The following is a 72089-nucleotide window of genomic DNA, read 5'->3' as shown; positions in this document are numbered from 1 at the left end:
TTACTCCTCGGTCGAGCTCGGCCGACGAGTTGGCACGCCCCGCATTCCCCGAATGACGTAGTTAGCTTATAGATTACTCGGCCTGCGCGTCACGTATGCTTTGTAGTTTCTAGGGTCAACAATACCTCAAGATAAAATCATATTATTATTAATCTATTGTAAGATTTAGTCCACCCTTCTCTTTTTTTATATTGTTAGTTGAAAAAAAAAATTACAACAATTTTACGGCCCTCCGTGATCGAGATATTTTTTTTGTTGGGCCGACTTATTTGATCATCGGCTTGTGGGTTGTTCCTAAACGGACCGATCGGATCTAACTTAATTTGTGCGGGTGGTGCAGATTGGTCCTACGGCAACTACTATGGCGGATTGGGACCCTACAAAGGCCGAAAAAAAGTGCTTGTGAAGGTTCTTTGGAGATTCATTTTTATGTTTATCAAGTGTTTAATGAAATGTCTTATGGGAATATCAACATTATTTTTGCAAAATATGTTGACAATACTCAGAGCCGGCTTTTAGCAGGTGTGACAGGTTCCATTGCACAAGGCCCCAAAATTTTTTGGGGCCCCTAAAATTATTTTGTATTGAATATAATAATATATAAAATAATATTATATGAAATAAAATACTAATCACATAAATATATATATATATATATATATATATATATATATATATCTAATGGGCCCAAAAGTCACCTAAAATCTGTGCGGAATTATATAAAATTATAATTAACAAAGTTATGTTGACAAAACTAATCAATTTAAAGGAAAGAACCCCACCGAGGCAAACAATTCATGTCGGAGACTCAGAGTCCATTTTTTTTCTCTCACGAGTCACACCAAAGTCTCATCGTTGCTTCCCACTTTTCTTCCTTCACACCATAATCCTAGACGCCGTCGCTAGTGTCCCACTCTACTTCCCTTCTCTCTTCGTCCCATTGTAGTTGCCTTTACATTTAATAATATTTAGAAACAGATGATTAATGAGTTTTAAAGTTTATTTCGATATTACTTTTTAGCATCAATACATTGTTCAATTTTTTTAAGATGTCTTATAAGAAGGGTCCCTTTATGAATTTCACACAGAACTCCTGAAATCTCAAAGACGATCCTGACAATACTCAGTGATTGCCTTGGCATTAACAATATGAATGCATATGATGATACGCCCACCAAATGCACAGGATCACTTAAAAGAAATTCTGCTACGCGCACAGTTTCTGTCTAAATAAAACTTGATATTTTACATTGGGATTTCCCAAAATTAAAATCTTAGATCCACCATACTACAACTGCAATGGTTGACTTTGTAAGTCTATCCTAATAAGAGTTTGTAGTTGGAAGTCTGTTTTGTATTGACGGTGTCGGGTATTTCGAATTTCAAGTTAACAAATTTATGGGCTTCCATGATTGGGCCGGCTCATTTAATCATCGGATTGTGGGTCGTCACCGGTCGGATGCCTTAATTTGTGCATGTGGTGCAGATTGGGTCCGATGGCGACCGCCATGGTTGGATCCACATAGAAACCCGGATGGTCCTGAGACTTTCAAAGGCCGGGAAAACGTTTGTGAAGGTTTTTCGAGAATCTTTTGAATGTCTGATAGAATGATACGAATATTTTGTGTTCATTAAGTGTTTGATGAAATGCCATTTAGAAATATATCAATGCATTTTAATTGTAGGATGTGTCGACAACACTTGACATAGGGTCTCGACCATAGATTGGCATTTGTCAATATGAACACTTGTAATAATAGGCCTACCCAATGCTCAAGAAATTTTCTAACTGAATATATTTTTTCACAATATGTCCGTCTACCTTTCCAAAACAAAAAAAAAAAAACAAACTTGCGTCTAAATAAAATTTGATGTCTTACATTGGAACTCAAGATTAGAATTCTAGATCCGCCATATTGCAACTGCAATGGCTGACTTTGTAGTCTATCCTAATAAGACCGGTTATGTATTGATTGTGGCTTAATTGAGATTCTCTACAACTACCAGTCTTCTTTTCTAACATCCGAACGCCAAAAGGCCACATGGAAAGTTGGAAACTTTTCTTCAAGAGTCCAGCAACTTGGTGTTAGTTTGTTTCGAACCACATAATCTCAAAGAGCTTTTAAAATGTGTAACATACAATATGACAAATTATAAGCAGAGTATATTACTCTTAAATTAAGCCACAACACCATTATATACATTTTGTTCAATTCCTTTAATATGACAGATTTTTCCTAGCTTGAATTTGTGGCTAATGTTATTTAAACATACTAGAAGTATAGTATTTAGGAAAATAATGATAAGGTTAAGTACGTTCTATACAAGTTTGAAGTGATTTTCAAAATGTGTCACGAGGTTTTAATTTTCTCACATTGCATTATGACGTTTTGAAATCCTATACAAGCCATAAACGTGCTGGAGAGCGACTCTTTACAAGCCATAAACGTGCTCAAAAACCACCGATCGACTCATTTACGTGTTGCTTTGGCTTTCCTTTCTATTGAGTACTTAAATGTTCCTAGAGTTTGTGATGAGATTGCTCATATACTAGCAAAGTTAGCCCTTTCAATTGGCAAAGAAACAGAGGAAACACCTGGTTTTATATAGGACCTCCTCATTCAAGAGTTGGTGTCAATTTCAAGAAATCCTATCATTTTATGTCTTTAGTCATCTTGATTGTACAATCTTTCATTAAATTGAAGACGTAATAAACACGAGACTACTATATAAGTTGTACTGGAAGCTATACTCACATCACATGGACCAAAATTAGTTATCATAAAGCTTTGACATCTCCTCAATCAATTTTTCGTATTCCAAACGGTATAATTGTGCTTCTATACAGCCTGAAAATGAGCCTTACATCTGCTACACAACATAACTTACAATTAAATAGATGAAATGAATAAATGCATTAGAACATCAACAAGATTATCATGAGGAATGAAGCCAAAAAATGAAAAAAATGCCTTATCTTTGAGGGGAAAAAAATGAAATAAAAAAAGAAGAAAAGCAAAAGACTACGCAAACTCAGTCATAGCTTAATCCTTACTCGACTTGGCCCGATCGAATGATAAGGGGCAGCACACTGCACACCCAACTGCAAAATATCAATGCCTCCATCCAACTACCAGTCAGATCCAGACATTTAACACTTTGCTCCTTCCTTTTGTAATCCATCATTTATTTGCTCTCTCTCTCTCTCTCTCTCCCCAATCTCCACTCTCCACCTTCTTCTTTTAATTTCCAGAAACATCGTCTCCAGAACCCTCCTTTTTTGCATCAAAATCTTCAAAACTCAATTGGGTTTCAATCAAAATCCAATCTTTGAGATCATATTTTTGTGGGTTTTGGTTTGAATTGATAGATAGAGGATGGTGTTGCAGTTGCTGTTAACAGTTGCCTTCTCTGCAGTGCCTCTGACTCTGTACGTTCCTCCAGTCAGAAGCCTAAACCCCTTCGTGGAGACCATGGAGGAACTCCTCTCCGAATCAAGAACTCACACCAATAGGGTATACCCACGTGTCCGAGATCTTTGGTTGAGGATCTTGGATTGCTTTCTTTGCAGCAGAACCACAAGGTAGATACATATACATATATATGTCTGTATATATTTATATTTACAGATTTTGATTTCAGTTGGTACCATGTAGTCAGCTACTATCACAAACCAATATCTGAAACATGTTTCAGATTTTGTGTTTTTGTTTTTCCTTTTTGTGGTAAATAAGGTCTGAGTGATGGTGGTGGCGTTGTTGGTGTTTGTCCGACCGGATTATTTGTTTGTGTTGTAAAAATTCAGTCTTGTAATTTCATCATTTCATAAGAATCTTTTCCATGGCAATTGCAGAGGTGATCTGTTTATTGATTTCTTTTTTTTTTCTTTTTTTTTCCTCTCTGTCGTAATTTTAGAGCAACTTACATGATACTGGTACACCGTCATTTTAGCAGCATATTGTCTACAAACACATGTGAACAAAAACAACATATGTTATTTTACCATTGGACAGTGACGGTGCCCCTGTGTCATGTAAGTCCTTAAGTTGTTAGGTATACATGACATAATCTGGATTTTAGAATCTGTGTTGTCATGGGCAGCTGGGCTCATAGCTAGTTAATAGTCATGATTTGAGTATTAAAACTATGGTTATGGACTTCATAGCTTCTTAAGTTATTAAGAGTTGGATGGTCTTTGTTTGTTGTTATACAACGGATATTGAGGGGAGTCAAACACAGAACTTTTCAGGCTCAAAGTGCGGGATCAATGCTCTTTGCCGCTCGAGCTATAAGCCGCTTGCTTCTAGAGTTGGATGGTCAAGAATTGCGTATGTGATTGTTCTTAGATTTTTTTGAGGATTAGTCTTCATTGTTTAGCCCTATGTGTACGGAAATTATAGGACGATAATATAAGAAGAAACAAAGGAACAAAGTGTGAACTTAAGTGGCATTAACTATGCTAAATTGATAGTGAGAGAGTTGTCTAAGTTACGAACTGAAGCAGTCCTTTTCTAAGATTCAATTTCGGAAGACCGGAAGAGGTCTTAAGCTTGAATCTTTTTCAGATTCGTCTTACTTTTTCGAGTTGAGTCTCTGAAGATCAAAAGATGTCTCAAGTTCGAATATCTTTCTTATTGATTAAAAAACGGCGGATAAGTACAAAATTAATGTTTTCTTGGTACCTCAATCATAGATTTTGTAGCCAAGGACAAAAAGAAGACGGAACAAAAAAAAAAAAAAAAAGGGAGGATGTGAGGGGGCCAGGTGGGTTATGATCTCTATCTGGATTAGGTTGAGAAGGTTTAGCGGTTTGTCATTGTTGGTTTATGGTTGCCATCTATATTAACTTTGGTTGCTAAAAATCTTAACTTTTGTTGCTAAAAAAATAATAGAAACTTATATATGTGTATATATTATGTTTACAGATTTTGATTTCAGTTGGTACCATTTAGTCACAAACCAATTTCTGAAACATGTTTTCAGATTTTATGTTTTTGTTTTTCCTTTTTGTGGTAAATAAGGTATGAGTGATGGTGGTGGCGTTGTTGGTGTTTGTCCGACCGGATTATTTGTTTGTGATGTAAAAATTCAGTCTTGTAATTTCATCATTTCATAAGATCTTTTCCATGGCAATTGCAGAGGTGATCTGTTTATTGATTTCTTTGTCTTTTCATTTTTTCCTCTTTCTTGTATTTTTAGAGCAAGAGGTCGCACTTGGTGTGATGGTAAGTGCCTTTGCCCATGAGCGGTAGGTCTCGGGTTCGAGACTTGGGAGCAGCCTCTCCATAAAATGGGGGTAAGGCTAGCCGACATTCACCTCTCCCAGACCCTGCGTAAAGCGGGAGCCTTGTGCATTAGGTACGACCTTGTATTTTTAGAGCAACTTACGTGATACTGGTATACCATCATTTTAGCAGCATATTGTCTACAAACACATGAGAACAAAAACAACATATGTTCCTTTACCATTGAACAGTGGCGGTGCCCCTCTGTCATGCAAGTCCTTAAGTTGCGGTTCCCCCGTGTCATGTAAGTCCTTAAGTTGTTAGGTATACATGGTATAATCTGGATTTTAGAATCTGGGTTGTCATGTGCAGCTGGGCTCATAGCTAGTTAATAGTCATGATTTGCGTATTAAAACTATAGTTATGGACTTCATAGCTTCTTAAGTTATTAAGAGTTGGATGGTCTTTGTTTGTTGTTATACAATGGATATTGAGGGGAGTCAAATGATGCGTAAAATAAGTTGACACACAAATTAAACCCTCTTTTTGACAATTGTAGTATAGATGTAAGTAGGGTATCGTTCTAGGCCGGGGATTAGGAGGGATTGCTAATCTATTCTAAATTAATTTAAAAATATTAAATAAGACTCAAGGACACAAAATTAGGCTAAAAACTCTAATAACTCGAAACACACTTAAAATGACTCAAAACAATGAAAACAATTAAATTAAACACTAGGAACTGAAATGGACGGAAATTAAATTAAAAGACTAACAATAAAGAAAACTAACTAAATAATATAATTTAATAATGGATGGGTGTTTGGTTTTGATAAAAAGTAAATTAAATTTAATTAAATTACAGAATTGATAAAAACATAAAATTAAGGTAAAATGATAAATGACAGACTAGCTAGAGGGTTCTTCTCCACACATGACACATATGCAACCTAAATTGATTTTCAGTTGTTCTTTCAATAAATTGTGAATCTCAATACTCCAGATTAACCGTGAACAGCACTTTTTTAATCTTCAAGTTTTCCTTAAGTTATTGAATTGGACGGAAAAACGCATACAACAATTCAAAACATTCTTCAAAAGTCCCCTACGTGAAAAGCACAATAGAGATACAATCAAAGATCATTAAACTTTGTGAAAACTATAAGCATTGACGAGGCATTCGTAACTATGAAAAGCATGATACTCTTGCCAAGAATTTACTTAACGTGATTGTGACTAGCAACCTTTACTACTTGTGAAAATAAGTTCATAACGATTAGGTGAAATTCACTTATATTCTAGCATCAAATTCATGCATGTAAATTAAGCGTGCACTCTCAACCAACATATACAAATCAGTTTTTATACGAACGGATAAGTAAATTGAAATCACAACTTATGAAATCACAACCGAAGGTAATCAATTCATATTACAAATATATTCATGGCTTTGAATTAACCTCTAGCCAAAATAAATTTAATTACACATTATTAAAACAAAAATAAAATAGAAGTTTGAAAAGATTTAACCGAGAGAAATGGAGTGAAGCCTCTAATTTTCTTCTCACTGTGCCCGTCAGTCTCCCTTCTCCCCGTGTCTATCTCCTCTCCTGCCTCTGCGAGCTGACCTCCTGACCTCTCTCCCTCTCCACGTCTGCGAGCTTCACGCTTCCCTTCTCTCCGTAGCTTCACGCTGCCCAAAGGGCAACCCTCTGCCTTCCACCAATTCCCCCCCAGACCGCCCTTCTGCACCTGTCTCACTCCCTCTTTTATTCTATTTCTTTCTTTTTTTTATTCCTCCTTACTTTCTGTAACTGTCTCGCTGTCTCTCCTACAGATGCCAGAGCATCATCATCCTCACGCACGTTTTCTCCAGCTATCCTCACAGCTGCCAAAGGCAGCCCACTCCTCATTATTTTATTCTTTTACTCTCTCTTTCACCTGCTTTCATTACCCGTGCTGACCAATCCTCTCTACAGCTCCTTTTCTAACATGCCTTGGATTCTCCTTGTTCCGTAGCTGTCCCTTTATTTCTGCTTAATCCCACGTTTTCCACCTTGGATCCTTCTTTCCTTTAGCTTTCTTTATATTTTTTTTTTATTTCTTTTCTTCTCAGCTGCCAAAGGGCAGCCTCCCCTCATGCGCCAGCCTCTCTCTACTTTACTCCCCTATTCTTCTCCTACAAACACAATAAATCAAAAGTATCATAAATACTTAAAGCTTCCTATTAAATTAGACAAGAAAAGAAATATAAAAGGATAAAATATATAGTTTAAATATTGGTTTATCAATTAGCGTCACAATGGGTTAGCAATATTGTAATTTAAATTGCTCTTGACGAATTTATTACATAAAATTTCACTTGTTCTATTTTTATTTTCTTTGCATAACAAATCCTATAAACACAAAAATAACGTAAATAACTCAAAAATATAAGGAACTAACTAAGAAAAGACGAGTGAATTCGAAGTAAAAATATATATAAATATCATCCGATCAAATACCCCCATACTTAACTTTTGCTAGTCCTCGAGCAAAACAAAGAAAACAAGAACAAGAAGTAACAAGAAAAACATTAGCTTCCCCCTATTTGACCCTCATATTATTTCTTCAAGAAAACAAATCATCAAGAACCATAGCTAGCATCAAGGAACTAATTCAAGTTCATCTTCCTTATTCAAATATTAGCAGTAATCTTTGAATCATCCTTGAAGTGTAGTGTGTGAGATAGCCATGCTAATGCAATTTCAAGTTTTTATTTTTAAAATCATCATATGCAAACTAGCGACCTTCTCACTGAATATTCACTCAATTACACATGTGTTTAGTTTTAATGTGTTTCGCTCAAAGAATCAAATGTGAAAGTTCTACCATAAGCTTGCATAAAGATCACTTCTCCACAGTCATAATTGCAAAACTTAAATCAAGAGGACTTTTATTGGATGTAATGAGATTTAGGGAGAGGGTTATTGAAATGAAAGATTAGGTAAACACAAGTTCCAAGCTATATTGCAAGCAATTCTTTTGTTTAGATTTATAAGAACTCAATCTTTACAGCGATTCTTCTAACACCTCCAACCACACCCTTAACTGAAACTTGAAAAACTTTTTATTTTCTTTGTATACAATCTTTCTTTTTTTTTTCTTTTTTTTCTTCTCTTTTCTCTCTTTTTTATTTTCTTTGTATAAAATCTTTTTTTTTTTTTTTTTTTTTTTTTTTTTGAAATACAAACATGAAATACCCCCACACTTATTCTTTTGCCAAACACCTTCACAGTACTTAACAAACGTTTCTCATAAGACAATCTCGCATTGCTCGCTTGGAAAAGGGTAAGGAAAAATGTTTCAGGTATAAGGGTAGACATATCTGGTGATAAGAAACAAAAGGTTCAACAAATACGGCTCAAATTGGCAATCTAATGATATCATTTTTCTTTGGGAAACATGGTTATTTGGGCCATGGTGGTAAACCTAATGCCTCCATCATTTCCAAGTTCATGCAATCAATGACAAACATTTCGAAAGATCGTTACGCAAGTTCTAGAGATGTATCTCACATAAGTTCATCACACATGAAAGAATAGGAGTGTATGAAAAATGCACACACTTTCAATAGGCTCAAAAACTCACATAGGAATTATATATGGTCACTAAATTCACATATGAAGCTTTAATTCATACTTTAGTTTCACATCAACAAGGCTATGTGCATTTGGTTTTTCAAAGATGGTCAAACATGTACAAAACTAACAAGAGAATTAGGAATTTCACAAAACACATGTTAACTAAGTTCTTGATGATCATGGTTCAAATTTGATCCAATTATATCATTGGGTCGGGAAACTAACAAAAATCTAATTCAAAACAATAAGGGAAACAAGACAATATTTTTTTGGATTTTTAAATTTTCCGATTTTTTTTTTTTTTTTTTTTTTTAAGAAAACAAAAACTAACAACACAGAAACAAATGAAATTCTAGAGATTTCTACCCCCACACTTAAACTGGACATTGTCCCCAATGTCAGAAAACACTATAATGCAAATAAAAATAAAATAAATAAATAATAAGAAACAAAATAAAACAATTGGACTGAAAACTTCCCTAATTTGCAGTAAAATCAAGCGATGACCCCCAAGCTAAAATTCTGCAATCAACTTCAAGGGTGGAAATAACCAAAAGTTCCTGCAAAGAAAAGAAATAATTCAGTTAAGTACGCAAGAAAATTAATTAAAAAAAATTGCAAACGAAAAATTGAAAATTACGATAAAAGATAATGAATAAAACTAATAAGTAATCATTGGTCGTGCTTGTTGACTTTCCACAGCTTTCCTCTTGAACAGGGTGACACTTAGCTTTTTATTTGCAAGTGATGATTTTATGCTATTGTACGGCGAGGCTTTGCTCTTTGGGAATGTTGCAGTTCCTTATTTGTTCTCCAAGCAGATGTGGCAGCTTCTCTAGTTCTTCATCTCAGACTCCTTCTGCTGGGATGATTGTGCAAGCTGCATTCTTCTCTGCTTGTTTCCTCTGCATGGCGGGCAGGCACGAGGGAGAGGTGTTGGTCTGTTTCTTTCTTCAATCTTTCCAAGTGCCCACCTCTTGCTCTCTTTCTCCTTGTCCTTAGTTGAGGATGAATCAGCACGTTGTCTCCACATGCTTCGAGGTATCATCTTCACTTCCCTTATAAGTGAGAAACAAAGCGAAAGCACAAGATGATGAGTACTCGAGAGCAGGTGCTGGCTGGAGAAAGGACAGGGAGAAAGCATGATATGAGATACTCTTGCTTTCAACCTTCATGATATGAAATACTTTTGCTTTGAATGGGTTGTTCGCAGGAGTATCCCAAGGAATGAGGAACACAGAGTAACTTAGGAGGATTCTTTGGGAATGCATTTTCGGAGATGAAGAAGTGTTGAGAGGGTGTGCTGAGAGAGTGTGCTTTTGTTGTGGAAGGCGAAGGTAGAAACTTATAGGACTTGTCTTCACAACCGGAACTGTTCTCTCACTCATTGTCGGTAGCCGGTGGATGGATGAATAGTACAAATTACGCGCTTTCTGAAAAAGCTGCCCGTAATTTCCGCAAAGCTACCGGTTGCATGTGACGAGTGACGACACGTCTGGACAAAGTGATCTTTCGAAATCCGGGATTCGGCTCGTGGTTTCTGAGCAAGCCCAGCCTTTAAGAAATGAAACGCCTCTTTTGAGAAAAGAATCCGGCTTTTGAGAAAGGAGCGTCCTCTTTTCAGAAAAGAATCCGGCTTTTGAGAAATGAGCCCCGACTCTTCGATTTGCGAGAGGACGCTTCATCGATTTCTGAGGAGCGCCTCTTTGATTTCTTCTTTTTATAGAGGCGTTAATTTTGTTCCACAACACACTTGAGCTCCCTCTTGTAAACACTCCCTTCTTGCACTTGTTTAATCTTGATCATTCCGACTCTCTTCTTTCTTCACCACCTCTGAAAAATGTCTGGCCCTTCCGATCGTCGTTTTGACTTGAACATTGGTGAAGAGGCAGCTCCGCCTTCACCAGACAATATATGGCGCCCATCCTTCATATCCCCTACCGGTCCTCTTACCGTGGGGGATTCGGTGATGAAAAATGACATGACTGCTGCGGTGGTGGCCCGGAACCTTGTCACCCCCAGAGATAACAGACTGCTCGCTAGGCGGTCTGATGAATTGGCGGTTAAGGAGTCTCTGGCTCTTAGCGTGCAGTGTGCGGGTTCTGTATCCAACATGGCCCAACGCCTATTTGCTCGAACCCGTCATGTTGAATCGTTGGTGGCTGAAATACAGAGTCTCAAAGAGGAGATTAAAGGACTCAAGCATGAAAATAAACAATTGCACAAGCTTGCACACAATTATGCCACCAGCATGAAGAGAAAGATTGACCAGATGCAGGACACCGATGGTCAAATTTTACTTGATCATCGGAGGTTTGTGGGTTTGTTCCAACCGCATCTGCCTTCGTCTTCTGGAGCGGCACCGCGTAGTGAAGCTCCAACTGATCAACCTCTGCCGCCTCCTCCTTCTGTGGCCCCGCCGACTGCTGAAGCCCCGCCTACTACTGAAGCACCACCCGACCAATGAATACTATTAGTTTACATTATTGTAAAATATTTGTACTTTTTTTTTATGTATTTTTTTTTTTTTTTAATTTTTAATTTTTTTTTTTTTTTATGTATTTTTTTTTTTTTTTGCATTAATTTTAAATTTTATCTTTTTTTTTTTTTTTTTTTTTTTTTTTTTTTTTTTAATGTGTAAATTAATGTAAAGAGACTTTGGTTAACCTTCCCCCACACTTAAACTAAATAACACAAACTCACAGAAATCAACCAATTAACACAACTAACTAAACAAAACAAAATGAAAGCAGTAAAGATAAGGGTGGAAGAATGCAAAGCTGATTGGGTTAGTGATTCCAAAGTCTCCCTTCGTTGAATGCTTGGGTTGCCTCCCAAGAAGCGCTTGATTTAACGTCTTTAGCCGGACGCATCTTTCCTTTAAATTTCCCTCGGCTCCATTTGAACCTAAAATCAAAGAAAGAAAAATAAATCAAAAATCAAAAATAAAATACACAAACACCAATATAAACATAAACAAAAACAAAAATAAAAGGATTAGCAAAGTTGCTAATCCCCGGCAACGGCGCCAAAATTTGATGCGTAAAATAAGTTGACACACAAATTAAACCCTCTTTTTGACAATTGTAGTATAGATGTAAGTAGGGTATCGTTCTAGGCCGGGGATTAGGAGGGATTGCTAATCTATTCTAAATTAATTTAAAAATATTAAATAAGACTCAAGGACACAAAATTAGGCTAAAAACTCTGATAACTCGAAACACACTTAAAATGACTCAAAACAATGAAAACAATTAAATTAAACACTAGGAACTGAAATGGACGGAAATTAAATTAAAAGACTAACAATAAAGAAAACTAACTAAATAATATAATTTAATAATGGATGGGTGTTTGGTTTTGATAAAAAGTAAATTAAATTTAATTAAATTACAGAATTGATAAAAACATAAAATTAAGGTAAAATGATAAATGACAGACTAGCTAGAGGGTTCTTCTCCACACATGACACATATGCAACCTAAATTGATTTTCAGTTGTTCTTTCAATAAATTGTGAATCTCAATACTCCAGATTAACCGTGAACAGCACTTTTTTAATCTTCAAGTTTTCCTTAAGTTATTGAATTGGACGGAAAAACGCATACAACAATTCAAAACATTCTTCAAAAGTCCCCTACGTGAAAAGCACAATAGAGATACAATCAAAGATCATTAAACTTTGTGAAAACTATAAGCATTGACGAGGCATTCGTAACTATGAAAAGCATGATACTCTTGCCAAGAATTTACTTAACGTGATTGTGACTAGCAACCTTTACTACTTGTGAAAATAAGTTCATAACGATTAGGTGAAATTCACTTATATTCTAGCATCAAATTCATGCATGTAAATTAAGCGTGCACTCTCAACCAACATATACAAATCAGTTTTTATACGAACGGATAAGTAAATTGAAATCACAACTTATGAAATCACAACCGAAGGTAATCAATTCATATTACAAATATATTCATGGCTTTGAATTAACCTCTAGCCAAAATAAATTTAATTACACATTATTAAAACAAAAATAAAATAGAAGTTTGAAAAGATTTAACCGAGAGAAATGGAGTGAAGCCTCTAATTTTCTTCTCACTGTGCCCGTCAGTCTCCCTTCTCCCCGTGTCTATCTCCTCTCCTGCCTCTGCGAGCTGACCTCCTGACCTCTCTCCCTCTCCACGTCTGCGAGCTTCACGCTTCCCTTCTCTCCGTAGCTTCACGCTGCCCAAAGGGCAACCCTCTGCCTTCCACCAATTCCCCCCCAGACCGCCCTTCTGCACCTGTCTCACTCCCTCTTTTATTCTATTTCTTTCTTTTTTTTATTCCTCCTTACTTTCTGTAACTGTCTCGCTGTCTCTCCTACAGATGCCAGAGCATCATCATCCTCACGCACGTTTTCTCCAGCTATCCTCACAGCTGCCAAAGGCAGCCCACTCCTCATTATTTTATTCTTTTACTCTCTCTTTCACCTGCTTTCATTACCCGTGCTGACCAATCCTCTCTACAGCTCCTTTTCTAACATGCCTTGGATTCTCCTTGTTCCGTAGCTGTCCCTTTATTTCTGCTTAATCCCACGTTTTCCACCTTGGATCCTTCTTTCCTTTAGCTTTCTTTATATTTTTTTTTTTATTTCTTTTCTTCTCAGCTGCCAAAGGGCAGCCTCCCCTCATGCGCCAGCCTCTCTCTACTTTACTCCCCTATTCTTCTCCTACAAACACAATAAATCAAAAGTATCATAAATACTTAAAGCTTCCTATTAAATTAGACAAGAAAAGAAATATAAAAGGATAAAATATATAGTTTAAATATTGGTTTATCAATTAGCGTCACAATGGGTTAGCAATATTGTAATTTAAATTGCTCTTGACGAATTTATTACATAAAATTTCACTTGTTCTATTTTTATTTTCTTTGCATAACAAATCCTATAAACACAAAAATAACGTAAATAACTCAAAAATATAAGGAACTAACTAAGAAAAGACGAGTGAATTCGAAGTAAAAATATATATAAATATCATCCGATCATCAAACACAGAACTTTTCAGGCTCAAAGTGCGGGATCAATGCTCTTTGCCGCTCGAGCTATAAGCCGATTGCTTCTAGAGTCCGATTGTCAAGAATTGCATATGTGATTGTTCATATATTTTTTTTTGAGAATTACTCTTCAAAGTTTAGCCCTAAATGTACCGAAATTATGGGACGATAATATAAGAAGAAGCAAAGGAATAAAGAGTGAACTTAAGTGGCATTAACTATGATAAATTGATGGTTAGAGAGTTGTCCAAGTTACGAACTGAAGCAGTCCATTTCTAAGATTCAAGTTCAGAAGATCTGAAGAGGTCTCAAGCTTGAATCTTTTTTATGAATTACAATGATCTGTCGTAATGTGACAGATTCACCTGTCATTTTTATGGATTACAATGGTAATCACTGTTAAGTTTTATTTGGCATACGCTTAAATAGATTCTAAATATTCAATGTGACGGATTCACTTGTAATTCTTATGGATTACACTGTTAAGTCTTATTTGACATACGCTAAATAGATTCTAAATATAAAGAAAAAGTCAAATTTGTGGCTTGGAACTTTTTGATTGGAATCAAACAATTTGCTATAACTAACATCACAAACAATCCAATTAACCACAAGTCTTAACTCAAGTGACATGCGATAAGTGGAGCAAGGTGTCATGATCTGAAACTATTCGCGAGTCTTAATTCAAATGACATGCGATAATGATCTCAAAGCTTAAACCATTTGTTTTTCAGCACATAAATTTATGTAACTCGCTAGATTAATAACGTACTAGCGCGTGCAGAAGATATTTTTTGAATCACGGTGTGCTAAGCTCGATTTACACGTTTTAAATGTATTTGTATGCGTAAATTGACAAAAGGAAAATCAAATATTTGAAGTAAATGAATAATATTAGATCATGCTAGAAGAAATTCCTCATAAACCAATTAAAGCGACTGAATTCACATAATAAAATCGATCTTTATAAAATTTACATTAAGAATAGGGAAAATAATATTTAATACACAATTGATTGAATCACATTATTGCTAGCCCATCCCCTCACCCTTAGGGTAGATAATATCGTTTGTTAAAAATAAAAAAAAACAATCATTTGACAACTAATTTAATCACATTATTATCCACGTGCGAAAGATCTTTTTTATAACCAGCATTACACACCTCTTAAGATGTTTTGAACGTGTTTAAAAATAAAGAAAATAATATTTAATAAACAACTGATTAAATCACATTATTGTTATTCCATTGTGAGGCGAAGCCCACCCCCACCCCTTTTAGTGTAGATAATATCGTTTGTTAAAAAAAAATCATTTGACAACTAATTTAATCATATTATTATTCGTGTGCAAAAAACTTTTTTATATAACCAGCATTACACGCATCTTAAGATATTTTGAACTTGTTTAAAATAGAGAAAATAATATTTAATAAACAACTGATTGAATCACATTATTGCTAACCCATTATGAGGCTAAACCCACCCCCTCCCTTAGTGTAGATAATATCGTTTATTACAAAAAAAAACACAATCAATTGACAACTAATTTAATCACATTATTATCTGCGTGCGAATGACCTTTTTTTATAACCGACATTACACGTCTCTTAAGATGTTTTGAACATGTAAAAAAAAACAATCATTTTACAACTAATTTAATCACATTATTATCCGCATGCGAATGACCTTTTTTATAACCGGCATTACACGTCTCTTAAGACTTTTTGAACGTGTTTAAAAATAGAGAAATTGTCACGCCCCGACCCGTGAATAAAGACTATTCACGAGCTAAGGTGTGAGCCATATCTTAGTTATAGAAATAAATTCTACAACCAAGATATGGTGGAAAATAAAATAAAATTATAATGATTACACATACATTAGATAACAAAATCTTACATAAAATTTATCAAATACGCAGCGGAATAGCTATAGTGCACAAATTAATTCACAACAAAAAGTACCAACAAAATAATAATTAAATTGTAACAGTTGTCATGCCCCGATCCCGACATACGTCCAGGATCGACACGTGATGTCACCAAGTATCTGTATATCTAACATGCCCCGCCTCCAAAATATGTACCAAGCACGCTCAAGCCTCAAATTGAGTAGTGATTTTTCGTATACTTTAGGGCTGCATCTAACCTCTTTGTTAGACTGCCTACGTACCCTCAATAGGGATCAAGCCATTCGTAGTTCACCATTTCACTATACTCGAACATTTTTCACATAAATAGCTATGTCTCAACAATATATCACAATGCATACCATGCAATATGTTCAAGAACCAATGACGAAGCACAATATTCTTCTCAAGCCACATTGATCAACTAGAATAATCATAATAATAACATCAATATCCAAGTCATTCCACAATCCTGTCAATTAATCAATTCATGAATAAAAAATGCATGATCTTAGCATTTATTTACGTTAATCAATCAATGCGATAACTTATCATTTCATGAATTTAACTAAGGAACTCTATATAATTCCCTACTTGGATTATGAGTAATTAACATGGTAATTCTAATTTATATTCACAAGGTCTATTAGGGGTAATTTCCATCCACTCGAATCTAGGGTTCTAGACTAACCTTATGGATATGAGCAAGAGCAAAGATTCCGGACCACTCAACGGAATCCAACAATCTCGGGTTCTGGACCACTCAACGGAACTAAAATACCAAGCTACTTCTCGTAATCCACCCAGACTTGTCTTATGTACAATCATGCCTACATCAAGGAAATGACACACTAGGCAAATCAGACACTCGGATAAGCTGTGAAGCTCGAGTGAGTGACAATAATACAAGTATGTAATATTCAATAAAAACAGACCATCGATCACAATCTATAAACATTAAGTATAGGATCATGCTTTATGAAATCAGAATCAAGCCGTTGAAAACTTCGAAGGAGTCTGTAACACCCCGGCCCCGAATAATTTATTTGGGATAATAATTTTGATGATAGGCCCACTTTAAACTCTTGATAATTTTCTATTCAAAGGTTAAGGTTCTTTGCTTTTAATTCCTTAATTCCACAAAATGGTCTAAACCATAATTCTCTCACCAAACATACCATTATTCAATTATCTTACCAATTTATTTCTAATTTATTCTCTTAGATCAAGACTCCAACTAAATATTAATTCTCGATTACTTAATTTCACTTATTTTATGGCTTCATCTAATGTCTCGTTAGACTGCCTACATACCCTAAACAGGGATCAAACCATTCGTAGTTCACATTTCCAAAATTCAAACCAAAACCGAATATATTCATTTAAATCCAACATATACCACAATCGTATTAATATTCAACCCACAATAGTTAGATCTCAAATGCATAATTAGAATAACGAAATTCGCATAAAAAGACAATGTCGGCTCCCTGGTCATGCGTTGCCGCACCCGTCGCTGTAGGTGGCGGTCGGCTGCCCCGACTCGCCGGAAAAATTCAACTATTTCAAAAAAAATCTCAAAAATTACAGAAATGAAGGTCTCAAAGAGTAGAGCAAACTTTATATCTGCGGCCAAGTCCAATTTGGACCAAATCCGCCGGAACCTTATACAGGTATGGCCTCGAATCGTCACCTCCGGTGCTTCGCCGCCCCTATAGTTGTTTGGGCTTTGTTCTTAGCCTCAAGGGAAGTCTAATGGTGGTGAAATTGGAGGTAGTTAACTTTGGATTTGATAATCTCGAACACACACCCGCCGCACCCCCACCGTGCGGATTCTCCCACTTTCAAGTCCTAATCCTTTGATTTTTTGGGTATAATAGGAAGAAGGAAGGCCATTGAGGGTTTTCCAAGTGTTATTTTCGTGTAATTCGCCGGAAAATGGGCTAAAACCGGTCGAAAATGGCAAGCAAAACCGTCCGGGTCGGGTTGCTACTCACGGGTCAGGGATCCCTCGCACCCCACTTCTCTCCTGTCACCTCCTTTCTTTTCTCTCCCATTGGCCACACTCCCTTTCTCTCCTTCTTCCTTTTCCTCCTTTTTATTCTCTTCTTTCAATCTCAGTCGTCCATCATTTATTTTACATTCATCACAGCCACACACGCTGCACAACATATTGCTCCAGATTTCCGGAGTCTTCTAAATGAATTTAAAATTACCAAAATATCCCTGACTTTAAACATTAATAACTTCTTCGTTATAATTCCGTTTCACAAACGGTTTGCGCCTATGCATTCGTGAGATTGAGCTTTATTCAAAAATATAAATTGTGACCTCGAAAGGTCTACGGATTTTAAATAATTACTTTCCAAACTTTAAACTTCGTAAGCAGTTTAATTTAAATCTAACTCGAATAACTTAATATAAATTCTCATAAACTAAGATAAAATCTCAATCATGAAAATACTTAAATTTTAATAATTTCCGAAAACCAAAACTAAAAAGTTCTCAATTAATTTCTCCATAACCATAAATCGATTCATTTATGCTTTTCTCCACATTTCATAATTATGAATATATAATTCATATATTTAAATTTTCAGGATATTACATTCATCCCCCGTTAAAATAAATCTCATCCCCGAGATTTCAATCATCAAGTTACTAGCAAGAACTAGCACTATTTCCACCATCTCTACTATGGCGAATAAGATTATAACATATGTTCATGATTTTATTCAAATCAGAAAAAAATCAATGAAGAATTTATCGTGATCGCACCCATTTGCTCAGTTTTCCAACTACCTTATTTGATAAGTAAAAATACCATAACTTCTAGCCACATACCTTGACAGAATAAATATCGTAAATTCTAGCTGTAATTCGTCAGTGGCTAAGTAAATATCACAATATCAAGCCAAACCACTAAAATTGACAAATCAGTTAGCAAAATTTCAACCAAAATCATTGGAATTCCAACCATCATGACTCGCTACCATATTAAAATAAAGATCCAAAATTTTCATTACCATGAAATGAAACTAAGGCTTGAAATTAACATGCATCAACCAACCAAAACACGGGTTGGACTTCAGTATATGTTCTGTTGATGCATAAAATCTGGTGGAACTTGGACCAATATAAATCCGACCGTGAATCACACAAACGCACAAGAACACAAAGATGTATCGTGGTTCACCCCAATGTTTGGGCTATATGTCCTCACTGATGTTGATTCCATTTCACTATATGAATGTATGGATTACAATAGATCGGCAATAGAGCTCTATGTGGATGCAGCCTTTGCCATTTTGCTCTCTGTTTGGCTGAAAGGGTATTGCCCTCTATTGTTGTGAGGAGAATTGTATGAGAGTGATGTTGTGTCTCTGGATGTAAGACTCCCTGAATGAGGGTGAGTGAGAGTTCATTTTATAGAATAAGGGTTATTTCCCCTCTTACATGGGTTATGGGCTCAGTAATGAGGCCCAAGGACGAGGCCCAATATATGGTACCAACACACCATAAAAAAAGGGCCTGTGAATGTGAAATTGGGTGAAAAAGGCATGTGAATGTGAAATTGGGCGATAAAGGCCCGTGGATGTGGAATTGGGCAAAAAAGGCCCGTGGATATGAGAAATGAATGGGCACAAACACCCAGTGTTCTGGAAAAAAAGCTCTTTGTGTGGGCTGTGAGAATGAAAGAAAAAAGAAAGAAAAAGAACGTGTGATGTGTATTGGCCAAGTATAGTACAATCTTTTCCAGCCTACTAGTCACTGATGAAGATAAAAGAAAATGGTGGTGAAATTAGTGGTTTGACAATGATAAGTATAGCTAGAAATTTTAAAAATATTATGGCCATGATAATTTGGTTGGAAACTTTAATTTTTATGGAAGATATGGTGATTTTTCGAATGGGAAGGAAATTATAAACTGTGGTTATGGTTGATCATTATATTTGGAATGGTGAAAAGATTATGAAATTTTCTCCATTTATTTAGGGTGGACATGAATAAAATTATGAAATGATATTTTAGTTCGTTTAATATAAACGAATTTCTAGTTGTGTGAGATGAGAAATTTTTATGATTGATGAAAAATTGATGGGGAAAATTTTTAATTACAAATTTGATTATTTTGGTTGCCTTGGTCTTGAGTTGGCATTGTTGGATTCGATATTACGAACAAAAACTAATGACGAGCATATATTCTTGTAACTATGTGATTATTTAAAGTTTAATTTCGTTGACCGTTAAAGTTGTGATATATATATATATATATATATTTCGCTCCCTTGGATGATGGAATGTGAGTAGTGCTCTGGAAGTGCGAGTCACTAATTTATTAAATTTGTGGCTACATTTGAGGTAAGTTAAAAGTGAAGCAATCGAAAGGAAGATTTAAAAGGTTTTAATTTTATTGTGGGCAATTTAGTTAATTGCGAAAAATGAAGGGAACCATAAAATGAAAATTTATATTGGTGGTGTTGCGAATTTTGTCACATCCTAGCTCGGGCCCCCACCACATCCCGGGCTCGACTCCAGTGTAGCACGATATTGTCCCTTTGGGCCCCGACCATGCCCTCGCGGTTTTGTTTCTGGGAACTCACATGAGAACTTCCTAGTGGGTCACCCATCCTGGGATTGCTCTCGAGCGAACTCGCTTAACTTCAGAGTTCCGACGAAACCCGAAGCTAGTGAGCTCCCAAAAGGCCTCGTGCTAGGAAGATATGAGAATATACATATATGGCTTACATGATCCACTCCCCTGGGCGATGTGGGATGTTACAAGCCACCCCCCCTTAGGGGCCCGACGTCCTCGTCGACACACTTCCGGCCAGGGATTGGCTCTGATACCAAATTGTCACATCCTGGCCCGGGCCCCCGCAACATCCCAGGCTCGACTCTACCGTAGCACGATATTGTCCGTTTTGGGCCCCAACCACGCCCTCACGGTTTTGTTTCTAGGAACTCACACGAGAACTTCCCAGTGGGTCACCCATCCTGGGATTGCTCTCGAGCGAACTCGCTTAACTTTAGAGTTCCAACGGAACCCGAAGCCAGTGAGCTCCCAAAAGGCCTCGTGCTAGGAAAAGATGGGAATATACATATAAGGCTTACATGATCCATTCCCCTGGGCGATGTAGGATGTTACAAATTTAGTTTTAATTTTCTTTCCATTAACTAGTGAGTGTGATTGGAAATTTTCCATGAATTTGGTTGAAAATTTTTATGTTCATTTTGCCAATCATAAAGTTTTGGCTGGAAATTTATAATATTTATGTTGCCAATGAGTATGGTTAGAATTTTTATATTTATTCTACCAATAAATGTGTCTGGGAATAGGAGAATGTGAGTGATAATCACAATTATAATTCGTTGATCTGCTTATTTTTGGAACTTGAAAGTGTGGAATGAAATTTCGAGTTCGTTAATATTAACGTTTTCTCGGTTGGGTTTTACGTTTGGGGAAGAGAAAGTTATAAATTCAAATTTGATTTGTTGGTTTGCCATTAACGAATTATGGCCGAAATTTCTGATATTTTGTTAGTCATGATAGTCATGGTTTGAAATTTGGCATTTGATTTTGTCAATGTGACAGAAAATAATTGGACCACTATTAGTTTAAAACGATTCATTGGTGCTTCATTCTCTGCGCAATTTGTTGCCTCATAACATGCCAAAGTGCGTTATGTGAGGCCATGACCAATTTTGGATGTAGGGAATCCCACCAGCCTTATGTTTTTTTACTTCTTCTTAGTATCTTATTGACATGGAAGATATTTACTCATAACAAGAAAACAGTCCCAACAAGATTACTTGCTCAAAAATCGAAGAGGCACCGCTCTTCGAATCTCGAGAGCCAAACTCCCACCAGGATTGCTTTCTCAAAAATCGAAGAGGCACCGCTATCCGAATCTTGAAAGCCAGACTCACAACAGGATTGCTTTCTCAAAAATCAAAGAGGCACAGCTCTCCGAATCTCGAAAGCCAGACTCCCAACAAGATTGCTTTCTCAAAAATCGAAGAGGCACTGCTCTTCGAATCTCGAAAGCTAAACTCCCAACATGATTGCTTTCTTAAAAATTAAAAAGGTACCGTTCTCCGAATCTCGAGAGCCAGATCCCCGACATGATTGCTTGTTCGAAAACCGAAGAGGCACCGCTCTCCGAACTTCCAGAGCCAGATTTCCTTGGATAAAGCTTATCTGCAATCTTCACATGCAACATCAGCTTTCCAGATACCACAGACCACTTTTTCAAAGTGCTCTGACAAAGTTAAAACACGTGAATCTTGCAGCTCCCACTACATTGCTATGACCGAGAAGGGTAAAGGAACAACGTTACTACTTGCTGTTGGGACAATTCCTATATATGTCGACCTTCATCCTCCATAGCCAGGCAGATCTGCAAATAAAAAAAATGCTCAACTTTTCTTCACATCCGAGAGGGCACTCTCAGCAGAGTCCCTCGAAATACTCAGCTTCTTTTCCCCACAATAATACCTCTGCAAACAAGCCACATCAGAGCAAGAGTATCTCATATCATCAGGGTTAAAAGCAAGAGTATCCATATCATGCTTTTTCCTTGTCTTTTCCTTTGCCCTTGCTCTTACCTGCAGGATAAGGAGAAAGAACGCAATCAGTCAGAACCTGAAATCAAACTTTCGATCTGGAACTGATTGCCCGGAATCTTTGCATGGTTGCTTGCCTAACATTGCTCTCGAGTACTCATCCTCAACTGTTGTCAAGGTCGTGAATTCTTTCGGCAAATACCTTAGAACAATTGATACAATATTGGCTCTTTACACTAAAGCTGCCAAGCATGGATGAGTCATTGAGAATTTATGCTCTGAAGGACCATTCAAATGCAAAGGTTGCGCACCACTTCTGCGATGCAAAAGATTGAAGCAGAAGGTTCAACGATGAGCTGGAACAGATCACTAAAGCATGACGCCCTCCCTGCAGAGCCGCATAATCCAAACAAATGAGTCTAAGTCAAATTCAAGATCGACATCGTTGCCCTATCCGAATAGCTCAAAAAGCTTCAACAACCTTTCGCTGATGCCGTCGCCAAAGAGCAAAGCCTCGCCATGCCACATCCACTACTTTGTCAACATTAAAAGTATCCCATATCATTAGGGTCGAACGTACTCTAGATTTGATGGACTTGTTTTGACCCTTAAATTCTTGAGTCGGCCTTATACTCTGAAGGAAACCAGAAAACCCTACAACCTAATTTAAGAATAAGTCTGTGGAAAATTACTTCTTCAAAAGCAAAAGTATCTCATATCATCTCTTCTCCTTTTTCTTCTCTTTATCCTTCTTGTTGCCTACAAGATAGGGAGAATGAAAACAATCAGCCAGAACTCGAAATCAAACTTCTGATCTGGGACTGATTGTTTGGAACTCAGATTGTTTACCTTGTCTGTCACCTCTTTCTGCAAATCTCCTAGCTCGGCGACTTGGGGGACTCCTACTACATGGTTTGTATCACGCTTGACCAAGCCTGAAACTACAAGTAAGCTTCAAGTGAAATTGATACATTACCTTGTGCATCTCCACCGGTTAAAGATACCACCCTTGGTTGGAAGAAAAGTACTTCCAGAGAAGATGCCACATCTACCTATGAGACAGAAAAGGCAAGTGAAAACGATACCACACTTCGGTACTTAGAAGTTTCGTGATTACTCAACGGCTTAGATCTTGCAAGTCCCCAACCGAGGAGCTTCCCTCACTCGAGAACTTACGGGAGCATTGTCTGTACCATACTTGACCAATCCTGAAACTACCGAGCACCGGTCAACGTTATACCGTCAAGGACCCAGAAGAGTTTCCCTCCAATAAGGAGGCCAATCACAGCACGACACGTGGCGACATAAGAAGCCAATCATAGCGCGATACGTGTCAACATCAGAAGCCAATCACAACACAACACGTGTCAATATCAGAACAAAGCTAGAAAATCTCTTTTATAAAAGGAGATCATTCTCCCACAATATTTCCTAATGTCATTTGTACTAAATCATTCACTAGTACTCACAAAATGAGAGCATAAACCTATGTACTTGTGTAAACCCTTCACAATTAATGGGAACTCCTCTACTCCGTGGACATAGCCAATCTGGGTAAACCATGTACATCTTGTGTTTGCTTTCCTGTCTTTATCCATTTACATACTTATCAACACTAGTGACCGGAGCAATCTACCGAATGTCACAAACTTAACACTTTCTGTTGTACCAAAATCCTCACTGATTTTGTGCATCAACAAAACTAATTTCAAACAATCAAACCACTTCATATGGATATCAATTATGAATTCAGGGCATCTAATTGGACTTAGAAAGACATCGTTGACCCACTGGCCACACACCGCTGCGGGTGGCGGTCGGCTGCCTCGGCCGGAAAATTCAACTATTTCCAAAAATTACCAAATTTTACAGGAAAATAGATCACAGTGAGTGGAGCAACTTTCATACCTGTGACCAAGTCCAATTTGGCCGGAAAACACCTCAAATCGCCCACGAACTGCCAGAATCCTAGAATTGGGTGTTCTTGATTCGATGCCAAAACAAACTCCGATGCCCCCAACCAATGCATGGGCTTTTTTCCTGAGCTTGAGGGAAGTCTTTTGGTGGTGGTGGTGGTCCACGGTAATCATTGTCGGATTCAATGGAAAAATGAGAAGACCGCTGGAAAATCGTGGACTTTGTGGCTTCGGTTTGTAAAATTGGGTTAGAAATTGAAAAATATAATACCACAAAGATGTTGGGTTCGCCAAGAGCTTTCCATAGACACCAAAATCACCTCAATCGGACGTCAGACGGAAGAGATACAACCGGGTCAGGTTTGAAATCGGGTCAATGTTGCTTGGGTGTTTCCTCCCCTCTTTCCTTTCCTTCCTTCTTCCCCTTCTGATTGGTTCCCTTAACTCACAAATATATGATAGGCCTATTTCCCACAAGATGGGAGTTTAAAATAAATTTAAAATCTATAGTTTAGTAACACAACTTCAAATGTCTGTATCTATACCATTAGAATCCGAACTCGCAAACGGCTTTCGCCTTTGCAATCGTAGTTTCAAGATCTATTCAAATATGTTACTTGTTGTGACCTCGAAAGGTCAACAAATTTTAGATAATTACTTTCCAAACTTCAAACTTCGTAACTAATTTAATTAAAATCTAAATCCAAATAAATTAATATAATTTCTCAAAAAATAATATAAAATATGAATAATACAAATACATAGATTATAATAGTGAAATCCAAGAACGAGATTTCACAACAATTCTTTAAATTATTAAAATGTATTGAATATCCAGCGGAAATAAAATATTAGTATACAAAATTAATTCATAGCAAAAGTACCAACTAAAATAATAATTAAAATGAGTAGCTCTTGCAAATACATAAAATGTATGCAATGAGATGCATGAATGCGCTCATTCCCTTCTAATCCCGTCAACACATACCTAAGGCATCCAAGCCTGCTCGTCCCATACCATGCTTATACCACTTGGCTCCGAGTACGTCAGAATATGAGTTAACTCCCGTTCATCCCTTAGCACAATTTTTGTAATTAAACTCTCAGTTTCCACTTTATTAAATAGGCACTTCCCCCAACGCCCAAATGTATATTCAAGCCCTGCACCCTACGCCTGAAATATACAAGATTTTGTTATTTTTATAATTGTGACATCCCACATCACCCAGGGGGGTGGATCCTATAAGCCTTATATGTATATTCTGATCTCTACCTAGCACGAGGCCTTTTGGGAGCTCACTGGCTTTGGGTTCCATCAGAACTTCGAAGTTAAGTAAGTTCGCGCGAGAGCAATCCCAGGATGGGTGACCCACTGGGAAGTTCTCGTGTGAGTTCCTAGAAACAAAACCATGAGGGCGTGGTCGAGGCCCAAAGCGGACAATATCGTGTTACGGCGGAGTCGAGCCTGTGATGTGGTGGGAGCCTAGGCCGGGATGTGGCAATTTGGTATCAGAGCCAATCCCTGGCTAGATGTGTGTCAACGAGGACGTCGAGCCCCTAAGGGGGATGGATTGTGACGTCCCACATCACTCAGGGGAGTGGATCCTATAAGCCTTATATGTATATTCCCATCTCTACCTAGCACGAGGCCTTTTGGGAGCTCACTGGCTTCGGGTTCCATCGGAACTTCGAAGTTAAGCGAGTTTGCGCAAGAGCAATCCCAAGATGGGTGACCTAATGGGAAGTTCTCATGTGAGTTCCTAGAAACAAAACCGTGAGGACATGGTCGGGGCCCAAAGAGAACAATATCGTGCTACGGCGGAATCAAGCCCGAGATGTGGTGGGGGCCCGGACCAGGATGTGACAATAATCAACCAATTGTATACTCAAGCCCTGCACCATACGCCTGACATATACAAGGTTCATTATTATTCAAGGCAAACTTCAGCCCTTGAATATCCTCACACCTCAAACACTTTACAAACTCAACACAACTTTTTTTCTTGCTTTGCAATGCATATGTATATGTCATGTTCACATAGATGTCAATTCTCACACTTTATCTTACAAGCCTACAAGCTTCAACATAAATCAAATTGATTAGTAACAAGAATAATATAATCATAATATTAATAACAAAGTAATAATTTATAATCCATCATATATAATGTTGCTCACTCCATATATGTTTTTCCAACGTCTCGTCCATCTTGGTCGGGCAACCTGTTTTTATTAGAAAAGAATAGACATCCATGTTAGAGAAAATAATTTTTAGAGTGAAATATATGTCTCAAAGGCCACAAGGCATGGAATCATGTTTCTAGCTTTTCCCTTTCCAAACATCATCTTTTATTTTTATTTTACCCCACCACTTCTTCTTCTTCTACTTTATAATATAGCTGAAACTATCAGCTATTCGAACTGGGATATAAATCAGCACATAGATTATATTATCATGGTTTTTGGATATGTTATAGAGGAGTTTATAAGGAACAACTTTTGTTAAGGAAGTGTTTCGACTGGAGCTACGAAAAATGGGGTTTTAGTGCTCATAACATGGCCGTCCAGTTTCCTGCGGGATTAGAGACTGAGTTGGTATTTTAAACATATTGGAAGATTGCACCGTTGGAATTTCCTAAAATTTTGATATATCATGGTAGAGAGACAGACAAACAAGTCTCTTGAAGAAAGTAGTATGGTATAATCTATGGATGATGGTGTTTTGGTCTGTTAAATAGGCTGAACGAATTTCTAGTTTTTGAATATCTTTCTTTTGATAGATGGAGTTTGGTGGAGATTTGTTGGGTAAGGTTTCATGTATTTCTCTGGGATTTGTCTCTCACTTTTTGTACATCATCCTCAAGGAAAATAAATGGAGATTTTGATGATGTGGTTGAAGTGCTTCCCATGGTAATGATCTCAAAATGTAAAAGCATGAACAACACAAGATTTAAGTGGTTCGCCAATTCGACTACATCCACTGAGGTTTGCTTTTATTGTATTTCACTATTTATATGAGGGACTTTACAAATACAATGAAGGATGGCTTAAAGCCTTAACAATATGTAAAAGAAAGGTAATTGGGTAATATGAAAGGGAGGATGGCTTTTTATTGGAGTTGTACTTTTTCTTCCTTTTCTTCTTCTTCTTCTTCTTCTTCATCTCTCTTCTCTTCCTTCTTCCTCTATGTCCTTCCATTGTTTCTTTTCTCATTCCTTTATGTAGATTGCATGACATCTTCTTCTCCAAAGAATCTCCACATGTGTGCCAATGGAAAGAAAGCAAGTGTTGTGCTAATCATTACCATGAAATGTGTTCCAATCACAAGACAACAAATGTTGTCCCAATCCTTAGCAATGAAATGTGGTCCAATAGAAAAAACAAGTGTGAAGCTAATTATGAATTAATGAATAATATGCAAGATGTTCCTTGCACCCAAAGGCCACGTCCAAACAATTTGGGGGAATGAATCCTCACCAATTATCAACCATGATATGTGGTCCAATAGCAAAACAACAAATGTGAAGCTAATCAATATCATGCAAGGTGAACAAACACTCAAAAGCCACGTCCAAAGTCTAAGGGATATGCATCCCACCCGTTCTTACCTCATTGGAAAATTTGGAATGATAGATTTAAAGCATTGAAGAGAGAATATAGACAATTAATTGAAATTCTCCTTGGCTAGTGAGTAAGCACTCTAAAACAACAACACATTGCCACATGCATGCCAATACATACACATACCTAGTCTATGGCTCTATATAGACTCACACCTCTCCAATGTTTAGGGGTGGGTAATCTCTCTACATTAACTCAACTTGCCCACTCACTCCTACTTGGTAAAAATATCAAACCAAACTCAACACCTAGCCACACATATAAGCCAAAGGCTTCCCACCTCCACACCCTAATTATTAGCTTCTATTAATTACCAACTTCCACCTTAACCTATCTAGAGTGGTGACTAACCCCTTCTCTTTATTCTCTAATAGTTGGCAAAACTCTACTTAGCCTTTGTGAGAAAAGTAAAGCCAAACTCATCATAATCCCCTTCTCCAACTCAAACTAAAAATATCTCTAATTACATATGAACATGAAATACTACTAGCTAGTTTTTGAAATAATTTGTAGCAAAAAGGATTTTACATTGAGACTATTTTACATATCGAAAGTAGGTTTTTGCATAAAAAAAATCTAATAAAATCCTTACGTAAAAATAAATACCCAACATACACCCATATATATATATATATATATATAACCTTTTTTTTAAATACGGGGTATTACAGAAATTGAATCACATTATTGCTAGCCTATTGTGATCAAGGAACAAAATGCCGATAATATCGGCGATATTTCGTCGATATTATCGGTTTTTCACGGTACCGATATTTTAATAGGTATCCAACGTGATGTGAGAATTACTTGACACACAAATTAAACCCTCTTTTTGACAATTGTAGTATAGATGTAAGTAGGGTATCGTTCTAGGCCGGGGATTAGGAGGGATTGCTAATCTATTCTAAATTAATTTAAAAATATTAAACAAGACTCAAGGACACAAAACTAGGCTAAAAACTCTAATAACTCGAAACACACTTAGAATGGCTCAAAATAATGAAAACAATCAAATTAGACACTATGAACTGAAATGGACGGAAATTGAATTAAAAGACTAACAATAATGAAAACTCACTAAATAATATAATTTAATAATGGATGGGTGTTTGGTTTTGACGAGAAGTAAATTAAACTTAAATAAATTACAGAATTGACAAAAACATGAAATTAAGGTGAAAGGATAGGTGATGGACTAGCTAGAGGGTTCTTCTCCACACATGACACATATGCAACCTAAATTGATTTTCAGTTGTTCTTTCAATAAATTGTGAATCTCAACGCCCCAAATTAACCGTGAATTGCACTAATTAACCCTCAGTTTTTCCACAAGTTATTGGGTTGGATGATTGCATACGACAACCCAAAACATTCCCTACAAGTTCCCCACATGAATTGCATAATAGAGATACAAGCAAGAATCATTAAGTTCTATGAAAAACATAAACATTGACGAGGCACTCGTTACTATGATTTGCATGAAACTTATGCCAAGAATTTACTTAACGTGATTGTGACTAGCAACCTTTACTACTTGTGAATATAAGTTCATAACGATTAGGTGAAATTCACTTATATTCTAGCATCAAATTCATGCATGTAAATTAAGTATGCATCCTTAATCGACATACAAAAATAAGTTATCAATCAAGCAGTTAAGCAAATTAAATCACAACTGAAGGTAATCAATTCATATTACAAATATATTCATGGCTTTGAATTAACCTCTAGCCAAAATAAATTTAATTACACATTATTAAAACAAAAATAAAATAGAAATTTGGAAAGATTAAACCGAAAGAGGATGATCTGCTGCGTTCGTGCCCTCCTTATTCTTGCTGTCCCGTACTGACTCTGACCTCCTTCTTTCCCGCAGCTCCTCGCAAGTCTTCACTCTATCCATCCTCCCCATTCTCATGCTGCCAAATGGCAGCTTTCCTCTTGCTGACCTCTCTCGCCTGCCTTCCCTTCTTGCGTACTGACCTCTCGCCTATGCTGCCTTTTTTCCTGTGCACTCACGCTGCCAAGGGCAGCTGTCTGTCCTCCCTCAGCTCTCCTGCGCTCTTCTGTCCGTGTGGCTGTCTGTGTGGACTCCCTCGGTTTCTCTCTCCACGCAGCTCAGCTGCTTCTGTTCCTGTCCTTCTCACGCTGCCCAAAGGCAGCCTTCTCCTTTCACTCACGCTGCCAAGGGCAGCTCTCTCCCGCGCCCCCTGTCTCTGTTCTTCCCCGAGGCCTCTTATTCCCCCTCATTTTCCCTATTTTATTCTTCTTTTATTTCTGACCTACTCCCCACTACCGTCCCATTTGCTTTTCTTATTTCTTATTCCTCCAGTCTGCCAGTGCCTCTGACCTCTTTCCGCACTGCCTCAGTGCTCCACTATTTTATTTTCTTTTTTCTGCTGTACATTCCGTTTCTGCCATGAGAGAATCAGCAACGTCTTTTTCAGTCCATGTACTCTTGTCTTGTGATTTTATAATCTTTGAATTCGGGGACCTATCGAAATGGAAATGATGAGGTTATCAACAATGTCCATGCGCTCAGAAACAATGCGCAGGCGTGCATCAGGAGATAATGATGCGGCTGATGAATAACGCTCTGGCTTTCTCGATTCCACCTTGCCATTTGTATTTGTTGCTCTCTTCTTTTACAAAACATGAATCATGATGATGTTTCAAACATCATCATGATTTATCATTATTATTATTTATTTATTTTTTTTTTAATTTTATTTAAAAGCTGATCTACACAGACAGTTTTGACGAATTTATTACATAAAATTTCACTTGTTCTATTTTTATTTTCTTTGCATAACAAATCCTATAAACACAAAAATATGTAAATAGCTCAAAAATATAAGGAACCAACTAAGAAAAGACGAGTGAATTCGAAGTAAAAATACATATAAATATGATCCGATCACAACGTCAAAATATCGCGATATTATCGATATTATCGATAATATCGCGATATTTCCGAAACTATCGCGATATTTTGGAACTGTGCTACTTGGAAAAGAACGCCGGAGCTTCTACAGCTTCGACCGATTACAAACGCAAACCTTAGACTCCGATCTAATTACCAACGTGAAGAGGAAAGAGAGAGGAGTAAGTTTATACCCTTGGTTCGCCGTGAAATGGCCGAAGGTGTTCGGAAAGCTCCTCAACAGTCACGGGTTCGCCGGAGTTGGGTGAGCTTTCCCCCGACCTGATCTCGTTCCATAACACACACCCAAGCTTACCCAACCGGAGAAAATGAAGAAAACTCGCCGGAGGTTTCTGGGTTTCGTTGATCTTGCAGAGACAAGAGGAAGAGAGAGAAATACGAGGTTTTGATGGTGATACCGTCTACAGAACGATGGTGTGGGTGCCGTGTACTAGGGTAATCACAGGAGAAAGAGTGAGAGTGATGAGAGGGTTTCGAGAGAGAAGAGAGTGTGCAGAGAAGGAAAGAAAGAGAAGAAGAAAGAAAGGGGGTCTCGGGTAGGATCTGGTTGATCTCGGTGACGATGGTGACGAAGCCGGAGGAGGAAGAGGAGGAGGGGAGGCGGCGGAGGGAGAAGGAGTAGTAGGAAACGAATAGGGTTTTGCAGGGGCGGAGATTGCGAAGAGGGAGAGGAGGGCGATGAGGAGGAGGAGGGATCGTTGACTCGTTCTCTCTGTCTTCTCTTCTTTCTCGTTTCAATTGGCAATTTAGGGATTTAAGCAAGTTTCAGGCCCCCAAATCATCTACTTATATTGCCCTAAAAAACTTCAAGTAATTACAACATCGTATTAGAATTGTAATTGATCCTTGTTAGATTTGGTTTAGAAATTCTATGTAATTTAGTGATTGTTTCATATTAGGTTTAGATTTGAATTTTTTACTCCATTCAGATTTTAAAGGATTATAATAGATTTAAAAATTTATGAATTTTGATGAAGTTTAATAATTTTTAAAACTTTTATGTAAAATTTTAAGTGAATTCCCTCAAATTTTCAGGGAGCGATTTGAGAATGTTTAAAATATTATGTGAAATATTTCTAATTTTTTCGAGTTTCCCAACTTTTTAAAAATCTCTTCGAATCAATTTCTAAATGAATACATTTGGAATGTATGAATTTCTTAAAAATCATGATCGAATACCCCTTAAACTTTAAAGAATCACTTAAAATCCTGATTAAATGCCCTTAGATTTTTAACGAGAATTAAAATGTTTATAAGCCCCAATTGGATGTACCGCTTAATTTAACTAATTGACACAACACAACAAAACCAGTTAAGATTGCAAATTAACACAAAAGACGACTTGATGCGAGGTCATATCTAAAAAACTTGCTGCAATAAGCCCCAATTGGTGTATTTAAACTTCTTTCATTAATTACTACATATTTTCTACACTCACAATGTTTGTCAGCTCGCTATATAATCAACTTGATAATGTTAAATCCATCATGCAATGCATTTCCTTCCAATTTTTTGTGATAAACTAATAGATAATTGACTAAATAAACATCCTGCAAAGTTTCAATAAAAATTTCCAAGTTTTTTTTACAATTTTCGTGGTTTCCATGTAATTTTTATCGATATCGATATTATCCCGATATTTCCATCGATATTTCCGTGTTTTCGGACTACCGATATTTCCGATATTACTGATATTTAATACCTTGATTGTTAAAAAAAAAAACACACACACACACAATTAATTATTAAAAAAAATACTATTAAAATGACGAAAATGCCTCTGCCTTATTTGATGCATTATTTTGAGATGCTTTTGAAGTTTTTTGTTTTGGGAGCATTTTTGTCCAATTCTTTTTGTTGAAGCTTGGTGACATCAAAACACTATTCACATTTTCTTCTCTCTTTATATATAACAAGTAGAATGCGTTTCCATCTTCGCAATGGTGCAACTGACGTACGTTCATGGTGTCTTCCTTGTTCAACCATCACTGTAACTAATATACATTCATGCGTGTCCAGTTTACCACTCCCAAAACCTCATCAACAATGACACAAGATTTGAAAGGGTTTTGACGTAATTAAAAGAAGTATTTTATAAAAATTGACATTTTTGAATTTATATGCTAAATTCAAAGAAGTATTCATGAACCTAACATTAATAATGAAACTGACATTAATAATGACCCGCTTGAATTTGAATGGGTATTTGGCATTAATATTCAAAGAAGTACTTTCATGAACGTAACATTAATAATGAAACTGACATTAATAATGACCCACTTGAATTTGAATGGGTGGTTATCCATGAATTTGAATGGGTATTTGGCATTAATATTTCATGTCAAAACAAGTTTCATTAAAGCAATTGGGTCTATTCAAGTGGAGTTTTGACTATATTTGAGATTTTTATAAAAATTGACATTTTTTAATTTATATATTAAATTTTGGCTATATACGATAAATTCTCGTTCTGTTCTCAAGAATGAAACTTCAAAGAAGTATCCATGAGCCTAACATTATTGAATTTTCAACCAAAGACTTTAAATATCATGATTTCAAGTCAACACTAAGATTATATATGAATTTTCAATAGCATACATACATTATTTATATATATATATATGTATATATATACACATATATAAACACACACACACAGACACACTCACACACACAGACACACATATAGTTAAGCTGTATAATCTTGTAATTAATTTGCAACTCACTGAGAAACAATGGCTAGAACATACGTTGGTCTAGGTGGTGGCCATGCAGGCGAAGTAGCTATCATGATGCCAGATCACAACTCGGGCGGGCTACTTTTGCTCTGCATGATTCTCATGTCCCTCTCACTTATATCAATGGTCATATTTGCTTGTGGTGATAGCTCAGGAAAACCTAGACCTAGAGGCGGCGGTTATACAGGTGGAGCTGGCGGTTGTGGAGGTGGAGGCGGAGGCGGCGGTTGTGGAGGTGGAGGCGGAGGTGGAAGCTGTTAAAAAAGATTATATATGAATTTTCAATAGCATACATACATTATTTATATATATATATATATGTATATATATGCACATATATAAACACACACACACAGACACACTCACACACACAGACACACATATAGTTAAGCTGTATAATCTTGTAATTAATTTGCAACTCACTGAGAAACAATGGCTAGAACATACGTTGGTCTAGGTGGTGGCCATGCAGGCGAAGTAGCTATCATGATGCCAGATCACAACTCGGGCGGGCTACTTTTTCTCTGCATGATTCTCATGTCCCTCTCACTTATATCAATGGTCATATTTGCTTGTGGTGATAGCTCAGGAAGTCCTAGACCTGGAGGCGGCGGTTATACAGGTGGAGGAGGCGGCGGTTATGGAGGTGGAGGCGGAGGCGGCGGTTGTGGAGGTGGAGGCGGAGACGGCGGTTGTTGAGGTGGAGGTGGAGGCTGTTAAAAAAGAGAGAAGGCATGTCAAATTTATGTTTTCAGAAAAATGAAACAGTAAGAATTTAAGCAAAATATATCGTTCTTATAGTTGTTATGTTCTTGTTGATTTGTAGGTTGGTTGTGTTATATTATAGAATTTGATATACATATGTATCTCTGATGGTCAAATTATGTGTATTTTTAATCAATAAGATGCTTTATTCAAGAATTTAAATACGAAATCATACAAATAGCAGTTTGAAACAAAGGTAAATCAGGATTAAATACCAAAATGGGGATAAGATTTTAAGGAAAAAATATCAGCTTTAACAAAAAAGTATCAAGCCCAATTCATTTTGTTTGGACTAGCCTTCATGCACGCGCGTGAGCGCATGCAAAAGACATTTTTGAATCACGGCGTGCTAAGCGCGACTTACACGTTTTAAATGTATTTGTATGCGTAAATTGACAAAAGGGAAGTAAAATATTTGAAGTAAATGAATAATCTTAGATCATGCTACAAGGAAACCCTCATAAACCAATTAAAACAGCTGAATTCACATAATAAAATTGGTCTTTATAGAATTTACATCAAGAATAGAGAAAATAATATTTAATAAACAATTGATTGAATCACATTATTGCTAGTCCATTATGAGGCTAAGCACACCCCCTCCCCCTTAGTATAGATAATATCGTTTGTTAAAATAAAATAAAAAATCATTTGACAACTAATTTAATCACATTATTATCCGCGTGCGAAAAACCTTTTTTATAATCAGCATTTAATAAACAACTGATTGAATCACATTATTGCTAGCACATTGTGAGGCTAAGCCCACCCCCTCCACCTTAGTGTAGATAATATCGTTTGTTTAAAAAAAATATCATTTGACAACTAATTTAATCACATTATTATCCGCGTGCGAAAGACCTTTTTTATAACCGGCATTACACGCCTCTTAAGATGTTTTGAATGTGTTTTAAAATAGAGAAAAAAATATTTAATAAGTAACTGATTGAATCACATTATTGCTAGCTTATTGTAAGGCTAAGCCCACCCCCTCCCCCTTAGTGTAGATAATATCGTTTGTTAAAAAAAACATTTGACAACTAATTTAATCACATTATTATTCATGTGCGAAGGATTTTTTTTATAACCGGCATTACATGCCTTTTAAGATGTTTTGAACGTGTTTAAAATAGACAAAATAATATTTAATAAACAACTGATTGAATCACATTATTGCTAGCCCATTGTGAGGCTAAGCCCACCCCCTCCCCCTTAGTGTAGATAATATTATTTGTTAAAAAAAATCATTTGACAACTAATTTAATCACATTATTATTTGTGTGCGAAAGATTTTTTCTATAACCGGCATTACACGCCTTTTAAGATATTTTGAACGTGTTTAAAATAGAGAAAATAATATTTAATAAACAATTGATTGAATCACATTATTACTAGCCCATTGTGAGGCTAAGCACACCCCCTTAGTGTAGATAATATCGTTTGTTAAAAAAAATAATCATTTGACAACTAATTTAATTACATTATTATCTGCGTGCGAATGACATTTTTTATAATCGGCATTACATGCCTCTTAAGATGTTTTGAACGTGTAAAAAAAATAATCATTTGACTACTAATTTAATCACATTATTATCCACGTGAAAATGACATTTTTTTATAACCGGCATTACACGCCTCTTAAGACTTTTTTAACGTATTTAAAAATAGAGAAATTGAATCATATTATTGCTAGCCTATTGTGAGGTACTAATTATTAAAAAAAAACACAAAAAAAAAAAAAACAAACACACACACACAAAAATTAATTATTAAAAAAATACTATTAAAATGATGAAAATGCCCCTACCTTATTTGATGCATTATTTTGGGGTGCCTTTGATGTTTTTTGTTTTGGGGGCATTTTTATCCAATTATTTTTGTTGAAGCTTGGCGACACCAAAACACTATTCACCTTTTCTTCTCTCTTTATATATAACTAGCCTTCATGCACGCGCTCACGTGCGTGTAGAAGGCATTTGTTGAATTACAGCGTGCTACGCATGACTTGCACCTTTAAATGTATTTATATGCGTAAATTAACAAAAGGAAAGTCAAATATTTGAAGTAAATGAATAATTTTAGATCATAATATTTAATAAACAACTAATTGAATCACATTATTACTAGCCCATTGTAAGGCTAAGCCCACCTTCCCCTTAGTGTAGATAATATCGTTTGTTAAAAATAAAATAAAAAACAATCATTTGACAACTTATTTAATCAAATTATTATCCGCGTGCAAAAGTCCTTTTTATAACAGGCATTACACGCCTCTTAAGATATTTTGAACACAATATTCATGATTTTCCTTTTTTTTTATTATATTTTTTCCCCTTCATGTGGACACCATCAACTTTCACTCATCATTCGTTATTTTCTTTTTTTATCACTGGCGCTATACGCCTGCTAAAATGTTTTGAACACAATATTCATGATTTCTCTTATTTTTTATTTTTTTTTCTTCCCCCATCACGTGGTCACCATCAACTTTGTCATTTTTTTTAGAGAACTGTAACGAAAAGCTTCAGGTACTGTTTACTTTAACGAAAAACCACATTTTTACACTAAAAAGTCAATCATGATACTATTCACTTTACCATTTATTTTGTCCTTATCGTTTCACCTCAAAGTTTTCAAGTCATTTTCATTAGTTTTTTTTTTATTTATTCTTTTCTCTCTTCCCTTTCATTTTTTTATTCTTTTCTTTCTCCCATTTTTATTTATATTATATTTTATGTCGCATTTTTGCCAAAATTGCGACAGAAATCGGATTTCTCGTCGGTTTTTGCTCCAACGGTGATAGCATATATTGTAGTGGTGTTACACGTTTTAAATGTATTTATATGCGTAAATTGACAAAAGGAAAGTCAAATATTTGAAGTAAATGAATAATTTTAGATCATGCTAGAAGAAACTCTTCATAAACCAATTAAAACAGCTGAATTTACATAATAAAAATAGTTTCTATATAATTTACATTATGAATAGAGAAAATAATATTTAATAAATAATTAATTGAATCACATTATTGTTAGCCCATTGTGAGGCTAAGCCCACCTCCTCCCCTTTAGTGTAGATAATATCATTTGTTTAAAAAAACACACAATCATTTGGCAATTAATTTAATCACATTATTATCCGCGTGCGAAATGCCTTTTTTTTTATAAAGAAAATAATATTTACTAAACAACTGATTGAATTATATTATTGCTAGCCCATTGTGAGGCTAAGCTCATTTTCCCCTTAATGTAGATAATATCGTTTGTTAAAAATAAAAAAAAACAATCATTTGACAACTTATTTAATCAAATTATTATCCGCATGCCAAAAACTTTTTTTATAACCGGCATTACACTCCTCTTAAGATGTTTTGAACACAATATTCATGATTTTCCTTTTTTTTTATTATATTTTTCTTTCTCCTTCACGTGGGCACCATCAACTTTCACTCATCATTCGTTATTTTCTTTTTTTATCAGTGGCGCTACACACCTCTTAAGATGTTTTGAACACAATATTCATGATTTCTCTTATTTTTAATTATTTTTTTCTTCTCCCATCACGTGTGCACCATCAACTTTGTCATTTTTTTAGGGAACTTTAACAAAAAACTCCCGGTACTGTTCACTTTAATGAAAAACCACATTTTTACACTAAAAAGTCAATCTTGATACTATTCACTTTACGCTTTATTTTATCATTATCGTTAAAACTCAAAGTTTTCAAGCTATTTTGATTAGTTTTCCTTTTTTTTATTCTTTTCTCTCTTCCCTTTCAATTTTTTATTACTTTCTTTCTCCCATTTATATTTATATTATATTTTGTGATGACCAAATTACCAAATTACCCTTGCATGATTTGATGTATTAAATTGGGATGCTTTTGGATTTTTTTGGTTAAGGGGCAATTTTTGTCCTTTTATTTTTGTTGAAGCTGTGACCCCAAAGTGGGGGCTCTGGCTTTATATATAAGATAGATAGATTACCTCTTAAACAAACATAGTTGTATGATAGTAACACATCCAAGGGCAGTTCTGAGGTGTTTCAAACATCTAAACAGTCTTTCATCAATTAAGGCTATTTTGTCGAGTTCCTTAGAGAGTTGTCTCACGCCCTTAGGACCCACCTGTGTCGGTTTTGGGTACACATACCCTTTAATTGAAGATCGTTGGGGTTTTGTTCTAGGAGTATGGCACGAGTTACTTCAGCGCTGTGGCGTCTAGTACTCGAACATCGGCTTGAGATATTTTCTCTACCCCTTCTTACCCTAAAAATCAGAGGCATCCCGCGCAATACATTTAGTTTGCTACATGTATAAATTTCAAAACTTGAAACTACATGGACCAAAATTATAATTTGGCCTAACGAAGAGAAAAACCGAAACACGGTCATAACAAAAGGCCTATGGTGTATGAAACTCAACGGTAAAAATCGAAAGTTTATTCATTGGAACTGAGCTCAGTACAATTATTGTGTCGGTCTGTTCAGTACATTACAGTTTTATTTACCAACTATAGATTTATTTGAAGAAAACTAAAACCGACCACATGAGGGCGAAAGAAGTAAGGAATCAAAAGAATGAAACCGTGGATGTGAATAACAGCTCAATGTTTTATGTGGAAAGGGTTGTGCAAGGTTTTAGAAACCAGAAAACGTCGAGGGCTCTAGCTTCTCTTCCATCAACTAGACAAACGTTTTTGCCTTTCTCCGTGGAATCGTCCTTGCTCGCCACCACCTTTTTGTTTTGCTCTGCCTCTCCAAGAATTCTCCTTTCCTGGTCATCATGCAGAAAAAACAGATCAGAAAAATTAACTGACAATGCTTGTTATTAGCACAAATTATATGTATACTTAACGCCTAACTTTCTGGTTATTCCCTTTGTGTCCTTTTACTGTTCATTCTTCCCGTTTTGCCCTTTAGTTGTTCTTTAAGTTTAGCTTTTTGTGTTTATTATTCAGTAAAATGGCGTTTTGGTCCCTACTGTGCGATAGAAATCTCTCGATTTCTTCAGGAAGCCGAGCTCCTGATATCCACGCGTCCTTTGCTTCTATGAGATGTCGACGCGTTGCATGGTTCCAGAAGTTCTCGAGCCTTCCTTTTTTTATTTCGATTTTGATACCTGCCTCACAAAAGCTCTTCGTGCTCTGATGGCCCTCCGATCTCCAGTTCTCTGTTTCTCTGTTTCTCTCTATCTCTCTCTCTCTCTCTCCCCCTTTCTTGCTAAAAACCATGATTAGCATCCTGAAGCGAGAAACTCAGTTTTCTCTTCCTTCCTGCTCAACTTGATTCGAACAAAAAATCTCTTGGACGAAATCAAATTTCTCCCCATCACCGATTTCGACTGCATGCACACCTATCAAGCCCTAGAATCCAACCGAACTCACCCCCTTCAAGCCCGTTTTTGCTCTTCCACTCGCTGCCCAGAAAATCAAGTTCTCAAGGTTCGATGTTTCATCAATTTCCTCCCCCTCAAAGATTATTTTGGTCTTTCGTGCATACTGATTTTTTATTTCTATTAATTTTGGTTGTGTGATTAGTGATTTTTGTTCTTAATTTTACTAAAAATTTTGAGTTTTTCTTTCTGTTGTTTCTATGGTTTTTTGTTCTGCATATTTCAATTACTCTCTCGTGCAATGGAACCACCTCGACCACTAGGGGCGGCTGCCACGTTAAATTATGGGCTTCAATCGTTTTCTAAAACCTTTTGTACTCATGGTAAGTTATTCCAGGTTTTATTCCATATTCAGATCATCCCCAATTTCGAAAGTTTAGGGAATTGGTTCGTTTCTGTGTTGCATGTTTAACATTCTTTTGTGTGATGATGAGTTGAGGCTATACGAACTGGAATCGTTGAGGGTAGGCGTGAATTTGACCAAATTTGGTTAAGAACCGTTAAAATCTAATCCTAATTTTCTATAAAATTCCCTGTATATTTATTATTTGTTTCCAACAGCAGGTAATCAGGAGTTTTATTTGATCTTCTCTATGCAGAACCAGAAAGGCCTTGGAATCACACAGTAAATCAATAATGCAAATGGACAGATCCCATCAGAGCTACATGATTTCGTACATCCACTATATGCTATGAGGGGATCTGAGTTCGAGCGGCAAATTGAGTCATATACAAAATCGCTTAGATTTTGGTTTAGTCATAGCACCGTAACACGATATGGAGGTGATAAGGAAGTCTGAAATGCACAAGGCCTCATCTGGTATAGACCATAGGATTGGAATGGATAACCCATTCACGGCATATTGAAGGTAGAGGAGAATGATTTGTTTTCTTTTGTTTTTGAGAGGATTAGACATGAAGGAATATTCTCCCTTGTAATCCTACCATTTTGGGGAGGATTGGTACCTCCAAGTTAGTCACAATTATTTCACTTCTTCCTTCAACATACCTTAAAAATAGTGTCTATGCATGAAAGTACAACTAAGCTGACAGAAATTCGAGTTCATCATTTCAACTAAGATGGCTATGCAAACCAATAAGACCAACTTTGTAACTGTACTATCAAGCTTGAGTTGCAAGAAAGACTAAGATATCTCAGTCAAGTGACTTAACGGATAAAAAATAATACGAATAAGAAGGATGTAGCTAGTTACTTACCATCAGCTTGGACTTGGAAGCTTTTGAAGGTGTGATTTTGCTGGGAGGCCTTGTTGCAGAAAAGCGTTGAGGAGAGGGAGGGTTGGTCCGGATTTGCAACAAGCTCTCGCCCCCTTTGTGCTTAACATTCTCTAAGCTTAGAGGGATTGGGACGTTCTCTGCCTCGTCATCTCTTCTGCAGAAGGTGGTCATCAAAAGTTAACCTTATGTATCCAATCATCAAAGCCAGAAAGTTTCAAGATTCATAGAGGTAATTGGTTATCAACCCGATCAGATGATCATAATTTAAACTGCAACAAACGTTTTACCACAACAAGTGAAGAAGAAAATGTTTATACCATAAAAACACAGATACAAACACACAATTACATACACAACAAGGATAGAAAGTTCACACAAATATAGAGGCTTGCATTACAAACAAATATATAGAGAAAAAAGATTAAACTTACTTTTTCCTCCTTGGCTTCTCCGAATTGCTCCCCTCCATTCCTTCAGTGTTCATTTTGCTCACCTCAAGCAACGGCGTTCTCTTCATTTGCCTCTCATTTTTCCCTTTATTAACCTCCAGCAATGGAGTTCTCTCCATTTGCCTCTCAATTTTCCCTTTATCCACCTCAAACAGATGCATTCTCTCTGTTTCCCTCCTTATCTGTCCTAGTCATTTACAATGCCAAATGCCAAACTTTTTCATGTTTCCCATGCACACACAGACACAAATATATACATTCACACCAGGAAGGATAAATCATACACAATTTATATGCAACGGTTGGGATACTAATTATTACTAGCCTCTTAAAACTTTTTGAACGTATTTAAAAATAGAGAAATTGAATCATATTATTGCTAGCCGAGGTACTAATTATTATAAAAAAAAATAAAAATAAAAAAAACACACACACACACACAAATTAATTATTAAAAAAATACTATTAAAATGATGAAAATGCCCCTACCTTATTTGATGCATTATTTTGGGGTGCTTTTGATGTTTTTTGTTTTGGGGGCATTTTTATTCAATTATTTTTGTTGAAGCTTGGTGACACCAAAATACTATTCACCTTTTCTTCTCTGTTTATATATAATTAGCCTTCATACATGCGCTCACGCGCGTGTAGAAGGCATTTTTTTAATTACAGTGTGCTAGGCGTGACTTACACGTTTTAAATGTATTTATATGCGTAAATTGACAAAAGCAAAGTCAAATATTTGAAGTAAATGAATAATTTTAGATCATAATATTTAATAAACAACCGATTGAATCACATTATTGCTAGCCTATTGTGAGGCTAAGACCACCTTCCCCTTAGTGTAGATAATATCTTTTGTTAAAAAAACAATCATTTGACAACTTATTTAATCAAATTATTATCCGCGTGCAAAAGACCTTTTTATAACCAGCATTACACGCCTCTTAAGAGATTTTGAACACAATATTCATGATTTTTTTTTTTTTTTTATTATATTTGTTTCCCCTTCATGTGGACACCATCAACTTTCACTCATCATTCGTTATTTTCTTTTTTTATCACTGGTATTACACGCCTGTTAAGATGTTTTGACACAATATTCATGATTTCTCTTATTTTTTATTATTTTTTCTTCCCCCATCACGTGGTCACCATCAACTTTGTCATTTTTTTAGGGAACTGTAATGAAAAGCTCCAAGTACTGTTTACTTTAATGAAAAACCACATTTTTATACTAAAAAGTCAATCATGATACTATTCACTTTCCTTTTATTTTGTTCTTATCGTTTCAACTCAAAGTTTTCAAGTCATTTTCATTAGTTTTTTTTTTTTTTTGTATTCTTTTCTCTCTTCACTTTCATTTTTTTTATTCTTTTCTTTCTCCCATTTATATTTATATTATATTTTATGATGACCACGTGCATTTTTTGACTTACACGTTTTAAATGTATTTATATGCGTAAATTAACAAAAAGAAAGTCAAATATTTGAAGTAAATGAATAATTTTAGATCATGATAGAAGAAACTCCTCATAAACCAATTAAAACAACTGAATTCACATAATAAAATCGGTTTCTATATAATTTACATTATGAATAGAGAAAATAATATTTAATAAATAATTAATTGAATCATATTATTGCTAGCCCATTGTGAGGCTAAGCTCACCCCCTCCCCCTTAGTATAGATAAAATCGTTTGTTAAAAAAAAAACACACACACAATCATTTGACAATTAATTTAATCACATTATTATTCACGTGCGAAAGACCTTTTTTTTTATAAAGAAAATAATATTTAATAAACAATTGATTGAATCATATTATTGCTAGCATATTGTGAGGCTAAGCCCATCTTCCCCTTAATGTAGATAATATCGTTTGTTAAAAAAAAAAACAATCATTTAACAACTTATTTAATCAAATTATTATCAAAACCTATTTTATAATCGGCATTACACTCCTCTTAAGATGTTTTGAACACAATATTCATGATTTTCCTTATTTTTATTATATTTTTCTTTCTCCTTCACGTGGGCACATATTCATGATTTCTCTTATTTTTTTTTTCTTCTCCCATCACGTGTGCACCAACAACTTTGTCATTTTTTATAGAGAACTTTAACAAAAGGCTATCGCTACTGTTCACTTTAACGAAAAAACATATTTTTATATTAAAAAGTCAATCTTGGTATTATTCACTTTACGCTTTATTTTATCCTTATCGTTAAAATTCAAAGTTTTTAAGTCATTTTCATTAATTTTCTTTTCTTTTATTCTTTTCTCTCTTACCTTTCATTTTTTTATTCTTTTCTTTCTCCCATTTATATTTATATTATATTTTATGATGATCAAATTACCAAATTACCCTTGCATGATTTGATGTATTAAATTGGAATGCTTTTGGATTTTTTTGGTTGAGGGGCAATTTTTGTCCTTTTATTTTTGTTGAAGCCGTGACCCCAAAGTGGGGCTCTGGCTTTATAAATAAGATAGATTACCTCTTAAACAAACATAGTTGCATGATAGTAACACATCCGAGGGCAGTTCTGAGGTGTTTCAAACATCTAAACAGTCAAAATTTTCATCAATTAAGGCTATTTTGCCGAGTTCCTTAGAGAGTTGTCTCGCGTCCTTAGGTATTCTCTACCTACCCACCTGTGTCGGTTTTGGGTACACATACCCTTTAATTGAAGATTGTTGGGGTTTTTTTTTTAGGAGTATGGCACGAGTTACTTCAGCGCCGTGGCTTCTAATACTCGAACATTGGCTTGAGATATTTTCTCCACCCCTTCTTACCCTAAAAATCAGAGGCACCCCGCGTAATACATTTAGTTTGCTACATGTATAAATTTCGAAATTTGAAACTACATGGACTAAAATTATAATTTGGCCTTCATCAAACGAAGAGAAAAAACCGAAACACGGTCATAACAAAAGGCCTACGGAGTATAAAACTCAACGATAAAAATTGAAAGTTTATTCATCAGAACTGAGCTCGGTACAATTATTGTATCGGTCTGTTCAATACATTACAGTTTTATTTACCAACTATAGATTTGTCTGAAGAAAACTAAAACTACAGACCACATGAGGGCGAAAGAATTAAGGAATCAAAAGAATGAAACAATGGATGTGAATTGTTGCTCAATGTTTTAGGTGGAAAGTGTCGTGCAAGGTTTTAGAAACCAGAAAACGTCGAGGGCTCTAGCTTCTCTTCCATCGACTACACAAACGTTTTTGCCTTTCTCTGTGGAATCCTCCTTGTTCACCACCACCTTTTTGTTTTGCTCTACCTCTCCACGAACTCCCCTTTCCTGGTCATCATGCAGAAAAAACAGATCAGAAAAATTAACTGACAATGCTTGATATTAGCACAAATCAAATCTACGAAGGGATCTTATTTGAGCGGCAAATTGAGTCATATACAAAATCGCTTAGATTTTGTTTAGTCATAGCACCGCAACACGATATGGAGGTGGTGCTAAGGAAGTCTGAAATGCGTAAGGCCTGGTAGAGATCATAGGATTGGAATGGATAACCCATTCACGGCATATTGAAGGTGGAGGAGAATGATTTTTTTCTTTCATTTTTGAGAGGATTAGACATGAATGAATATTCTCCCTTCTCATCCTACCATTTTGGGGAGGATTGGTACCTCCAAGTTAGTCACAATTATTTCACTTCTTCCTTCAACATACCTTTAAAATAGTGTCTATGCATGAAAGTACAACTAAGCTGACTGAAATTTGAGTTTATCATTTCAACTAAGATGGCTATGCAAACCAATAAGACCAACTTTGTAACTGTACTATCAAGCTTGAGTTGCAAGAAAGACTAAGATATCTCAGTCAAGTGACTTAACGGATAAAAAATAATACGAATAAGGAGAAGGATGCAGCTAGTTACTTACCATCAGCTTGGACTTGGAAGCTTTTGAAGGTGTGATTTTGCTGGGAGGCCTTGTTGTAGAAAAGCATTGAGGAGAGGGAGGGTTGGTCCGGATTTGCAACAAGCTCTCGCCCCCTTTGCGCTTAACATTCTCTAAACTTAGAGGGATTGGGATGTTCTCTGCCTCGTCATCTCTTCTGCAGAAGGTCGTCATCAAAAGTTAACCTTATGTATCCAATCATCAAAGCCAGAAAGTTTCAAGATTCATAGAGGTAATTTGTTATCAACCAGACCAGATCATAATTTAAACTGCATCAAACGTTTTACCATAACAAGTGAATAAGAAGATGTTTATACCATAAAAACACAGATACAAACACACAATTACATACATAACAAAGGATAGAAAGTGCACACAAATATAGAGGCTTGCATTACAAACAAATATATAGAGAAAAAGATTAAACTTACTTTTTCCTCCTTGGCTTCTCTGAATTGCTCCCCTCCATTCCTTCAGTGTTCATTTTGCTCACCTCAAGCAATGGCGTTCTCTTCATTTGCCTCCCATTTTTCCCTTTATTAACCTCCAGCAATGGACTTCTCCCCATTTGCCTCTCAGTTTTCCCTTTATCCACCTCAAACAGCGGCATTCTCTCTGTTTCCCTCCCTTTCAACTCCCCAAAAACCTCACGGTTACACTCCTCCTTCACTACCTCTTCCTGCAAGCCCGCTGGGCTTTTCCTCACATCCGAATTCTCCACATCCTCTCCCTCCCTCGCTCTCATAGCCATTCTCTTCAATTCGGAACAGAAGTCCGTAATCTGATTCAGAAGATCCCTCCCCGCAAATAAATTCCTCGCTGACAGCGTGCTTCTAAGCTTAGGAAGCACCTCATCGTTCGGCAGGGTGCTCTCAATTGGTTGCTTCTTCTCTGTGCTTGATTTGATTGTTGCCTTCATGGCCTTAGCTTGGTTCATTGGAGGGGTTGATAGATTGGGGTTCTGATTTTCACCTTCTTCCTTGAATCTTGAATTATTAGTCGGGTAAATTGAAGATTGATTCAACCCTCTTCTCTTCAGTTTCACATCTCTGAATTACAAACGAAAAGGTTAAATTCTGCGAAACCGGTTTAAATTGTATTGTGAAAACAAGGGTTCATGGGTTTTGCTTTTTACCTCTGGACTTTATCACCAAGTGGAGAAACTTCAGGAACAACAGCGGGGCTCGGAACCTTTCCCAGATGGACAAACAAAGAAATTAGAAACTTAGAAAAAATAAAAAGAAGAGAATTATACAAAATCTATGCTGGGGTAGCTCCAAAATGCGAGGAAAATAAAGACCAAAGCGAAAATTAGATCTTATGCCGAATACCAAAGAATCAAAATCTCAAATTTTCAATCTTTCCCATCACATTTTCTTAGCAACCAAGCAGATTAACACAAGAAAAAAAAAATTAAACAAAATCGGAAGCCAATCAAAAAGAAAGAAAGACTGGAAAAGGAGAAACCTTGGGAGGTGATGACTTGAGAAAATCCTCAGCCGTCTTGGGATGCTTGCATCCTGCAATTCAGCAAAATAATCCAAGAAAATATTTAGTCGGTCAAAATTAGAAACAAAGAAAAAAGAAGGGGTTGAAATATAATTTGAGAAGGATTAAGGTACCGGGTCGGCAAAACCAGGCCTGATCGTCGACGGAATTGTCATTGGGGTTCAAGAAATCGAACCACTTGGGCGCGTTTATTTGCTCGTAGTATTTGTCCTCTACGAATCTCCACTCTAAACTTTTCCAATCGATTTTTGCTGGTTCCATAAATCTCAGAGACAAAATCCCAGAAAGAAAGCGAGCTGTACAACAACCACGGTAAGAGAGAAAGAGAGAGAGATTGGTGGGTTTTGGAGCTGAAGAGGTGGACAGTGGAAGAAGAAGAAGTAACCGTTACGGGAGAAATAGTGAACGTTGATGGGGTCGATGGGGTTTTACTAAATTTTCGACCGTTGGAGATTGATTAATAGATTAATTATTGGGGTCGTGGCTTAGTCAGTAGGATTGTCAGTTGTGGATTCATTGTGAGAAATAGGGGTGGTTCGGTATGGGATACTGAACCAAAACCCGTGTTCCGATTTCCAAACCAAAATTTTTGGGAGTTCAAAATTCAATACCGATCTCAAATCAATTTTTCGAGAATCCCGAAATAATTTCGGGATTTCTAGACAAATCGGGAATCCCAAAATGATTTTGGGCTTTTGGACTAAAATTTGACATATTATGTTTTGGGCTAAAATTCAACTTTTTATATTGGGTTGTCAATCTGTTGCAGACTAAATTTTCTTAATAAATTTCATAGGCCATTGTAAGTTACAAGTATACAACAAAACCAATATGTTGTAATAAAAATAAATTTAATCTGTAACTTACAATATAATCTGTGCACAGATTAAATTTCATGGAGGACCTGAGCATCAAAATTCTCATTAGTCCTTAGCGTGCATTTCACTCCTCCTTCCCCTCCTTATATGTCCTAGTCATTTACAATGCCAAATGCCAAACTTTTTCATGTTTCCCATGCACACACATACACACATATATACATTCACACCAGGAAGGATAAATCATACACAATTTATATGCAACGGTTGAGATTAAATCTCAACAGAATCCAATGGCTATTAAAATTCTAAATATATATTTAAAAATTAAATAATATATATATATTTTTCGGTTCGGTTTGGGATTACCGAAATCTCAAAAACTTGAGACCAATTCCCGTACCGAAATTTATGGATTGGTTTTGTACTGGGTACCGAAATTTTCGGGAATTTCGGTTTGGGAATTTTTCGGTTCGGTTTCGGGAATTTTTCGGTTCGGTTTGGGATTTTTTTCCAACCCTAGTGAGAACACGGTGAGGAACACCAATTGTCATAATACAAAATTCATTGGAATTTTTTTTCCAAATTTTCAACAAACTATATTATTATACTTTGTATATTGAATCATATTCTTAGTACATTGAAAAATCTCTTGCATTTCAAAAGTACACGTGACTTTAAATTTGATAATCATGTGAAGCTTTATAAGATTTGCTCGATGTATCACACTTTAGGACAATATTAACTATACTATGAGGGAGACATCTATACTTCTTTCATTAAGGGCCGTTTAGTGGAACAGACATGATTGGAGTTTGTATTTTGGACTGGTTAGACTAGGATTAGATTGGATAGGTTGGGTGTCTACTATTTGGCGTATACTCTCTCAACAGAATTGGAGTTGGGTTGAAAACTGAATTGGTGAAACATGAGAGATTTTTCAATGTGATCGGCACACGAAATGGTACATTATGTATTCGTTTGGACTCAAAATTACATGCATGTGCAATTAAGGCCTTTGAATGAGCATAGCTCCCAACTGTCGGATGATTAAAGATTTTTCTTGATATTACTATTGTTTTTTTTTTATCATAATAATTATCTTGAAAATATCCTTAAAACGCACTGAGTTATGATACGCGTAAAACTTCATGCAGAGGAGGTTATGTGAAATGTCGTGCATCATTAGAGTTCTATCCAAATGCTATTTAATCAGTTGCAAGAGTTGCATATTTAGCTTGCATGCAGAACCACGTGGAAAAATACCACAAGGATGCAATTAATATTGGATGATCAACATGTGGATATGCCATTCGTATCCATTTGGAGTAATCAAACTAAGGTAATGTGATGGGATCAGGATGGTTTTGCAGATAATGCAAAACTACCAACCATGATGTTTTTTTATTTTTTATGCATGCATGGGATGCAAGGATAACGAAGTGATGGTGGGATAATGATTACACTTTGCAATTGGTTGTCAGAGGTGGTAATTTAATTTGCCATTTGCAATTAGGTCGCTGAGTGCATTTGGATGAATAACGCGGAGAAAGAGTCTCTTGGTTGGAGTGGGATTAGCATTCAGAGTCCCCATTTGTCGACCAGATATGCATGTGGTCATGACTTTCTCAGAATGTTCCATTACAGAGTCTTCAGGTGCAATCAAAATGTTGGAATTTATTAGGTTTATTTAGGAAATTAATTAGAGATTTGATTTGATTTTGTAGTAGGGTATTTTTGGCATTTACGCATTAGGGTTTCTTAGGTTTATTGCTCTATAAATAGAGTTTGTAATTTAGTTTGAGAATAAGTTAGTCACAATATAGCCTCTTAGGGTTTTGTAGCCGTTCTGACATTCTCGTTTGATATCAATAATATTTCTTATTTTGTTAGTCTTGTTCGTTGCACACTCTGATATTCAACTTGGTATCAGAGCAGGTTCGATTCTTCGGAATTTAATCTGTTCTAGATGGGTATCAATTTGTTCATCTGTTTGTCCGCTGCGTATTATTTTGTCATGAAGTTGGTTCGGAAGTGGCACTGGCATGGAAATCTTGCACTGGCATTGGAATCTTGCACTAGCACTGGCACTGGCATTGGAATCTTGCACTGGCACTGGCTTTGGAATCTTGCACTTGCACCGGTGAAATTTCATATTGAAATTGACATCGGAAATTAGCATAATGGAGCTTGCATCCACATCACTTTGGCAAACCCATGTCGTGTACCGCCATGAGTTTGACGGGGGGTGTTGGAATTTATTAGGTTTATTTAGGAAATTAATTAGAGATTTGATTTGATTTTGTAGTAGGGTATTTTTGGCATTTACGCATTACGGTTTCTTAGGTTTATTGCTCTATAAATAGAGTTTGTAATTTAGTTTGAGAATAAGTTAGTCACAATGTAGTCTCTTAGGGTTTTGTAGCCGTTCTGGCATTCTCGTTTGATATCAATAATATTTCTTATTTTGTTAGTCTCGTTCGTTGCGCACTCTGATATTCAACTCAAAATTCCTCTGCTTATTATCCAGGCTATGCCAAACAAAAAATATGTTCATATAAATACAGACGCAGTGGCAACGTTGAAAAAGCCCTCCAATTTAACACACAAAACTGCCATGCGTAAACTCTCGCTCTACGTGAAACCTCTCAACAATCTTGAGATTTTTATTTTCTTTTTCCCGCTGACACATCTTCAGTTTGGACAAACAGCACTGGAGCCATAGAATTAGCCGATCAAGAGGCACATTTAGTTTGGATAAACAACACTGCTTCTCAGGCGACTGATTACCTATCCAAGTTTTGGCTGATAAGGATTTTCGAGTCTTTGTTGGTAGAGGTTGTAGAGCCAAAAATAATCACAAGGCGACACGTGGATTTTTGGGTGAAGATGACAAATTTACCCTCGAGGCATACCGGGTCTCCTACACGCGAGCAGTGGAAAATCATCTATCAACCAAATCAGGAGTACCCAAAATAGGTAACAAGTTCAAATTTGTCTCATTCATCCTCATTCCATAACTCCCAAAACCTCCTAAAACATTTCTTTTATTATGATAATTAGCCAATTAATATATTTATACCTAATTAATATATTAATTGCTAATTGAATAACCAAATAACACTAAAAAAACACACTTAAAGGCCGGCCATACCCTATTCCCTATATATATGACCCTATTTCTTCTCAAAAGTTCAGTTGATACTCTGGTAAAACTCCAAAAACTCTCTAAATATTTTTCTCTCTAAATTCTAACTTTGGCATCGAAGGTTCTTCGGCCAAAGCCTCCCCCATTCATCGTGGGCATTTGAGGTTCTTGGCCTTGACCAAATGTGTTGATTGTTTTGTAGGTGCAATTTTGTCAAAGAAGGAGAAGGCGAAAATTTGCATCCACATAGGTCATCTCATCAACATTCTCGGCAAAGTGAAGTGTTACCAGGTTACTACATTCGGCACATTGAAAGCTGAATTTGATATTGAACTTCGCAAAACTAGCAGCCTTGTCTTTAGGCTCTAGAACCTGAAGGCCGAGACGTGTTCCTTCCTCGGCTACAGTTGCAAGATCAAGAAATCAGCAACATGTTCAACGCAACATCAACACATTTTACTCCCCGGCCGAGCTCGGGCGACGAGTTGGCATGCCCCGCACACAACCGAATGACATAGTTAGCTTATTGATTATTCGGCCTGCACACGATTAGACGATTCAATGACGCCAGATTAGACGATTCAATGACGCCAAGATCCGTCGACCTGACAACGGTGCTCGCGACCCATCCCCGTAGTTGTATATTTTATATTTTAAACTGATATTTTCACCAATATCTATACATTTATCGACATTTCTAAAAAATTTATACTGATATGTCTACCAAACTGAACAAAACTTTTAGAGTGCCAGTACTTTTTTCTCTTCTAGTCAGTTTCTGCTTATCAAGATTTTTATGTCAAATGAAAAAGGGGTGTGCTATCCACACACTCCTTTTTACTTCTCACACACTCCTTATTAATTTATGTCCGTTGATCTTCTTTAATTCATCTGATCCAACGGCCGAAAACCAAAAAAATGTGGGAGAAGTAAAAAGGAATGTGTAGATATCACACCCCAATGAAAAAACACAACACCCTTAATAAATAAATGGATCGAATCAGTACCAAATCATCAACTTCACTGAACCCAAAAGTAAATTTGATAATCACAAACAAGATCTGATCCACCTCAGTCTCCTCAAGTCTCCCATCAATTAGCCAAGTATTAAAATTGACTAAATAAATTGACATGAATCTGATATAACAAAAATTTCAAGACACAAGCTGAAATAAACTAAACCATACCTCTAGCTTCAACACGAATCAGTGATTTTACGCACAATATAAATTTGTGTGGCGATTTGCAAGAACCTAAAGGAGTGGCTAAAAGGTGCATTTTTTGACAATCTCTAATCTGAATCTCATATTCAGTTTTGGGAGATTGAATTATAGGGTTTGTTTTCTTTAGTACTTCACAAGAGCTCGTTAAACGAAAAGAGAAAGGGCTTGTTTTCTCTACTACTACACCGGAGCGTGTTAAACGAAAGAGATAAAAGGGTAGGAGGACCAAAGTCTTTAACTACTCTGTATAGGCAAAGAAAAAAAATAATCAAACTATATGGAAGGGAAGCAAGGTAAAATTTCAGCTTCAGAGGAAATGGACATAGATTTTGCTTAATTTTTGTTTTCCAAATTGGTGCTCTAATGCCTTGACTCCTCACCGAAAACCTCGAGGTTGCAAACTGGGCATACCTAAACAAATATAGAAACAGAAATGAGCGTGAGTTAGCGGGATGGATCATCAAATTGAAAGAAAACAGTGATATTCTGAATTCTGAAATCCATGATTTTAAGGCGTTGGCCTACCTTGTTGATACCGAGCCATTTGCTGATGCATTCGCTATGGTAGACATGTTTGCATGGCAATGTGATTTGTCGATCCCCTCTTTTATACTGCATCTGGCAAATCACACACCTGCTCGTGGAAAAAGTCGCATCAAGGGGCAAATTCCAAAAGATTAAAAGAAAAAGGAGATTCTTCTTCTTCTTCTTCTTTTTTTTTTTTTTGGTCAAAGAGAATCCTGCATCAAGTTTTCTGGAAACAAATAAAAGAATTGGAAGCGAAGTGTTTGATAACTTCTACAGCAAAAACCAAGTGGACAAATCATCATCAAATAAAGGAGACTAATTAGGGTGCGCCACGAACTTGCCCATTTATCAGAGCAATTATATGCTAATAATTTTATTTTTTTTGGGAAAACACTGTTAAGACAGTAACTAAAATCAAAAGCATCATCATATATATTACATTTTTAAAGGATTAGGGTTCATCTTAGAGGTTTCTAAGACAACGAGAAATCACATTTTCAGTCGCTCGATAAATAGGTTTACGTGTCAAGTGCTTTGTAGATGATGATAAAGTTCGAGCAGAGAAAATTTCTCATTTCTGTTAGGTTAAGTGTTTATGACAAGATGAACTAAAAAAAAACAAAAAGTGTTTATGACAAGATTATTTCGTTAGTATGACAGAATTTTCTCATTGGGACACTACCAAATTTAGTATAATACCAGACAGATATCCAGATTGTCAAGAGAACTAAAAATGAAAATATAGGCCATCACATTTACTTCTGAGATAAGGAAAAGATAAGGTCGGAAAATAGGTTTTTATTGTTTTAGGCAAATAAATTCTCATTACTCAACCGTCCATGAGTCAGAATGTTACCTCTCTCCGGATTTTTTCCTTAAAAAGAAGTTTCCACACTTGTATTTTGACAATGGAAGCAAACTAATAAGTTCGTCGGAAAGACCTCGGCTTTGAGTGCCAACTGCCTCACCCAAGTCAAGTAATTCCTGGGGCCAATATATAAAATAAAACATTTCAATTAACATTCATAAAAATTTTGGAAAATCCTATAGTTTGTACTAGACGTGTCAAACCAATGTAAATAACAAAACAACGAAAAGCCAATGTACAAGATCAATGAAACCGCTTGCCTTAAGTACCCCCAATCTATACTGCAAAAATGGCTAATTGCAGAATGTCTCATAATCTTAATTTGAGCTGGGTATAAAGAAGTTAATCCAATATTGAAGTAATTTTCTATGCTATATATCACAATGTGATTGTTGACCCTAAAAACTACAAAGCCTACGTGGCGCGCAAGCCGAGTAATTAATGAGCTAACTACGTCCTTCGGTGAATGCGGGGCGTGCCAACTCGTCGGCCGAGCTCGGCCGAGGAGTAAATTTATTGATGTTGGGTTGGGTCGTGCTACTGACTTCTGCGTCTTGCGATTGCGGCCGAGAAAGGAACACGTCTCGGCCTCTTGGGCTCTCGAACCTGAAGACATGGTTACTATTCTTACGAAGTTCAATATCAAATTCGGCTTTCAATGTGCCGAATGTAATAACTGTAACACCTCACTTCGCCGAGAAGGCTGATGAGATGACCTCGACCAATAAGGATTTAGAAACCCTTCTCGACCGAGACTTGGATAGGTAATCAATCGTTCTCGCCGCAGTGCTGTTGATGCCAACGGAAGATACTGCGAGACCGACTGACTCTACGGTGACAGAGCTATCTATGCCGACTTAAGATATCACCGGTTGCTTCCACAGTGCTGTTGATGCCAACGGAAGATGTGTCAGCGAAAAAGGAAAAAGAAAAATCACAAGTTGTGAGAATTTGCGCAGGGCAATTTTGTGTGTTGATTTTGTGGGGTCTTCTTGAATGATGCACAGCCTCCTCTATTTATAGCACTGGATACCTTTGAAGTCGAGTCAAAACCCTACTCGAACTAGGTCTATGTTTACTAGGATTGTGAGCCTAGTCCTCTATTGAGCCGGATTCACTTCCGGGTTATTACCCTTGCCGAGACTCCTTATCGCGTTAGGACTCGACTAGTAAAGGTAATATGACCTAGCCGACCTAGGTTTAGGAGCCCACGTACTAAATGATCCAAGGCTCCCCTGTCGCCAGGCCTCCCGGGCCGAGAGTGGTTCTATACTCGGCCCAACATGTTAATTTGAGCCCAAACATTGCCCCCCAGTTTCCTTGATTTTCGGCTCGTAAGCCGAAGGTTAAGGAAATTAATTGTTCACAGCCAATAAAAACCTGCTGTAGTTCTCGACTGCCGAGGTCGAAAAACTTTTGGAGAGTCGAGAAAAATAGGGGCCGAGGCAAACCACTCCTGGCAGCTCGGCCTATCACCTATCAAAGATGTTACCTTTCCTGTCTTTCTGGCCGAATACACCAGCCGAAAGACTATACATCAACTTATCAATGAAGAACAATTGTCGAAAAGCCATTCTTTGACCGAATCCGTGAATCACCTTCACTCTTCATTCCCGCTTCTCTCCTCAAAGGTCGTACCCAGTGCACAAGGCTCCCGCTTTACGCAGGGTCTGAAAGAGGTGAATGTCGGCTAGCCTTACCCCCATTTATGGATAGGCTGCTCTCCTCAACTATATATATATATATATATATATATATATATATATATATATATATATATATATCCCATGAAATGATGATGTCAGCCCCACATGGCCGTTGAAAGTCAAACCCATTCCTTCAAATTGAGGTCCACCGAGTTTCTAATGCCTTCATTAAAAACAACCCCCCATTTCCTTTATATATATATATATATATATTTTTTTTTTTTTATTCCGTTGGCCCCCTTATTTTCTTATGCATCGGCTTAATTAGCCAGATGATTAAGAAAATAATTTATTCATTTTCTTAATAAAAGAAAACAAAAGTGGCCGAGCTATCAAGAGGAGGAGGCCAACGATGTTTTATTCTAAGCCGAGATTTTTGTATATCAACACAGCCAATCAAATTTTGCATTGAGCCGAATAAAAAATGATCTCCAAATATTTCTGACTTGGTGAAATATTTTTTATTTTCGGCCGCCGAATGTGTTGAACAATTATTATGCCCCCCAGGCATAATTTCGGCTTTTAATTCAAATAACTTGGCCGAATGAGATTCCTCCTTATCGGCTTCATCACTAATAATCATATCGATTGGCGTGGTTTTTCTGGCTAGGCCTATGTCTCGGCCTTGTTCGTCATTGGAGCACTTTTCTGGCGAATCATTTTTTGAGTCGATTTGTGGCTCAGAAACTTTAACTTTTTCTTCTAGGCCTACCACGCTTTCAGTCTCGACCGAAAAAATAGGTGGCCTAGGTTTTTCTTCTTGGCTGACCATATTTTCAGCCTCGACCGAAAAAATAAGTGGCCTTTGTTCTTCGGCCAAATTAACAATTTTCTTAGGCCGATGTCTGATTACGGCCAGAGCGAAAAATTGCCCCCCGGCCTTTGGGCCTAACCATTTTTCAAATGGAATTGATCTGTAATTAGAAACATAAGGAAAATTTTCTTCATCTAGCCAGGCATTAAATCGAGCCTTGTCTTCATTTACCCATTGCCCTTGCAGGGTAACAGGAGCTTTTATTTTCAACATGCAAGCGAATGACTTTTGCATCTCTTTATGGCCACGAAGAACTTTCTCTGCTTCCAAAGATTTTTTACATTCCTCATTATGTTTTTTCAATTCCTCCAGGAGCTCGTACAATCGGCTACGTTGAGCCAGATTGGAATCTTGATATATCATATGAACTTCGTAGTATTAGCACTGGGTCCCACTGGGCGTGCCAAAATGTTGACCCTAGAAACTACAAAGCCTACGTGGCGCGCAGGCCGAGTAATTAATGAGCTAACTACGTCCTTCGGTGAATGCGGGGCGTGCTAACTCGTCGGCCGAGCTCGGCCGAGGAGTAAATTTATTGATGTTGCATTGGGTCGCGCTACTGACTTCTGCGTCTTGCGATTGCGGCCGAGAAAGGAACACGTCTCGGCCTCTTGGGCTCTCGAACCTGAAGACATGGTTACTATTCTTACGAAGTTCAATATCAAATTCGGCTTTCAATGTGCCGAATGTAATAACTGTAACACCTCACTTCGCCGAGAAGGCTGATGAGATGACCTCGACCAATAAGGATTTAGAAACCCTTCTCGACCGAGACTTGGATAGGTAATCAATCGTTCTCGCCGCAGTGCTGTTGATGCCAACGGAAGATACTGCGAGACCGATTGACTCTACGGTGACAGAGCTATCTATGCCGACTTAAGATATCACCGGTTGCTTCCACAGTGCTGTTGATGCCAACGGAAGATGTGTCAGCGAAAAAGGAAAAAGAAAAATCACAAGTTGTGAGAATTTGCGCAGGGCAATTTTGTGTGTTGATTTTGTGGGGTCTTCTTGAATGATGCACAGCCTCCTCTATTTATAGCACTGGATACCTTTGAAGTCGAGTCAAAACCCTACTCGAACTAGGCCTATGTTTACTAGGATTGTGAGCCTAGTCCTCTATTGAGCCGGATTCACTTCCGGGTTATTACCCTTGCCGAGACTCCTTATCGCGTTAGGAATCGACTAGTAAAGGTAATATGACCTAGCCGACCTAGGTTTAGGAGCCCACGTACTAAATGATCCAAGGCTCCCCTGTCGCCAGGCCTCCCGGGCCGAGAGTGGTTCTATACTCGGCCCAACATGTTAATTTGAGCCCAAACAGTGATATAATAGTTTCTGAAGCCTCAAAGTGCCTACATCGTTCGCCTTCACAGTCTAAAGAATCATGAAAAGCCAGTCTCATGCGTTCCTAACTTCGAAGAGGCAGACGAACAAAGGTATGTGTGGGACGTGCAACTGCCCAGGTTTGTGTTTATGTTTAATAAGTCTCTTGTGGGAACAAAATGGTAACGAATTTCTACTTCCAACAAGATTTACCTCATCTGGAAAACCCATGTCACAGTAAAATGCAGGATAATAGAATAAGGTATACATAACGAACCTCATAGGTCATGTTATCAGGATCAATGTCCTCTTGCCATGCAACCTGCAGATATACAGAGAGCAAAAGGCTGAACTTTAGCATAACTGCAGTGCAGGAGTCCAAGACTTGATGATGCAAACTAAATATGCATCAAAACTTTAGCATAAATGCACTTCTTTTTGAACTTCAAGTTCGAAAAGAAGTGCATTTATTCCAAAAATAAATTCGTGGACTTAATAATGCAAACTAAATATGCATCTAAACTAACCAAAATAATCCAGCAGAAAGAAAAACATACAATTGCACAAACCACAAAGGAGGATCCATACCTCAGAAGTACTTATATTTTGCTGATTCTGAATACCTAAAAAAGCAAAAGAAATTCTTTGGTTACAATAGCGTTCAGTCTAACTGGTTAAATGTCAGTTCAAAAACCATGAGTAGTATAATGCTTTGACGAAATTTCAAATCACATTATGGCATTACAGCACCATCAGAAATCAATTGCAACAAAATGGTATTGTGGGTTTTATAACTTCATGAAAATACGAAATGTCAAGGAAAGTCTTTGATAACTCTAATTGACCAGTAGCATAAAATTTGATTCCACCGGATAAGTGACTGGTCACACTGAAAAACTGAGGTCGTACCCAGTGCACAAGGCTCCCGCTTTACGCAGGGTCTGGGAGAGGTGAATGTCGGCTAGCCTTACCCCCATTTTATGGAGAGGCTGCTCCCAAGTCTCGAACCCGAGACCTACTGCTCATGGGCGAAGACACTTGCCATCACACTGAAAAACTGAATTGAACTAAATTTTGATTTCAAATTCCAAGCACAATGAGCAAAGCATGACAAAGTGTGATCAATCAAAACCAATTTTCAGTATAAGAATACAAATAAACAGAAGCGTCTGACTAACATTCCTCAGGTGTAGGTGTAGCTTGCGCTTCCATGACAGCATCTTCTTCTAGGTGTGAGTCGGTGTTTGCAGGCTCTTCTGCATTCATCACTGAAGGGTACTCCCAACTCCTCCTGCTGACGTCCATTCTTGGTAAATGATCATTTACCTCATAAGTACCGTAATAAGAAGTACTCTCTGGACCAGATGGTAAAACCTTGTACGAACTCATGTTCATTGACCAGTACGCAGTTTCCTAGACACACAGCATGTAAAGATTAGCATTGTCAGCAAATACTAAAATTTCAGTTCATGAAAATAATACAGTATTTCACTCAGCAAAAAAGGTATATGGGAATATCTTTAATCCAACTAAAATCACAATGTACTGTATAGTTCTGAATATTTGTAACGAAAACTCAAAGTTGACGCTCAGTAAAGGCAATAGTACATTTCAGCTTCCCCAGCTCATTCCGATATCTCAAGAATTTCAGACAAAACATTAAAGCAAATGCATCTGAACAAACGCCAGCTTTCCAAATTTACAAGCAAGATGGATCTAAAACAATCTTATGAGGCGGCGAACATGATGTCATCACAGAATAACTTTCAAAAGAAAAGAACACATAAAAAAATGGAAAAAGCAAACTTGCCTGATCATGCATTGGCATGGCAAGACCATAATTCATCGGTACATGAGAAAGACCGTCAAAGAAACCCATGAAGCCTTCGGTAGGTGTGTAAGGAAAGCCGGTGTCTAGGTAATGCACTTCCATATGTCCATTCTCATTCATTTTTGCACCACTTATCAAACCGAGATTCACATATACAAGCTACAAAATGGAACCAAAATCTCTCAATACTTGTGCTAAAAAAATGGAAATTAAAAATTTTAAAAAAATTTTAAAAAAAACTTTCACTATAAATTCATATTTGTGTATGTATTTATGTGTACATTGCAGCACTATCCTCATAGACTAAGAAATTTTCACTATAAATTCAAAACAAAAACTTTTTATTCAATAATTTGTGACAAATTACAACATATATTCTAAAATTTGCAAAATTTAGGGCAAAACATGGACATTCTCAGAAATAGTGAAGCAGAATATAAAGCCATGTTTCATCTCCTAACTTTACATTCGTGTTTGGCTACTAAGAAAATGAGAGAAAAGAACTTCAAGACATAAAATTTCATTTTCTTTTCTTTGCCTTCTGCTTTGATTCTCTCGGTAGCCAAACGCATGACAAGATTGTGTACAGAAGCAGAAGCGGTACCTTACTTTTAAGCCAAAACTCCCTTCACATTTTGCTGTGAAGCAAAAATGGGCAGCTCAGAGGACAAGTAAGAGAAACTGCAGTCTTCTTTCTTTCTAACTTCAAATTTTCTTCCCCTTAATTTCTTGAGAAAAATTGCTTCAACTCAGAGAGAGATTTGAGTTTGCACTTGACATATATATATATATATATATATATAGAGAGAGAGAGAGAGAGAGAGAGAGAGAGAGAGAGAGAGAGAGGCTTTCTGTGTTGTGTTTGAGTTGCTCTCTCTAGAATTGTATTGTGTTGTCCCTTTTTTTTGTGTGTTGCGTTTGGCTTTTGTGCAGAGGAGCAGCTACATTTGAGATTTTCACGAACACGCTTCCCTTCTGAGTTATGTGTTATGTTTTGTTGACTCCAGCTAGCTCTACCACGCTAACTTGTTATTAAACAAAACAAGATTACAACAACAATCCTCCTAATTCCTATTTGCTACCGCTGTCTCTACAGTCCACTCTATCTATGCTACACCATTGCACTTTATGTAATCAATACTAGTATTTATTTAGGACGGCATATAGACTACTTTCTCTATACATCGGTGTATATGGAATGCAACGTTAGTTAGATTTAAATGTTTGGAATAAAGTTGATAAATCTAGCAATCTACTAAAACGGTGCATCTCATACATCGTGCATTGTGGAGTTTTTTGTCCATGATACTGATGTTTATCATAGTTTGATGTGATTTGGGGAATGAGATGTTTATGTTTTGCTCTAATTTCAATTTTGGTGACTTGTGTTTTTAGTTTGATTAATTTTATTGCGTGTTTAAATTCTTTGATCATTTCTGATCAATTGTGTGGATCCGAACTTGAGCGTTGTGTGTGCGGACATTAACTCAAATTTAGCCTAAACAATCGAAATTGTTTAGGTATTAAAACACACTGATTAAATTGATATGTTTATAACACATGAACTAAAATTGAAGAAAAAAAAACACATAAAATTAAAACCCTCTTTCAATTTTGTATCTCTATAAAATTAGAAACCTCTATCAATTTTACATCTCCATAAATTAAAAAAAAATTAAACTAAAAAGCTCTCCTCAGTCCTCAGTGATTCGAAATAGCTGTTTGATAGTCTCAAAATTTATACTTAAGATTGGAAGGAGGGAAAAGAAAATTAAGAAAGAAGAAAGTTTTTTATCTCAGAAAAGATAAAAGTAAAAAAACATGTGATATACGGATGGATGGATGGTTGGCATTGAGTGATTGAACAAGGCTTGGCAGAGGGAGGGGTAAAAGCCGTTTTTACCGCCGGTGAGATCTTATGGTGGGGGGGGGGGAGGGGGGGGGCCGCCGCACTTGCCAAAGATCCGTCTCTTTCTTCTATTGAATCTTTGCCGTACATCTCAAGATCAGAACTGCGCTTTAAAAAAATCTTGAAGGTTTCTGATCCCTACAATTTGTTCAACTAAAAGAAAAAGTTGTCGGTCCCTATTCCCCAAACAGCTTTCTAAAGTGCAACAAGATAAGTTTAATTAATGTCAAAAGTATCTCATTCCAAACAAACACTAGATAAGCAAACAACTCTTTACTACATTGGTAAAAAGATTTTGACCATTTACATGATGACATGAGTTCAAATTTTATCGGTGGCTAATCGAACATTTAATTTAGGGAACTTTAACGAAAAACACCCGGTACTGTTCACTTTAACGAAAAACCACATTTTTACACTAAAAAGTCAATCCTGGTACTATTCACTTTACCCTTTATTTTGTCCTTATCATTAAAACTCAAAGTTTTCAAGCCCTTTTCATTAGTTTTCCTTTTAATTTAACCATTCTCGTTTCTTTCTAGGGTAATTGAGAGCAACTTATGTCAAAATGAGTTCACTATTATTTGGCGTTTCAATTTATTAATAAACAGTCGATAGTGTTTCGGTCAAATAATGCATTCTCATATGAAGAAAAACTTTGCAATGCATTATTGGGACTGAGACTCTATATGGCGGTGAATTCGTTTCATGTTGTTGAATAAAGTAAAAAGTTTCACATCAGCCATTTCACAAAATAAATTACAACTTATATCAAATAGTTCTATTTATAATTGCATCAAGAACTTTTGCATAAGTGAGAACAGTATCAATTCAATTAGTGCTGGACCGATACCCATCTCGCTTATCATGGTAGTTAGTTGGTTGGGGCACCGATTATATCACGTGGCGATCTATTTTGAGTTGTTGGTAATAAGGCATAAGATTGTTTGGATTATAAAACTCTTATTATATCACTATATAGTATAGAGTGTCATAGCGGTTTTCATCGAAACCTGAGTGTGAAAAGCCAAAATTTCAAGGCTCCCTAAAGCAAGAAACATATAGTATAAATTCTCACCAGCAAATGCGACACATTTGATTACCATAGATGAATAAAACATGCATCAAATTCCACTTCAATGATTTCTAAGTTCGAAATTGTGATGATTTTAAAAAACATATAGGTAATGTGTCTTTGGGAGAAGAGTAACTTATATAGAATGAGTTTGCTGTCACGGAGAGTTTCGATTCAATATGACATTGTCTTGTAGAGAAAAACTTACATATGGCAATGCATTACTGAATAGGGGACGCCAAGCATATGGTAAACATGTTTCATGTAAGTCTTCCTCCATTGGGAGTTTATTTACTTTGCTAATTTGAATAAAGTCTAAAGAATCCATAAGTCGTCTGTTCATTAATAAAAGTGAGAGGTTTTAGTTTCGATTCTCAAGAAAGGGTATTTGAACCAGATTTATATGGCCAGCCCATTGTGTAGTTTAACTTCATCTTCTATTTCTTAATGTAAATAATAGCATTGTATTAAAAAAAAAAAAACATAAGTGAACTTTTCACTTTTGAATGATGCCTTAAGTAGTCATTACAAACTTTATTATGTATTTAATTTTGTCTAAGTCATTCGTTCATTGGTTTCTTTAGAAAGAAAAGGTATGGCTGAGTATTATATGGGTCCATTGAAAGCTTTGCTTCTACGCAATACAAAATAATATAATAGCATTTTGATTGAACCATTAGTAAGGGTTGTTGTTCTAGCACTTATATAAAAATGGAGCAAAATATTTTAACTTGAATAAGTCAATACTTCATCCAATGAAAGAATCTTATGCAAAACATGAGGAGTTGGGGCGTGAATAGCCTGACCCTGTGCCTGAGGGACAAGGATTGTCTGCCCTCCTTGTTCCCGTGCCCTCCTGTTTGTGTGGTCACGGTTAAGCTATGTCAACATTTTATATTATTATTCATTTTTGTCTTATTATCTCTTAAAAAAACAATATAAAATGTTGACGTGACTTAACCGTGATCACATAAAACAGGAGGGCACGAAAGGGCACGGGAACAAGGAGGGCAGACAATCCTTGTCCGTGCCTGAGGCCATGTGACATCAGGGCAATGTCACCCTGTCGCCACTTAGGTTATAAGTTTTTTTGCATCAAGCACGTGGACTTCACGTGCGTGTGAGGCAAGTGGTCCGACAAAATGTAGGGAAATTTCTATCATTTTTATTAGTATTTTGTAGGATAATCAATCCTTATAAAAAGTTGAGACAACAGATTAGTTGTACTAATCTCATCACATGGCTCATGATGCAGTACCCATAAATTGGGAGAAAGATATCAAACAGATTTACTATAACATGACGTCTTGATCCAATAATGTCATGTTTTTCTTTACATGACAATGTATATTGGATTGAAACACACTTTTTACTTTCAAATTAGGCCACCGACGTTATCATTTGTCAAAAAAAAAAAAAAAAACCGAACAAATTAGGCACAAGAGTAATGTGACATTCAACTTTTCTTTTTCTCCTTTTAATCCAAACATGTATTAAGGCAGGCAGCAGTTGGGACCAAGAAATAAAAAGAAGGGAACCCGTTGTTCCCTAGAGAGATATATTAATTCCCTAAATTAAATAAGTTGGTTTTTTGGGGTCATAAAGCTCATTGAATATGTAGAAATAAATAAAGATCAAATGCTAGTTGTGGTGAATTGTGTTCTCTGGGACCATATTGGCACATAGGGCCTTGTACTCGAAGCAAGGAATTCATGGGGCTTCCAACAAAAAAGCTGGTCAAAATTAAACGTAAAAGGCTGAGATTAGTTATTCCAAAGTGATATGTTGAGTCAACTTCATTAAAGCTAAGATTAATTTTGTTTTTAATCAAGTCTTAACCACGATTATAATATAATTATGGCCGAATCCGTGACACCACTTCTTTTACACAACTTTTGACTCATATTTTTGTGGCAGCAACTTCGTAATGTACTTCAACACTCCTAACTGTCAATCTTTTAGATTTCCCCTCAACGAACAAGTCCATCAAACATCACCCAAATTTGAAACCATGTGACCGTTGGATTAAGGCTTAGGTTTCTTTGTAGAACCATATTCATTCATTTTCTTCACTACAAAATGAATGCCTTAATGATTTCGATTTGTCTACTTTTTTGTAAAGATGATCTATAAATGATGTTCTAAAATATAGACCGTTCCTATCATTGATATTACAGAGTGGGCCATAAAAATGTGTGCCAAAAGTTGTGCAAAAAAGTTAAACTACAAATCCATCCTTTATAATCATAATGGTTGAGGCTTAGACCATCTCCAAATGAGATGTAAAAAAATGTCAAATAGACATATAACAGTAATAAATGACGTACCATTTACTCCAACCGACATGTTAAAGCGGACATGGACAAAAAAATGTAAAATTTGAAGCTGCCTTCGAATATGATTTTTGCTATTTCCAAAGACATTCCACTTGCATTACCTTAAATGCTAGCATATTTAAGTATTATTTTATTATTTTTAAACCCACAACAACTCAACTTTTATTATTTTTGTTTAAAAAACATAAACAAAGCAATAAATTTTGGAATATCAGGTGGAAGAAAAATATTAACAATATATCAAATTGCCAAGTCAGCCATCAAATTGAAATTTGATTTTTGAATTTGACGTTTCCCTTAAAAATGCTCTTAATCTACTAAGTGATTAGACTACATTTAGTAAGAGATGCACAATAAAAACATTAGATAAATGTATTTGGAATGACTAGACGGGATGCACAAAGGAATTTGCATACGAATACTTGAAATAAGTATTTTGAAAATCCTTTGTGTTAGCGGTTTTTGATAGTCATGTAGTGTGGTGAATTTTTAATCTCTCGGTCTAAATATTTTGTAACATTTTTTTTTTTTTTTTTTTGGAGAACCTCGGCGGTACGAGGAAATATTTTGTAACATATTTCTACCTAAATTTGCCTAAATCCTTGTACAAACATTTACCTTAAGGTCTCTTTGGTTTGTGTAATAAGAGCTTTAAGGAGGTGTATGATATTGTATTCCTATGTTTAGTAAGCATATTTAGTACTGGTTTGGTACTGAGGTGCTTTTATAAAAAGTGAGTATAAAAAAAAGCTGAGCTCAAAAATGTGTTTGGTAAACACTTAAAAACAGCTTATTTTCACAGTTTTAGATGAAAAAAAGCTGAAAATGTGAAGCAGCAAAAATGAGCTTATTTTCACAGAACAACAGAAACAGTTTTTTTTCAAAGCACAGCAATACCAAACCAGCCCTTAGACATGTCAATGATCGAGACTTCTAATATAACTTATCCGAGTAAGACCGTAACCTATTATTGGTTTATATTATACTAGCCTCTAATAGAAGTTGAAGACTTTTTTTACGCATTCAAAATACGCTTATTAAAAGAACGTTGTTAGTAATGATATTTTGATATTTTTTAGATCATAAATTATAAGAAAAACTAATGAAAATGACTTGAAAACTTTGAGTTTTAACGATAAGGACAAATAAAGGGTAAAGTGAATAGTACTGGATTGACTTTTTAGTGTAAAAATATGGTTTTTCGTTAAAGTGAACAGTACCATGAGCTTTTCGTTAAAGTTCCCTTAATTATATCCAACGAGGATCCAATTCGCTATAAAATTAGGGAAATGTTATTGGCATTCCAAAAAATCTCATTCTACACTTCTCACAAGTGTATTTTTCTTTCCTAATATAGAAAGTTTGGAGTGAAGAATGAGATTTTTAAAGTGCTAATAACAATTTCTTAGAATTAATGTGTACTGTCCCATTATGATGGACCCGAAATATGGATCAAACTTGATCGGATCCGTTAATAGATCTAAGCCTATCCTTCAAGACGAAATACCTTTTACATGGCCTTTTTCGAGGACGGAGGGAAGCTAAAACCCTTGGGTAACAATACACGTGACTGATAAGCAATGACATCATCGTTTTGGACCCTCCCTTCTTTGTTCTTTTGTTTTAGGATAGCATAGAATAGAACATGACATCAGTTTCGGCCTTTCATCTTTAGCTAGTGTATTTCATTTTTTAGCACAAAATTTTTACTATGCTCCGATACGACGCTAGAGCAATGAATGGTTAGACGTGCAGTCAACGAAACAGAGACAAAGAAGACTAGATTTTCAAAGGGCATCGTGGATCAAGGTTTGATTCCTCTATCTTCGTAATCATTTCTCCAGCTGAGACGAACGAATCCGTGGTAATTTTATTCTTCAGTAAAACGTTATAGTGAAAAATTAAACCACTCAAGACTCACAAAGATCAAGAAATACATTAATTTTTTTTAGTAGGGGTATCTCAGTATCTCAACCCACATTCATGAAAACACTAATCCCTTTCTCCATCGGTTCCGATGCTACTTGAGGCGCAAATAGCTTTTTAACCCTTACACAGTAGCCGGTTGCCCCTAAAATCGCATCCGTGATGGTTCAAACTCGATTTAAGAGTTTCACACTTTTGCTACTTTCCACTAAGCCAACCCCTTAAGTACGGTTCACACTTTTGCTACTTCAATTCACAGTAATAGGCCAACCCCTTAAGTACGGTTCACACTTTTGCTACTTCAATTCACAGTAATAGACAGTATGGTAATGCTCTTCGCTCGTACCATCTTCCCTTCTTACACACCACTTGTTAGTTTCGGTCGCCAGCAATAAGCAGGCGTGTAAAAAGACGAAAATAAGGTGTGCAAAAATCAATTCCCTTCGACAGTAGGCAGGATTTCAGAAACAAAATTTTGAGCGCAGTAATTCGACATCAATGAACGAAGAATGCTGAATCAGTTTGGATTTCATAAACTTGACAAAGCAAACAGAAACACGCATAAAAAACTAGCAAATCACATAAATGAAACTTCAAGATGAATGGAATTTTTCACCACTCAATAATCTGGTTTATGGGAAACAAAACTCAATCCCGCAGTAAAATTCGGTTTGGGATTAACTCCCCTATAACTGAATTATTTTAAGAAAATTTTGCCGAAACGAGTTCATCAAAAACTCAAAAAGATTTTCATCACCATCTAAAAGCTAATATGGCTTGGGAGGAAAAATATTCTTAACCGGAACCAGATCCGTACTTCTTGCCGAACACAATCAGCTGTAGCTTGTCATAACCAGACAGCACACCAGCACCAGCAATGGCACGGAGGATGTTAGCACCAGCACCCTTGAAGAGAGACTTGGCACCCTCATTCTTCAAGATTTGTTGGAAGGCATCCAGGGAACTCTTGTACTTGACGGCTTCACCGGAGGTCATCATCATTCTTCTGCGGACAGTGTCAATTGGGTAGGATGCAAGACCAGCACCATTGGTGATGAGCCAACCGAGGGCAAAGCTAGCGAAGAAACTATCCTGTAGTTTTCAAAACAATAAAGCAACACGTCACACAACTGAAAGCAGATAATGATTGTGGGCAACGGATTCAAACATTGTGGCATAGCATTCTTTAAAAACCAACATAAATAGACACTTCATACAATTCTTTGTAATGCTTCGCAAAGAAAGCATTAGAATAGAGCAAAGCCAAAAATAATAAACAAAAGAGAGGACGCATCATTAAACCTTTTGCAAAATTAATAGTCCTTTCTCAAAGGGAAATGAATGACTAATATAAGAAATATTATGCCATAACAATATGCACACATACAAGATATTCAACAATTACACAGAACGTAATAAAAAACCAAAATTGAGCTAGCAACTAGCGTAAACAAAGCCAACACCATCATAAGAATATATAACCATTCAACAATTACACAGAACGTAATAAAAAACCAAAATTGGGCTAGCAACTAGCGTAAACAAAGCCAACACCATCATAAGAATATATAACCATGAACAAAAAGGTAAGTGAATAAATAAAAGTAATCCACTAACCTGCAAGCCTCCAGTCAGGACAACAGGCTTCAGTGAGTCGTACAGTCCAAAATAGAGACCACGGTAGACAATAATTCCAACACAAGAGATGTTGAATCCACGGTAAAGACCGGCAATTCCATCAGATTTCAATGTCTTCCTGTAGACATCAACCAGACCATTGAATTGTCTTTCTCCTCCTTTCTTTGCAGCTTTAGCATCATTAGCCAAACGAGTACGAGCATAATCCAAAGAGTAGACAAAGAAAAGAGAAGAAGCACCAGCGGCACCTCCTGAAGCCAAGTTACCAGCAAACCATTTCCAATAACCGTCCCTGTCTTTCTTGAAGTTGAACAGCCTCTTGAAGTAATCCTTGAATGCAAAGTTCAAGGCCTACAACAAATCCAGGTAACAATTTTAGTACAAGTACGCATCAAAACTTTTCTTTGCCAATGGAACATTTAATTAAAAAATAACATCACAAACCTGAGTGGGGAAGTAACGGATAACATTGGCAGTGTTCCCTCTCCACAATGAACCAAAACCCTCTTCCTTGATTGTACGGCTAAAGCACTCTCCAATGCCCTTGTAGGGTTGAGACAAACGACCAGTTTTGATCATCTCATCCTGGTTCTGAATCAACAGCTTGACACGCTCAATTGGGGCAGCAGCAGTTTTAGATACAGCAGCAGAGACTCCGCCCATGAGAAAATCAATAAGAAAGTGGCCTTTCTCCGCAGGGGCTTGAACAAAGATAGGAGATGCAGTTGATGGAACCAAAGACATATCAGTGGTAGCTCTGCATGCTGGCATGAAGGGATACTGCAGTGCAGCATTTGTGTAGTTCCCATAAGCACGTCTTTGGTACATTCCTGGTCTTTGGAAGCCATTATCGTAACCCTGGATAGATTGCTGAAGGAGCTGGCCAGCTACCTTCTGGACGACAGAAGGATGTTGAACCTGATCAACCATTGTTGCCCTACAAGAATGTGCATATACCATATCAGAAACAGAATCTACCACGATAACCAAAAATATTAACCATTCCTGATGTAAATGATACAACTTGACCAAAACTGAACTGACATCAATTATGTATAATAGCATCAAGTAGACTATAAAACCAGTTATAAAATCATTTGTACTTCCAGAGACAGATAATAATAGAGGACGAGCCTCAATCTTCAGGTCTATTGACATCAATAATCAGAAAACAATTAAATTTCTGACACAGAATGACCTCAAAAGGAGCAGATGGTTACTAAAAACTACATACGTACTTATCAGATCATCTATTCTATAAAAAGTGCAAATCTTTGCACTATTTTGTCATGGATGCAGTCAACATCATGGTACTATCAAGGAACAAAAGAATATCCACACAATTAATGCTTCAAATAGAACCACAACCTCATCAAATAGGGGAGTTAAAAACATTTTTTAATAAAAAAGTAGGGTTTTCATGAAAACTTAAGTGGTACTAAACATGAACTGTCAGCATATCGGATGGTAATCTGTTTATTACTCACTGAAATGTGCAAGAATTCAATCCCTATGCCGTATAATAAATGGTTATTGCTTTAGGTTTGAGAATTAAAATCCCAACATACAACTCCTTAGCCTATGATAAAAAATTGAATCACAGTAAGCATTAAAATAAATCGTAAACACCGAAGAAATTGAAAACCATATCATACAAAATAACATTCAGTAATCATAGATCCGACTAAACAGTTCACAATTTTTAAGACTACAAAAAAAAAAAAAAAAAAAATCATTTCTTTGTTACCAAAATCAACAATTTATTATTCGTCACATTTATCAAGAGCATTCACTTAAAAAATAAAAAACTTCCAATTAACGACATCAAAGAATCACCTAAACGAAATAAAACAAACACTAACTTCGTTAACCAATCATAACCGTCCAGATCTAAAGGATCCAAACCTACAATCAACAAATAAGTAAATCAATACAGTTCCACCATAAAAATGTACTAGAAAATCAGATCTGACAACGATGAACATATATGAAACAGTAAAGCAAACAAATCGAGCAGATCAGATCTCACTACAAGTCGCAAATAATCAGATCCAGAAAAACAATCAATCGATTAAAAAAATCACCTTTGCACATCAAAATTACAGAAAAAAATACAGATCTGGAAAAAAATTGAAAGTAAATGAAAAAAATCTCAAAAATCTGAAAGCGATACTGACAAAATTCAGATCTAAACATAGCAGGAGGAAATTTAGGTTATACCTTCGGAGGTGGCGGGTGCGAGGCGTCTCCGCTTTGAGCTCTACGCTGAAATGCGCAAAGACAAAAGAGAGACTGAGAGCGAGAGCGTGAGAGGTGTGAAGGAGACGACTCTTTCGAGAGAACCTGATACCCTTTTAATGGCTTACGCCTGACCCATAAGAAGCGAATAAGTGGGGAATGTCTCAAATCACAGCCGTTAATTATTCGATCTGACGGATGATATTTCACTTGAGAAGGTTACGAACTGTCTAAATAGACGGCCCGTGACGACTGAGTAATATGGGCTAAGCCAAGTATGTACTTAGGTTGGAATATGGGCCGTAACGGTTTTGTATTTTCCTTTTGAAAATGATAAACTTACATCATTTTTTTTTATTAACAAACCGTGGCCGATAACTGAATTGAGATAGTTGTGTACTAGTATATGGGCATACACAAAGTATGCGAGAAATTTTTTTATTTTATTTTTGAAATAGGAGAGAGGAAGAGAGTGGTAGAGAATGTGAGAGAGAAGTTTAATTTATTTATTTGTTTTTATTTTAAAATTAGAGATATGTTAAGATTACATGTAGGTGAGCCTTTGAAAAAAAAAACAGCAAAATTTGGTGGTGTGAAATTACATTTCTGTCTCATATTTCTTATTCATATTATGTTTTAATTAGAGAGTTAAACTAGTAATTTCATAGAGTTTTGCTATATTAATTAGTAGAGATTACTAGGTCAGAAAGTTATTCATTTTTTTGTTGTCAAAAGGTCAAAATGTTATTAGCTTTTGATTTTTGATAGGGTGGTTTTTCGTACACCTAAATTTCGTCTTTGGGTACTCTTTAATTTTATTTAAAACTAGCCTCTTGTCACCCGCATACGCGTGTGGCAATTGACATTTTTATATATCTTTTATTTAAATAATTAATTTACATATTTTAAAAAAAAAATTATAAAAAAAAAGAAAAGAAATGAATTAAAAACGTGAAACCACCCACTAATGTGGGAGGTTTTGTTTTGTTTTGTTTTTTTTTTTTTTTTCTATAATTTTAAATATTAAATTCATTCAAAATAAAAATATGGTTAAATACTTTAGCTTCTTTTGGTTCAATTGTAATTTATGAAATTCTTAAAGGATAACTTATGGTATTTTGAATGTTTCACCATTTTAGGGTGCTCACTTTATATATATAGAAGATAAAATTTCTTCTGGCCATAACTATAATTACCACAAAGAGTTTAATCATTTTTTAAGGAAAGCAATTTTTTTTTTTTTGGAGAGCATGGTTACCCCGCTCATGTTTATTGTCCGCTCAAAAACAAGTGAATTAGGTATAGCTTCGGATGAAAGTCTTGAAGTAATTAAACCTAAATGCATCATTCTTTATTCTCTGGTCACAGTTTGTGGATACAAGGCGGTTGTCAGGTTCTTTCCGCATCAAGTCTCGGACTTGGAACTTGCTGTGTCTCTCTTGGAGAAGTGCCATCACACAAAGTCAGTGTCATCACTGCGTCAGGAAAGTACGGGAGAGATGGAAGCTAAATGTGTGATGCTTTTGTGGCTGTCTATTCTCGTGTTGGTTCCGTTTGATCACTCCACTGTTGATACGAGCATTGCAAACAACAGTAATCTTGGAAAACTTGAGCCAGCTCCTCTGGTACTGAGGATAGTAGGGTTCTCCAAAGATTACCTTTCAAATTCAGGCCCTATGAGTCCTATTGCTGCTTTGCTGCTCTTGAAGCTTCTAACACGCCCAGACATGCCAAAGGCTTTTTCCAGGTTTCTTTCATCACGTACATAGGTCATAGAATGTTGCATAACAACCGCCTACTTTAGCATTGCATGCTTATATGAAAAAATTGATTCA

At 36.4% G+C, this 72089-nt stretch overlaps 4 protein-coding genes and 2 long non-coding RNA genes across 9 annotated transcripts in view; 3 read left to right on the top strand and 3 right to left on the bottom strand.

Annotated features, from left to right (window-relative positions):
- The first annotated feature begins 33915 nt into the window (after window positions 1-33915).
- Window positions 33916-34505, top strand: LOC139197290 (uncharacterized). Its single transcript, XR_011582530.1, has 2 exons — window positions 33916-34206; window positions 34285-34505. It is a non-coding gene; the product is annotated as an uncharacterized lncRNA (long non-coding RNA).
- Window positions 34506-38464: 3959 nt separating this feature from the next.
- Window positions 38465-47305, bottom strand: LOC103438396 (uncharacterized). 2 transcript variants are annotated; one of them, XM_029105015.2, is made up of 8 exons: window positions 46984-47305; window positions 46829-46881; window positions 46497-46552; window positions 45793-46410; window positions 45444-45518; window positions 41411-41419; window positions 40959-41133; window positions 38465-39122 (listed from the first exon to the last, which is right to left on the bottom strand). In XM_029105015.2, exons 1-8 carry the CDS (start codon window positions 47129-47131, stop codon window positions 38961-38963), a joined length of 1296 nt encoding a protein of 431 aa, XP_028960848.1. In that variant the 5' UTR covers window positions 47132-47305; the 3' UTR covers window positions 38465-38960. The 2 variants fall into 2 exon arrangements, with proteins under 2 accessions (XP_028960848.1, XP_008375173.2); XM_008376951.4 differs by lacking the exons at window positions 38465-39122; window positions 40959-41133; window positions 41411-41419 and adding an exon at window positions 44389-44747 and having other exon boundaries at window positions 45344-45518; window positions 46984-47298.
- On the top strand, window positions 39307-40744 carry LOC139197519 (uncharacterized). The gene is made up of 2 exons (XR_011582964.1): window positions 39307-40063; window positions 40340-40744. It is a non-coding gene; the product is annotated as an uncharacterized lncRNA (long non-coding RNA).
- Window positions 47306-51838: 4533 nt separating the features above from the next.
- LOC103438395 (E3 ubiquitin-protein ligase BIG BROTHER) lies at window positions 51839-60237 on the bottom strand. 2 transcript variants are annotated; one of them, XM_008376950.4, is made up of 8 exons: window positions 59742-60237; window positions 59112-59291; window positions 58480-58714; window positions 57890-57924; window positions 57579-57623; window positions 53444-53571; window positions 52585-52693; window positions 51839-52470 (listed from the first exon to the last, which is right to left on the bottom strand). In XM_008376950.4, the coding sequence occupies exons 2-8, from the start codon at window positions 59250-59252 to the stop codon at window positions 52420-52422; spliced, it is 744 nt and encodes a 247-aa protein (XP_008375172.1). In that variant the 5' UTR covers window positions 59253-59291; window positions 59742-60237; the 3' UTR covers window positions 51839-52419. The 2 variants fall into 2 exon arrangements, with proteins under 2 accessions (XP_008375172.1, XP_008375171.1); XM_008376949.4 differs by having other exon boundaries at window positions 59737-60117.
- Window positions 60238-66940: 6703 nt separating this feature from the next.
- LOC103428378 (ADP,ATP carrier protein 1, mitochondrial) lies at window positions 66941-70535 on the bottom strand. Of its 2 annotated transcripts, none has more exons than XM_008366484.4 (4): window positions 70237-70535; window positions 68461-68953; window positions 67996-68367; window positions 66941-67470 (listed from the first exon to the last, which is right to left on the bottom strand). In XM_008366484.4, exons 2-4 carry the CDS (start codon window positions 68944-68946, stop codon window positions 67174-67176), a joined length of 1155 nt encoding a protein of 384 aa, XP_008364706.1. In that variant the 5' UTR covers window positions 68947-68953; window positions 70237-70535; the 3' UTR covers window positions 66941-67173. The 2 variants fall into 2 exon arrangements, with proteins under 2 accessions (XP_008364706.1, XP_070681229.1); XM_070825128.1 differs by lacking the exon at window positions 70237-70535 and adding an exon at window positions 70101-70214.
- A 978-nt stretch (window positions 70536-71513) lies between these two features.
- LOC114825936 (tubulin-folding cofactor D-like) overlaps window positions 71514-72089 on the top strand; it is a 2738-nt gene continuing 2162 nt past the window's right edge. The window contains exon 1 of the mRNA XM_029105014.2: window positions 71514-72001. Within this exon, the coding sequence (XP_028960847.2) occupies window positions 71520-72001 (482 nt within the window). The 5' untranslated portion in view covers window positions 71514-71519. The remainder of the gene's footprint in view (window positions 72002-72089) is intronic.

Source organism: Malus domestica, chromosome 07 (assembly GCF_042453785.1).
Source record: "Malus domestica chromosome 07, GDT2T_hap1".
In the NCBI taxonomy this organism is placed as follows: Eukaryota; Viridiplantae; Streptophyta; class Magnoliopsida; order Rosales; family Rosaceae; genus Malus; species Malus domestica.
Note: the sequence above shows the minus strand (reverse complement) of the source record. Positions and strands in the feature narration are given on the sequence as shown.

Coding starts and splice junctions, on each gene's coding strand:
- LOC103438396 (XM_029105015.2), bottom strand. CDS start 47,131: ATGGAACCAGCAAAAATCGATTGGAAAAGTTTAGAGTGGAGATTCGTA. Junction 46,553..46,828: donor TCAAGTCATCACCTCCCAAG/GTTTCTCCTTTT, acceptor CATCTGGGAAAG/GTTCCGAGCCCCGCTGTTGT. Junction 45,519..45,792: donor GAGAAGCCAAGGAGGAAAAA/GTAAGTTTAATC, acceptor GACCTTCTGCAG/AAGAGATGACGAGGCAGAGA.
- LOC103438395 (XM_008376950.4), bottom strand. CDS start 59,252: ATGAATGAGAATGGACATATGGAAGTGCATTACCTAGACACCGGCTTT. Junction 57,624..57,889: donor AAAATATAAGTACTTCTGAG/GTATGGATCCTC, acceptor GTATATCTGCAG/GTTGCATGGCAAGAGGACAT. Junction 52,694..53,443: donor AGGAAAAAATCCGGAGAGAG/GTAACATTCTGA, acceptor TTCCACGAGCAG/GTGTGTGATTTGCCAGATGC.
- LOC103428378 (XM_008366484.4), bottom strand. CDS start 68,946: ATGGTTGATCAGGTTCAACATCCTTCTGTCGTCCAGAAGGTAGCTGGC. Junction 68,368..68,460: donor TCCGTTACTTCCCCACTCAG/GTTTGTGATGTT, acceptor GATTTGTTGTAG/GCCTTGAACTTTGCATTCAA. Junction 67,471..67,995: donor TCCTGACTGGAGGCTTGCAG/GTTAGTGGATTA, acceptor TGAAAACTACAG/GATAGTTTCTTCGCTAGCTT.